Below are 64,714 nucleotides of genomic sequence, written 5' to 3'. Positions count from 1 at the left end.
GCACTATGCGTTTGCTGGGCAAATTTAGAAACATGAACTTCATTAACGTTCCTACAGAGGAAACTGCAGATAAATGTCGGAACATATAGAGGGCCAATATAGACTCGGATCACTACCTCGTTGGCATTGTGCTCCGAGCTCGAATAACAACAACACCCAGAATCCCCTCTGACAATCAGGTGAGAGTTAACACTGAAGCCATCCACAACACAGCCGTCCGCAACACCTATAAGAGAGAAATGTATGCCGCAATAACCGCAGTCAACAGAGATCCTGGAGATGAGGCATCAACAAATGATCTCCACAATCACCTGAAAGACGTTATCATAAATTTAACCACAAACATACTTGGCCACAACTGCAAAAAGAGTCGGAACGGCTGATTTGACGGTGAATGTAAGCTAACAACGGAAAAGAAGAATGCCGCATACCGAGCAATGTTTTTAGTGCCAAAGGACGCGGGCACGCACGGAGACTTATCACGAACTTCGGCGAGCGGAGAAGCGACTTCACAGATGGAAAAAGGAAGCCTGGGAGAACCAACAGGTCTGTGAACTCGAAAAGTACAGAGAGCAGCCACATCGGGCGGGCAAGTTTTACCAACAAGTCAGCAGGATTAAGTTTTACACACCTCGATGCTTATTCGGCCGAGACAAAGAGTGAAGTCTGATGTTCGACAGAATGGACATATTGGAGTGATGGGTTGAATACTTTGATGAATTGCTCAACGACCAGAATATCGATGGGTTGGAGGTCCCGCCATCTGAAGACGACGGACAAATACTGCCACCACCAAGTGTAGAAGAAACAATCTGCACGGATTCATCGGCTTAAAAATCATAAGTTGCCAGGAGCCGATGGAATTACAGCCGAATTGGTTAAACATAGAGGCGATCAATTACACCTATCAATCATCAATTTGTGCTCAAGGTGTAAGACAGCGAATGCCTGACAACTGGCAAAGAGGCATTACTTGTCTCATACATAAAAAGGGAGATATCACATAGTGCAGCAGTTATAGAGGTATCACGTTGCTGAGTATCATCTATAATATATTCTCGCCTATCTTGCTGGTATCCGGCCAGCCTCATAAGCCCAGAACATCATTGGTTCATACCAAAAAGGCTTCACTTCAAGCAAATCAACAACAGATCAGATTTCCTCTCTACGCAAGCGATGGAAAAACTGTTGGAATATGAACACCAAATGCACCATCTCTTCATCGACTTTAAAGCCGCCTATGATAGCATAGCCAGAGTAAAACTGCACACGGTCATGAGAGAATTCGGTATCTCGACGAAATTGATAAGACTGACTAGGCTGACCCTAACCAATATGCGAGGCCAGATAAAAGCAGCAGGATCACTCTCAAGACCATTCGACATCAACAACGGTCTACGACAAGGGGATGTCCTATCATGCGTCCTCTTTAACTTACTCCTCGAGAAAGTGATCCGTGATGCTGAGGTAAATGCAAGAGGAACGATCCTCTTTAAGTACACCCAACTACTGGTCTATGCTGACTATATCCACATCATGGGAAGAACGACCCGAGATGTACAAACTGACTTCATCCAGATCGAGCAGGCGGTAATTGTCGCGAGATCTAGGGCTGCACATCAATGAAGGCAAGACAAAATATATGGTGGCAACATCAGCACCAAAAACCAACCAACCAACAACATCAAACCGCACTGGTCAAACGGAAAGAATAAAGATAGGAGACTACAACTTTGAGACCGTTGAAAATTTCTCGTATCTAGGGTCGAAAATGACAACCGATAACAGCTATAACCATGGAATCCGCGCACAGTTGTTGTCAGCCAACAGAGCCTATTTCAACTTACAAAAAGTGTTCCGCTCCAAACGTTTCACTGTATAAGATAATGATCTTGCCAGTCCTCATGTATTCCTCGGAGACCTGCGTTCTTAGGAAGAAAAATTGCGAACTCTTGGCCGCGTTCGAGCGAAAAATCCTCCGAAGAATTTTTGGCCTCCTACATGAGCATGGACGATTCCGTAGCTTACATAACCACGAAATCTATGAACGATACCATGACCGTCAGGTTGTGGATAAAATCCGACTCAATAGGCTACGATGGGCGGGTCATTTAATCCGTATGGATGAGGATAATACAGCCCAGAAAGTTTATAAGGGCAATATCTATGGTTGAAAAAGAAGAGATGGGTGGCCTGAGATGGAGCGATGGCGTAGGTCAGGACACCAGACAGCTTTTAGGGATATCGAATTGGTGGACCTCGGCGCAAAACCGGGATGTCTGTAGTTCCTTATTAAGGCCGGATACCGGTTGTTGCGCCGTTGATGATGGTGATATTCTACTGGACTGAAATTACGTTCCTCATGGGATCCCATTCTCTGTTTTTCAAGTTCAAAAGAAATAATTTATTGCCTGCCAAGACGGTAACCTGATCTACTTGACTGCAGGACTGTTGCTTACAGAAAAGATCAGAAACAGAATGCTCTTGGCTTTAGTGCATAGTTTTTAAATCAAGCACCATCCTCCCTCTCTGAGGTAGTGATCCTCAGTTTTTCAGCAGCTCTGTCTCTATCTCTATATATGTGTATTAGTTTCTAAGAAAATTTAATTTTCAAATAAATGTAGATAATTAACCTCGATCAATCCATAAAGTTTTGTGTTAAGGATTTTCAAACCGTATCTATCTACTTTTCGTTCGATTTGTGCAAAAAAAAATGTTCCGTGCCTCTCTCTGTCTTCCCATGACGATTTGCATAGGGAAAGTGACCTTCATGCTATGCTTTTCAGCCGGGAGTTTTAGGGCATTTTGTAGTCACATTTTGGCCCACTGCAGATTGTACAAGTCTATACGTAACCAAACGTTATGGTTGTACATAATGGAAAAGATTAGTAAAGAACTATCTTCTGGATAACATTCTTCTTTTAATTTGGTGTAGGAGCAGTGACAGTACGGGGTAAAACCCAGTTAAGACTGTGGGCTACCCGTATATGTATATAAGCTAGAGAAGCTAGCAAAATCATAAATGAACTGCTGCACTTTGGGAAAGATATCCCAGGGTAGCAGCACATTACATTAACACCGTATTAATAGAAAATAACATTAGGCTAGGTAGGGTTGGAGACGTCAAAATGTTAAACGGCCATTTAGACTGCAGTGAATTTCAGATTTCAGATTTATTTATTGAGCAAAGAACAGAAATACGTGTGCGGTACAAAAGGAATAATAACTTAAAAGCTCAAGCGTGACTAATTAAGTATGTAACGCTAACCTACGAAAATATCCGGCCTAGCCTGTTACATGTTATAAAGTGAAAAGGTTTTGCATGTCAGTGCTCATTTGGCATAACATGTGCTTAAATCTAAGAATAATTTACAACTTACAACTAAACAAACATAACACAAAATAGCACTCCGTACTGGAAAACGGGAAAAAGGGGGTTTTTAGGCACCGGTGGACAGGAATGATCAACGGAATTGGAGTAAAGCGCAGCCCTTTCTCAATGGTGTTAGCATTCTGAGAAAGGGCTACCTTTTACTCGATTTGGACCTGTGCGAGGACAGTGATCCAAGGCGGGAGGGATGAAAAGGACTGTGGGATTGCGGGGCATGTATTGTGGGGCTTAATTGGTAGAAGAAGGGACCTCAATTTAGGGAAGAAGTTAATGCTTGGAGGTATTGCATATTGTACAGGCTAACTACTGTCTATTGTCTTAATCTGGACTAAGTAAAGAAAAATAATAAAAGGTGATCTACACCTGCGGGGATTGACTGCCAGAACATTGGACTTACGCTTTTAGCCTCTGTGAAAGTCCTGGGAGGAGCTTTGATAAAAGGAGGGGATGAAGGAAGGAGGAGAGGCGTGATGGTTGAGAGGAAAGTTACTGTCCGAGAAGAGAGCCAGCCCTGACACATAGTACCTCTGCTCACGTAACAGTGCATTGCGTTTAGCGAGATTTTTTATCAGCGGGTTAGGGTGGGACAGCCACTTTTTCTGTCTGACGCGCGACAACTTGATCATGTGCGGAATTATGGGGCAAACCCCGGGAAGATCGTACAGAAGAGAGTTTTGGTGACATTTTAGGTTTGGCCTTCTGTATTTGGCCGTGCATTTCCTGAGTATCGTCCTTTCAAAGCGTTGGAGGACTTCTGCTACTTTCGGTGACATGGTAGCCAATGCTAGGAAACCGTAGGTCAGGATTGGACGGATAAGAGTTTTGTATAAAAGGGTTTTGGTGGCAGTGAACAGGGCCCGGGATGAGAGGAGGTTTTTCAAGGCAGCTGAGGCCTTAGAGGCAGACCGCTGTGAATCTACTCCTTCCATCACAAGCAGACCGTTTAATAATACATTGAAATTTAATTCAAACCCAATAAATCCCTTATTGTGAATACCTAACGTGCAGTTAAGGTTGGTGTAAACGAAAGTATCTAGTCATCTGCCAACATCAGCTGCTTGCAAGTTGACAGCCGTTTGTTTATTGACAAATTGCTAAGAACCAAGACGGGAGGGGTCTGTTCTTAATATTTCGATTCTACGCCTCCTCCAGTCTGTGATTCCAATATCGTGAAACCTCTGTACCAACTCCTTCTCTCTTATCTTCCATTCGCCACATATCACCTGATACTTTGCTCATTTCAAAGAAAACGCAACATGACCTCAAACTTCAAGTACGCTTTGCTTCAGAGCCTAAAGCCCTACACAAAATACATTCCCCAACTCACAAAGCCTGTCCTTCGCGTCCTCATCCAGGTCTCAGTTCACTACATTGAGAGCCGCAAATGCTCGCCGGAGGTCCTCGACTTAGCCCTCACGAAACTCTCGCATTCAGGCTGTGATACGCCGGAGCACTTTTATGAATTGTTCGCTGCCATCCTGCAAATCATGCAAATGTTCCTGCGAACGGCCAAAGGCAGCGTCAAGGATGAGGAGCTGCGCGAATGTCTGAGGGAACTGAAGTGAGTATGCCTTCAACCAACTTCCAAAAACTCCTTTTTAACAATTTGGGTTTCAGGTTCACGGAAGAATGCATTGAGGACATCAGCAAGGTGCTGCACAACCACCGCGACTCGCTGACGAAGAACTTCTATGAAGTCAAGTGTCTGCGGTCGCCACCCCGACGACTTCAGTGGCGCATTAACATTTCCCTGATGGACAGTGGAATCTCGCATTTCTCACAGCCCACGATAATCATCCACTTTCAAACCGTCACGGGCGAATACAAAACATTTGAGTTTCCGATCGCGATGTTCCATCGCCTAAGGTATAACGTTGCGCTGCTTCTCAAGGAAATGCAAACCCTGGAAAATCGATCCGTGATCCGCAAGTTTCCGTAGAGAGGAGTGAACCTGCACGAAACACGCCACGCCACAGAAAGGCCAAGATTATTAGACAGATTCGCTGTTGTGATAGAATTTAAGGAGACGTTTCCAGTTTGCCAAATTCTCAATCGTTTACTGAATCCTGCTACAATATATTTTTAGACGAAGGACCTTCGCCGATCGTTTTTAATGATACCAAACTCAACTTTGCTTGGGGAAATATGAATTCGAGGTTAATGTTTATGAAAATCTGTTTATGTGCCAGTTACTGTTCGCTACTTACAAATAATTGAATATAGTTAGAAACGTAAATGAAACGTTATTTTTAAATGTGCTAATTACATACAATAAATAACTCGAAAGTTGAGGAAGTGTTTGTCTCTATTCCCGTTCGCAAATGAAGGATACACGTCCAACCTTGACGTAGCTGTGCAAGTTGTTGATTGGACCTCGGAACGGTCTGTAAAAATATACTACACGCCCTTGATTTGGTTGACAGTTGACGCCTCAGGTACGGGCTTTCAGTAAATCCAAATAACACTACGATAGTATTATTTACAAAAAGATGAAACTAAGTAGTCTTTGCTTTCTTTTTCTTCAGCCTTTGTCCCGTTCACAAGCGGGGTCGGCTCGTCGTGATCGGCTCCACCATTTGGCTCTATCGAATGCCTGATCTGGGTGCAATCTCGAGGCTTTCAAATCCCCATCTAGCGTATCAAGCCACCGTTGTTTAGGTCTGCCTTTTGGTCGTTTACCATCGACTTCGATGTTCAGACCAATCTTGGCAAGTGAATTCTCATTGGCACGAATTGCGTAACCATACCATCGAAGACGCCTCTCTCGCAACTTTGCCACGATCGGTGCAACCCCATAACGATCCCGGATATCCTCATTTCGGATGTGATCAAAACGTGTGACGCCACTAGTCCAAAGGAACATTTCCTCTCCATTACCGCAAGACGTCGTTCATTATCTTTTATAGTTGGCCAACACTCAGAACCATAGAGAGCGACAGGACGGACGACATTGCGGTAAATTTTAGATTTGAGACGTTCGTTGATACTTCGAACCCAAAGAACTTCTAATATGCTACTAAAATGCGAATTTGCAAGACTTCACACAATCCCCCCGATAGCCGGTAGAAACCGACCTCTAATGAGCCAAGGGTGTGCAGGGCAAGCAGTAAGGACATCCAACTAAAGAGCAAATATTTGCCGGCTGGTCATATTTTAAAGACAAATGGATTTGGTTGTGGATAAACCGAAGCAACAGCCCATGTATAATAGAGCGCCAAGTTAAGACGGAATTGTATACACCGAAGAGCCTCATAACCAAAGTGAAAGTTTGATATCAGTGACCTCATACTGATTACTTTGGGCACCTACAGTTTCAATTACGTCCCTTACCCAGTTAGCCGGGCTTGTAGGAACAAAACATCGAAACGGGCCTCGCTAAATACCAGACAATTGTCGAAGAATACAACAACGAATGTCTGGAAAACTAGAAGAAGACGAAACCTACCGCCTCTCAGGATGAGCTCGAGCAGCACCCGTTTCAGTAGTATGACCCGGAGTCACTTGATGGTGGCACTGGCGAATGATAATTCCGCGAACGGCAAACAACTGTCGAAAATGGTCACCGAGCAGCTTCTAGATAGCAAGGGGGAACAGAGGATATATCCCCTGCTTTGATTCCCCTAAGTGGCCCATGGGCACGATGTAATAGCACACATGGCTCAATTCTCCAATTCTCTTCCGCATGGAAGGGTACTCGCATCCGGTCTCCGAAGAACCGCACGGATAAGGACAAGCTCGTCTAATCCTTCCACCTTTAAAACCCCATGATCCCCACGGACGATCAGGCAGTGATTAAACTCTGTATAAATGAAGAGTGATTGGAGCTACAGGAAAAGGCAAACTAAAACATGCGGTTGGAAATGAGGAACGCAAAGGTTCCGCGTTACTAGATGGCGACTTAGACGATGCCATTAACAATTTCTCACGACTGGTCATCCCCCTACACAAGCAAATCATGCTAAGGGCAACACAGATAAATCTGCAGTATTCAAAGTACGTCTCAGCTAATCAGTCGGTCTACCTTTGAGATAAAGACATTTACATCGCATTAATACAGGAGCCCAAAAGACCCCAGAAACCAAATTTTACAATTTATTCCTTAGCACAACAGACTGATCGAGACAGACTTAGAACATGTATCCTCGCGAGAAAGGGCCAGTATACCTTGTTATGTTCAGACCTAAATTCCAGCGACCTAACCAAACCTAACTTACGACCGATCAGTTCCACCAGAAATACTATAACACCTGATGTCCCATCGCGGCGAGGAAAACCAATCCGTTGATAAGCTACGATGCCAATGCGATGCACCTCGGAAATCAACGAAAGAAGTGAGTCTTTCTTTGACTTTATTGCTAACATGAACCTATCCGTCTCTAACAGGGATAGTGCACGAACATTCCATTTCCTCAGCTCAACCAAAGCTATGACGGTTAGTGGCACTAACCCACAATGGGACTTTTAAAATTTTTTTTGGAGTAGGGTAAGTAAATGTGTTTACTCGTTCGTACAGAGTGTTGGACTCCCTGTCATCAGAGAACTAGCCTGGAACCGTTTGACACATCATTGCGGGCCAGCCCTCCCGCTCTCCCGGCTTTGGGAGCCCTCAAGTCAGGGAATCCTCTTCACCAACGGGAGGGGAGAGAAGGGAAGGAAGGGAGTTGTTAGTCCAGGAAATCCCTTGCCATCCGCCATCAGGATTGGAGGGACGTCTTATGCATATGCTGAGAAGCACCATAATCCAATCTATTCTGGAAGCTAGCCATTTGACTGAAGTTATGAGCAGAAAGATGCTCCAGGGTTCACTATCTCCTCGTTGCTCTAGTTGATAATGATAAATGAAATTCTACGGATATTGGATAGTAGGTTGTCTGGATGTGTGCAGCCACGGTTCCCGCTTCCTCCGCTAGCCGACTATAATAAATATGCCGTAGCGCTAAGTGAGTCTGTATGTTGAACAGCGAAGCGGCCATAGTAGGCGAAGTAGCTCGGAAACTCTGGGTATTCCAAGCGGATTATGTCACACGCAAGACGAGCTTCCAGACAAATTTCGCTGTGGGCTTTCCAGCTAGGACAAAAGTAAATAACCGCCAATATGTTGACTCGTACGGTCTTTCAGAATTCGCCAGTGTATGCCAAACGGGGGCCCGGGGGGTACTGTACCTGTCGAGGGGGGGGGTTATGATTAAAGCTAGTCATTCTGACTAACACCCAGCCGGCAATTTTATATTCAGTGCCATCTTCCAGGCTAGTGGAGCAATGCGGAAACGTGCTTAGCATTCTGACCGGCATGCTGATTTCTGATTTCCCGGTTATAGGAACATAGAGAGGAATGAACAGGCTGGCGGACTGGCCACGCGGGTGTTCGCTTTTGACAGTCCCTCGTTGGGCGCAGTCGGTGTCACTTTTGCGGCTGTCGGTGTCACTGTACAGCGCCTTCTGAACACTATTAGTTGAGAGATCATGTGTTAATCTGGGGGGATGGTCCCGATGGACTTTCTGGAAAGTAAAATTTCTGATGCGCTGTCTGTACAAGGAAAAAAGAATGAATGTACTAGAAAAGGTTGCGGTATAAAAAACAGCCGCGCCCAGGGCAGAGGTCTGCGTCTGATAAGTTGTCTCTGCCCTGTACGAAACCGTCAATCAACTTTTGTGAATAACTTGGTTGTTTAACCCAAAAGAAGAGATGCATGAAACACATGAGAGGAAGTAAGTTGCTTTCCAAGTGGTCCGGTCCATCATTAAGTCGATGCGGACTCAGAACTCCCTAATCTTCAAACAGATCATGTTCTATTCTACTGTCTGCGATTTTACTCAGAGAGGAGGAGCTTGGAACACTCGACGAAAATCAACCTCAGCCCACGGAACATTGTCGGGAAAATGCTGAAATCAGAAAAAACTGATATGAAATTTCCCGACTTGTTTGTTCGTACACGGAGGTGGAAAATTTAAGAACGAGACGTTCGATCGAACTCCACTGTACAAACTTCAGAGCGAGCGCGTGTACACTCACTAAAACCAACCCTCCGTCGCTTCAGTCTCGCGGGATCATCATTTAGGTACTACGTCGCGGTATGGATTACCTTTGGACACTCGTTGCAGATACTGCCTGTAGCAACCACCGGAACTGGATATTATTATAGTTGGTCTCCTCATGTTATCGCCCAAGCCACACCTTAATGTTATGAATGAGTTTGTGCGGCAACCGATCCTACGTAAACTCGTCCCACCAGTGTCACCAGAAATCATTCGACTCTAAGCTGGCCGCATTCCTGCGGCCTCGACGTTCAAAAAGTATATATTATGGGCTTTTTTTATCATCCACTTTCCAGTGGCGCGCATAGTCTTGGAATGGGCAAGGTCGGCTTTATTTTTTTGAAGTTCAAAACCTCTTCCGCAATGCATGTTTCAGGCGGATGTTATTAAGGACCGTCGTGGTGAACCAACTTGGCTAAAAACGAAGACAGGTAGGATAATAAGGGACGTAACAGAAGAGAAGATGGGACAGCATATTACAAAAGATGCCAAAAGCTTGATCACACGTAGAGTTTGATAATTTGTGATCCCAGTTGATTTACGTTAAGGCTGAGTTGAAACCTTCAAAGTTGGCTTTCCAAAAGTTGAACTTAACAGAATAATACCCAGTTTCGGAGCCTGAACAGAGGAAATTCAAGCTGAACTTCAAATTTCGGCTTACGGGGATGGGCGAGGAAATAAAGAGACTTAGCGCCCGGAGAGGTTGGAAGGAAAAAGATCGAGAGTGCGGCCCAAGACGTTTTTGGAGGTGTTGAAAGTGTTCATAAAGGAAGAGAGTAGAAGGCAAGAGCGAAGAGGTTGTTGGAAGGGATAGGAAGACTAATAGAACTAGACAAATTGAGCATGGGTCTGTTAAAATCTCCGCAGAGGAGGAAAGGGAGGGAAGGGAATTTGACAGTAAGGAGCTCCGACAAGCTGTCAAATAATTCTTCGTACAGATGAGAAGGGCGGGCAACACAGTCCTATGGTGACCCAAAGGAGGAACAAACGAGTTCGGCGCGGAATCGATCTTTAACTGAAATTAGGACTCTATTACCAGTGGACTTATACAGACAGTCAATGATCATGGAGCTATCAAGACTGCTAACAAGTCGTGCTGACAATGACAGAACATTGAAGTCAGCTAGACTCCGTAAGATTTTGACCAAGGAACATAGAAGACCCTGATAACGAAGAGATTAGCAACATAAAAATTTATGAGTAGTGGCCAAATGACACTTTTCCTTTATTTTTTTTATTTGAACTAGTGCAAAGACAAATCTAGAAATATACATTTCAGTAAAACCAAAAAGTGAACCCTGTTTTGATACTTAACTATAGATATCATACATTGATAAACGGATACGTAAGTATTAGGCACAAGAAATATATAATCTGATAATCGAGCCTATAAGCAATGTTATGAACCAGAACTTTAAGACTGACTACATATTGCTTGTAGTAATCGGGAGAATATTATCGACAATCATTTCTCAATGGAGATTCTCTAATGATGTAGTGCATCATTCACTGCTCTCTAAAATGTTGGTCCTACTCACTAACTATAATATAAACTCCACTCCCACTTCACATTTCCGAATAATGTTTGGTTCCACTTAGCTCCCTTAAACGTTTCGCTGCCTGTTCGGCAGTCAAATCACGCTGAGTCTGACAGAGCAACTCATATCCAACCATAAACTTCCGCACAGATGCTGATCGAAGCAATGGCGGATAATAGACAGCATGGAAAGTCCAATGTGAATTATTAGCGTCAGTTAAATTCCCTGTTGGGGCGCCATGAAATCCCATCGAATACGGGAACGAGCACTTGAATAGGTTATCATATTTTATCGTCAACTCCTTGATTACGGCAGCCAGACTTGTTTTTTGAGAGTCAGTCAAATCATTGATGCGTTTATTCTGATTTCGAGAAATTAGCATAGTCTCAAAAGGCCAGGATGCCCAATAAGGTACGACCACTAGCCAATCTGGGTTTTCTATTACTATGCGTTCTCTTTGGTGTAGTTCACGTTTAGCATAGTCGTCCAGTAGAGCCGTTCCGTGCTTTTGGTAGTATTCCCGCATATGAGAGTCCTTAACGCGAGGCTCGTTCGGGAAGAAGGAACTGCACCAAATCTGGCAATGAGGATGTGGATTGGAACATCCCATCGATTGGCCTTTGTTCTCGAAGATTTGGACCCATAGATACTTCTTTGAGAGCTCATTGAATTGGTTAACCCATCTGAATTGAAAACATTTGATCAGTAAAATGCTTTGATAAGTTTGTCGGCAAAGTTTACTCATCTACAACGTCACGTATCTCCCTCACACTCATTACGGGCAATGTTTTGTTTGATTTGGGATGAAAGCACATAACTCGGCACGTTCCTTTCGCGGATGCAGTTTGGAATAGGGGATCATTACTTTGCGGTGGTTCTGGAACGTCTTCCAATAGTGCTGGGAAGTCATTCGTGAAGACAAAGGTTGATGTATATTGCGGGTTTTTCTGAAGAACAAAATGCTATTTAGTTGCTACTTTTATTAAAATCAAGTCTTGCGCTCACCTGTCCATTGGGCCTTGTCACTCCCGGGCAAAGTGGATTGGTTGGATCAAACTCTGGCCTATCATTGATTTCCGTAGCCTCCTCTTGACCTGCCCAAGGTCGTAGGAGGCGGTGCGGACTCACCAGTATCCATAGCCCGTTTAATGGGTTGTATCGCAAGTGTTGATGCTCTAGGGCGAGAATAAATAATAAATGAAAAGGCATACGAGGAAAAAAAAGAGCGTTTTACCTGTTGGATTGAAACTCGCCATTGCTTTGTCTATCACGACTCCGTGTGGTCACTTCACTGACGTGCGTCGCGTTATGAATACTGCAATCACCCAGAACCAGCATGAACTAATGAAGAGATAATCAAATCCGATCCTACGGAGTACAAGTACACATTGTTTATTAATCAGTGATTAGAGTCGTTTCACGATTCATCAAGGTGATAAGTACATGCTAACTTTTCAAAGGCCTTATCGGAAAGCGATTTTTGCACTGGTCTCATTTTGCAATGAGCGTCTACTGAGCGCTGCTGAGAATACAATACTATATTTGATGCGCTCGAATATTTCATGTATGCAATCTTATCATTATAGTTTAGGTAATACAGTGAGTACGAATAGAGTAAGTTATGGCATACGGCGGCGTTGTCTTGTGTGCTTTCCGGTTGATTAGATTGCAGAGTTTCGAAACCTGTGAGCAAATGAAGGTCTATATTCTAAGACTCCTAAATTTTTTCGAATCTCCCTAATTGTGGCGTAAGTAATTTGATTTTACTTTTCAAATACGAAAAGAACTTTCAACGTGGAATAAAATGCATAAATTTCAAAGGCTAGCAAGGTTAACTTTGGATAGTGTGCTCTTTGCATGTTAAGCGGGTTTCTGTTGAAGGCACTGTTGCTAGTATTCCGGGTGTACATTTTACGAGAGAAAAAAATTAGTAAGTTCGAAAAAGCAGAGAGGGGACTCTTTTCGGAGCCTGATAAAGAATTGGGCGGCGGTTTTTAGAGGGGGCATCCCCCCCCCCGTTGCCTCTATAAACTTTTCAGCCCCTCCGGGATGGGGCCTTTTCCTTTACCCAAATTTCTTCCAAACATTTTCCATTCCATAACCTCTCTTCATCTTCTTCTGCCTTTGTCCCGTTCAGAAATGGGGTAGGTTCGTCCGGACCGGTTGCGCCAGTTTGCTTGATCGTGGCGCTAATCCAGATGATTAAGAGGCTCTCAAATCATCATCCAACGTTGTTTTTGCCCGCCTTTTTGTGATTTCGGGCGCAATGCTGACCACATTGCCTCCCACAGTGTACTGTGGTGTACCGTTACGGTCTTGAATGAAGTGCTCTAACACACTTCAAGGCCTTGATCCAATATCGATTGTTGTGCCAACGATTATTATTATATTATTATATTATTTTTGTGATTTCCCATCGGCTTCGGTGTTCAGACCAATCTTAGTAAAAGAGTTCTTATTAGTGTGAATTACATGCAAATACCATCAATGACAACTCTCGCGCAATTTTTTCACGATCGGTGCAATCCCATATAGAATTCCACAACATGTTCATTTCGGAGGAAGGCTAGAAAGATGTTTGCCAGTTATCCATCCCCCCTCTCCCACACTTTAGTAAAAATGTTCATATCTTCGTCAAAACCAAAGTATTGCTCAGCGAGTCTGTGACCCATCCCCAAGTGATAACAGGAAGAAGTCAAGTCTGGCTGGGTGCTTCCAACGTACCGCGAATCGGTTTTGCCGTATATGATGGAGCATTTTTACAAAGAAAAATTATCTTACGTTGTCTTTTTTGATATTCGGAACGTTCTTCAAGCAGCAAACGGTTCAAATCAGTCGATTGTTATTGACAGTGGCCAGTATCACCCATCACCGATCCAATCTTGCTATCGATGTGGATGGTGCACCTGAATCTATCCAAGATTCCTTCCACTTGAGATTCTTGAAGGAATCCACTTTTCATCGCGATAAAAAAATACTTTTTTTATATCATCCGAAATGTTTTTGCGCCTCTCCATCTTCCTATGATTCGACTCATGTGATACCTTCCGATCTTAGGCGCTTGGAAACAGCTTGTTGTTATCTTCGCCTAATCATGTCTGGAACTCGCATATTCGTTTCTTTTTAGCGATTTCCCGCATTCCTTGATAAGAACGCAAACCAATGTCATCAGCCTAGTTGAGTTGTTACAGGAAAGACGATTCATTGAGCTCTTGCATGCCCTCCAGTCCAGGAAGCATGAAGATCGTCATCGATAACGAGGACAAAAAAAAAAACGGTGACAAAATGCAACCTTGGCGAACTGCGGAAATACTTCTCCAGTTGTCGCACTCAAGACAGTTGCGCTTTTTCGGAATCTTAACAATCATTCCCCTTTTCCACCCATTGGAGAAGATTTCAAATTCCCAGGATTTATGGATGAGTGGAAATAGTAACTCCGCAGAATGTAAGGGCTGTACAACCATCAAGACGAGCAGCTTTATTCCGTTTGAGTGCATTGATGACAAACATAATTTCGCTTCTGTGTGGAGCAGCAGTCCGTAACCGCATGTTATAGTCGCTTGCCATATCATCAACAAAAGGTAAGCCTTCACCTGAGGTTATACATTCCGGAAACGATATGAAGTACTACTTCCGCCTCTTCAGCCGCTCACCATCGTGGATAATATACCTACTCACAGCACCATCGAATGGCTTACCACCGCTTGCAAGTTTTTTCATGATGCGGTATCCGGTGGCAAAATGGTTGTTATTTGCGGCAGCGGCTGTGTTCATGATCAACACCTCAATGCTCATTATTATATTTTGAGTAGGTTGTTTAGGTGAGTTTACACAGTAAGAAAGTTTTAATACTACCCGATGACAGGTAAATCATGGAGACGACCCTTATTGAATTTGGGTGACTGACGCTCTGTTTCCTTGCCAGGAGACGCAGTTGCAATATACAAATGAAGGAAAAAAACCACCAACCGATGTCAGTACTTCTCTTGCGATAGGGTTAGTCTGATTAGATGTTCGTTGCCGGTCAATTGAAACCCAACTACCTTGTGGCAGGCGCTATACTTCCCCATAACGATTACAGTATCACCTTTAGGATACCTCTCCTCAGCTAAATATAATAGCTGATTGAAAATATCCTTCCCTTTGTATCTAAAATCTCCATTGGTGGGTGGCACTACACCAACTTCGTACCCTTGATTTGGACCGGAATTACGGGGTAAAGTTAGCTTACTTTCCATAGGTCTTCTTTCTTCTATGCATGGCGCTCTCCTTCTCTATTCCGTTTGTCGGTGTTTACGTTTTATAAACCCGATCAGGATGAGGATGGAGATCACGTTGGGGTAGTAAAGAAATCCATCCCAGAGCCAGACTTCTGGAACGCTTCCTACGATAGAATAGTCGCTATTGGTCGGTAATGCGGATGATGTTGCGGTAAGTGGATGAATGTCATCTTGACCAAAAAAAGAATTGCAACTCTTTGCCCCTAATCGATTGGTGAGTTAGAGTTAAAACCAACGGTTAAGTACTTTGGGTTAACGCTCGATCGAAGATGAGCTTTATCGAGCAAATCAAATCAGCAACTGAAGTCTCAGCCTTAAATCGTCTAATGACGGGATCCTACGTCTGACACAGGACGTCTTCTAATGAGTGAAATGCAGTCGTTCCTGCTCTACGGCGCAGAGATATGGCCTGCTACTCTTGCCAAGGTGGTGCGTCGTAAGCGCATTGCCCAAATGCCCAAATGTTCGTTTATCTTGCTTTTGAGTAGGCGCCTGAGAATTCTTGTGACATCCATACGTCCCACATGGCGGCTTCTAATTCGTCGTATAATAGGTAAAACTCATTGTTGTATCTCATTCACTAGATTTATAATTCTCGACATTCGGCCTGATTTCCTTGACAAGGGAGTGTATCGTAAGCGCATTGCCAAGTGGGTGTGTCTATCCTATTGTATTACAACCGGCTACGATGGTATTAAGGGGAACGATCACCACTGCCCTCTTTGGTAACGAAGGAAAGGTCATCTACAAAAGTAGGGGACAAAGTTTAAGGCAGGTGGTTACTCGTGAAGAACGCTATGAGTGGCAAATTACTTGGCAAAATCAGCTAAGAGCCAAGACGACGCCAATCACACCTTTTTAAGGTTTTGTGTAAACACAAAACCTTATTAAAATCGGTTTACCGTCTGTCTGTCTTTTTTTTTTGAGGAGGTCTGGACACACCAGCGTGTGGGATTTTTACACACTAAAACCACCCCCGACTCCCTCCCTGCCCCGCGGAACCACCATAAGGTATTACATCACGGGGCGGAGTCAGCTCACTCTAGCTTAATCCCATTTCTTCTATACGCGGCGCACGTGACCGCGTTTTTCTCCTTTCCTCTACCTTTCGCAATTTATCTTGAATTGATGCGATCATGGAGTTGACCGCGTCCCAATTCTCTTGGTGTGCTAGCATTTTCGGCACCAGATTTTCTGGTACCAACACCTCCCCTAGAGTCTCCTCTAGGTTCCTCCTTCCTTCCACAAATCTCGTGGAAGTGGAAGAATACATGCTCTGGGTCCTCTGGGACTCCATCGCAATTTGGACAGTCGGGTGAGGTCTCCAATTTAAACCTGTGAAGGTATTGGAGATATCCTCCATGTCCCGTGAGAAACTGGGTGAGATTATAATTAATCTCACCGTGTCGTCTCTCCAACCACTCCTTGATGACAGGAATGAGCCTGTGAGTCCACCGACCCTTTCCCGAGCGTTCCCACCGCTCTTGCCATCTATTTATGGATCTCTCCCTCTCAGCCTTCTTCGTCTGCAACAAGGGAGAGATTGGCTTCGCATGGTATATATTCGCCATCTCATCTGCCAAGATGTCAATCGGCATCATTTCAGAGATGACGAATGCTGCATCATCTGAGACAGTCCTGAAGGCAGAGCATACCCTCAGAGCTGTCCTCCTGTAGTCTGCATTCAGTTTGCTAGTGTTAACTGACATCCGCAACGCCTCGCTCCAAACTGGGGTCGCATAGAGCATGACTGAGTTCACCACCCTGGCTGTAAGCAACCTAGAGGTATGCCGTGGCCCTCCCACATTCGGCATCATCCTGGCCAGGGCCATATTAGCTTTGGATGATTTATCACAAACATACTGTACGTGTTGCTTATAGCTGAGCTTCCTGTCTATCACCACCCCCAAGTATTTGATGGCCGGCTTGGAAGTGATGATATGATTCCCGACTCTAACACAGGCGTAATTTCTCTTCCGGCGCTTAGTGATGAGGACCGCTTCCGTTTTTTCCTCCGCAAGCGTCAGACCAAAGCTCTCTAACCAGCATTTGACAGCACTGATTGCTTCGCTTGAGTATAACTCAGCATCTTCGAGATGCTTTGCGACAACAACCAGTGCAATGTCGTCAGCGTAACCCACCACTGTGGTTTCCTCCGGAAGGGGAAGATTAAGTACATCGTTGTACATGATGTTCCACAGTAGTGGGCCCAATACGGAGCCCTGCGGGAAACCCGCGGAAACGACGTACTCCTGCGGTCCGTCATCAGTGTCGTACCAGAGCCTCCTTTCAGTTAAATAACTATCGACAATTGCGGCGAGATAGGCGGGAATACCAACCTTCGCTAGGGATTTCCGGATTAGATTCCAATTGGCCGAATTGAATGCATTTTTCACGACATTTTCTGTCTGTCTGTCCGTCACACCCATTTTTCTCGGAGACGGTTATAGCGATTGACCGCAAATTTGGTAGAAAGGTGGGAACTGTGAACGCTCGCACATACAGTGAGTTACATCCTCTTACGTTCAATTTAAGAGGGGGTCCCCATACATGCAAAAAAGGGGGTGTAAAATTTTTTTTCATCAAATATAGTCATGTGAGGTATCAAATTAAAGGTCTCGATTAGTACTTTTCGAAGCCGGTCTTAGTTTTGACATTTATTGGAAACGTGGGGAGTGCGGGGGGTTGAAAGTGATCATTTCTTTAAGGGGGCCATTCTCAGAAACTACCAAACCGAAAAATCTGAAAAAAATCAGGAGGCTGCCACTATATGGCGCCTTGGCTCCGAAATACCTTTCATACCGATATCTGTTCAAAGAAAGTTAATAATAGTATATTACTATAATTTTTTGTAATTGGCTGGAAACCCCCCTTAAATTCATCCTAGCGGCACGAAATTCTGCAGTGATGTAGGCTATAATGTAGAGCATGATTATACCAAGTTTGATAGAAATCGCACTATTACTAACAAATTTATAATACGTCGAAGTTGTTGCTTCTTTGAAAATTGAAGACTATCAATGTCAATATCATCCGAAAGTGGACATATGCATATATTACGTGCTACGTACTAAGAAATACACAAAACCTTTCGTACCTGAAGCGTCCAGCTTCCGGTTTCCCGACTTGTTTCTTGTAAAATTGTGTTGGGGTTCGCCAGCAGTTCTACGCAGATCCGGGGTGGCTCTCTCCAGGCAACGTTATCAGAGAGATATTGAAAAGCGCTGACAGATGAAGTTGTGTTGCACTTTACGGTCGGGTTCTCCTTGTTGCGAAAAAGAGTGAGCTGGACCGGTGGAAGGGCCGGAGAGCAAGATATTTCTTGAACGAACTCTTCCCCTCCCTCCTCTCGCGTTGGATAGGATGGAAGGAAAGGAATTCCTTGACTTGAAGGCACGTTTAGCCGGGAGAGCGGGAGATCTAGCTCCAAGTAATGTGTTAAATCAAAAGCCTGACGGTTTCGTCCAGGTAGAGGGAAGTCATCAGATGCAGTCTCACTTCTGCCCTGGGAGCAACGTGGCCAAAAGTGGAACACGTTCCTTTATATAATCGCAAAAACACCTCAAGGGTGGGAGCTATATCTAAGCTTAAACCGCCAATAATTTGAGCCTACGGTAAACTAAAGCTAGTTTTTTGTTTGGAATATGAGGGATCCCAAGTCCACATCCACTTGATGTTGGACCGAACCAAATTATCGGTAAAAATTGGTTTACTGATGACGGGGAGGTGTTCGGTTTGTAGTCCAACTGTGTTCCGTTTCAGGATGTCAACACTCCAGTCCAGAAGTACGTATGTATTTTCTCCAAATAGTGCGTTACCTAACTCATAGTAAAAGCTACAGTAATAAACGTGAATAAATTATCAACAGAAACTAGCCGAACAGCTGATGCTGTTGACATTTTCATTTACATACATTCGTTCTTGCTTGCTTGGAAGTTTAGTGGTCACTATCCATTATTTACACACAAATTTTAACTTTTCTGTGAAATGTTCTAAAGTCCTTAGTCTCAGGTTGCAAAACGAAAACATGAACCCTTCGTGTCGTTTTGTGATTCTCAACAAATTCGATAAAATTATTGTTCGTAACCTCACAAAAGTTGCTCCCAAAAAGTAAGTACATTTAATTTGCTCAGATTCAATTAAAACTCACTTGAATTGGTTATTTCAGGTCGAAATGGCAAAGTGTAGTCGGACTGGAAGTCCACGCCCAAATATCAACAAACTCAAAGTTGTTTTCAGGTAGTGGCTGCGCGTTTGGGTCTCCTCTAAACTCCTCGGTCTCGTTGTTTGATGCAGCTATTCCGGGTACTCTGCCGGTGAGGAAGATAACCTATTTCCAAAGAATGATGCTAATAATCAGATAAATCGTTTGCATGAATTACAGGTTTTGAATAAGCATTGCGTCGAACTTGCAGTAAAGACGGCCCTTGCCCTGAATTGCGAGATCAATCCAGTATCCATGTTTGATAGGAAACACTACTTTTATGCAGATTTACCGGTAAAGGATCCTTTATAGTGAATACACTTACTCTTTTTCGGACAACCAAGCTAAACTAGTTTCTTTCTCCTTGTTCGCAGGCCGGCTACCAAATCACCCAACAGCGCGCCCCTCTGGCTAGAAAAGGGCAAATAACGTATCCAGTTTTCACCCCAGGTGTAACAAAGAAACCTTACTACAAAACAGTGCGTCTTCATCAACTTCAATTGGAACAGGATAGCGGCAAGTCTCTGCATGATGATCTAGCCGGCAGGTAAGTGTATTTTTGTTTCTCATCTTAGCTGCTAGTACGTACCGAGTATGAAAATCATTTGCATCCCAGGAGTCTTGTCGATCTTAACCGAGCAGGTGTACCCCTAATGGAACTAGTTTTCGAACCTGACATAGAGGATGCAGAAGAAGCTGCTTCATTAGTTAAGGAACTAGCTCTAATTCTCAAAAGCCTTGAGTGCTGTTCTTGTAAAATGGAAGGTAATGAGGCCCCTGCATAAACTTATATTTCTTTAATGCTAGTATTTGTTCAGAGGGAGCCCTTCGAGTAGACGCGAACGTCTCGTTGCACAAACCAGGCACACCTCTGGGAACTCGTACGGAAATAAAAAATATTGGATCAATTCGAAATGTAGCCCAAGCAGTAAACTATGAAATCGAACGACAACGCGTCCTGCTTGACGCCGGTGAAGAAATTCAAAATGAGACCCGGTCCTGGGATGCTGCTTCCAAACGAACGGTAGCTATGAGAGATAAGGAAGTTCAACAGGACTATCGATTCATGCCAGAGCCAAATCTTCCCCCACTTCACTTGGCGATGGATACAGCGAGTGCTTCAAATGAGGAACTCGTAAACGTACAAGCGATAGTTCATGCGATGCCAATGCTGCCGGAGGATAAAAGGAAAAGACTGGCAGAAATGTACAACCTTCCGCAAGAGACTTTAATTATTCTTGTGGTAATATAACGACTGAAATCCTTGAAAACTCTAACTAAAATTTTCCACTTTCGTACGCAGAATGAGGAAGTACTTTTAGACTATTTCACTCAAATCATGGACAGTAAATTAGAGGTTCCCCCAAAAACCGTGGCCAATTTCCTCATAAATGATTTACTTACTTTCTGCAATCGCGAAAATATCTCAGTAAATGAATGGTAAGTTTAGTCAGCAAATTCCAAATGGGCGCCTGATTAAAATTACGAATTTCAGCAAAATTTCCTCAAACCAATTCATTGATTTATTCAAACTTATGCAAGCGCAGACAATCAATTTGCATTACGCACGTTTGCTACTCAATGAAATGCATTCACATCCGGACAAAGTACCGGCACAGGTAATTTATAGAACTTTTATTCCAGAATTAATCACTTATGAATTTATTGTATCTTCGTTCGTTCGTTTCATTTTAGATAACGAAGGAAAAAAATTGGGAGCAAATAAACGATCCGGAAAAAATTGAGGAGCTCTGCCGGGAATGTGTTAAAAATAACCCAAAAGTGGTTGAACAGTTTAAAAAGGGAAAAGAAAAATTATTGTATGCTCTCGTAGGGGATGTAGCGAAGAAAACGGATCAGCGAGCAAATATGGCGATGGTTGTGGAGAAGCTACAACAAATGTTGAAAAGTTGAATTTCACTGTTGAAGGTTTAGTGTTAGAGAATGTGATATTTGATTACATCTTTGCAATCAATTTTTTTGCCGTTTTTTTTTCACGTCTACGTTGAAAGGATACGATTTAGAATTTCGGCAGTAGAAGTTGTAACAGCTATGATTTGGCGCAGTTTTAGCATTTCTTGTCTCCTCTAATCTTTGTTTTGTTCGGGTTCGCCAGTTCTGCCCGTCAGCACATTGGCCTGAATTGCGCCGAACGGCCCGCAAATCGGCATCGAAAATATCCAAAACATCGCTGTTTCAGACAGTCTTTAGATCGTTTCAAATTGACTTGTTGAAGCCAATCTTAACTAGCGCGGAAATGTGCAGCACTTATAAAGCGCATGCGGTTCCAAACATTCTCCAGAAATTAACATGAACACTAGTTGTGGAGCATAAAAAAAAGGGGGGGAGGCAGAAGGATTAGACCCCTAGCTCTGTTTATGAAGCAGACTAAAAGCGAAATTTTACCGCGGAAGTCATCAGTGAAATCTGTTGTAGACAGCGGAGCAAACTGTCTTTCATTCGGAAAACTAAGGGTGGTTAAGTCCCCGTCGAATTAGATCCGAAGACAACAAACAAAAAAATGTTCTGCAAAGCGGTCAATGGGTTACTGGAAGAGAAGGCTCTGGTTTCTAGCCTAGAACCCACGTCGTCTCTGGAAATCCGAGATTTTGACTGCCTCACAGAAAAAATCGAAGTAGAAGAGGCTAACAAGCGCGAATGTCCGAAGGTAACGAATGCCTGGATTAATATCACCTCTACGAACTCTCTAGGCTAAAGACTCACTTTTACGGAAATTGCCGAGCATTACGCAAGGATATTTCTCAACAGCGGGAAAATCGGGATTGGTTGGAATATTTCTCAACAGCGGGAAAATCGGAATTGGTTGGGTGGTGTGTATGAAGTAAGTTCGGGTCTCTACCAAATGTTACAGGTACTTAGATTATGGATGCACATCTGCAATCACCCAGGGACCTGACAGGAGGGAACATGCAGCAGATGCGACCAGGTAGGCCATAAAGTGAACACTTAAAACGAAAAGGAGCAAGGCAAATCAGTACATGTATTCAGTTCCTTGTGGACAAATATTTTTCGATTATTGCGATGAATAAACGGTTTAGCGGGGAACTGTCTCATGTCTTCCCGAATACGATTGAGGAAAATGCGAGAGTCAGTTACTGAATCGTCGTCCATGAACCATTCTCCAGGAACTCTCAGAGTGGTTCCGAAAACTAATTCTGCTGGTGAACTACCGATGTCCATTTTGATGCAGTTTCGCTATCCAAGCAAAACAGTGGGAAGGATGTCCACCCAATGGTCGCTGTCTTGATGGCACATGATGACAGCTTTTAATGATTAATGCCATTGATGAAACCGTGTCGTTCTAATACGCTTGCAATCAAGGAGTTTGATGAGTGGAGTGAATAACGCTGATTCAAATTGAGTTCCATGATCGGTTGTAATCACGCTAAGAGCTCCAAAACGGAAAATCCAAGTAGCGTAGAATGCCTCTGCAACGCTTTCCGCAGACTGGTCCACCATAGGAATGGCTTCGGGTCACCATGACTGGCAACGGAAAACTCTTGAAGATCGTTCTTAGTATGTCAAACGACTTTGGAACGTTGACAACGTTCACAAGTGCGAGCCCACTGTTGAATGTCTTTTCGCATGCTAGGCCAGACATATTTCTTGCTAGTCGCTTTATGTGTGGCGCAACTGCTAGGCTGTGAACCTCTGTGGAAAATGTTGAACACTGGCCTGCGCAATGTTGCGGAAACGAAAGGGCGCACGGTAGATGACGATGTATCGTATACGAGCGAGGTTGGGTTGTGCGGGATTAATGACTGCAGTTCTTTGTCCTGTTCTTGCGCTGCGATGAGTTAAAGTAAGTAGGGAACGAGATGACGTCAATTCGTGATAACGAATCCGCGACAATGTTCGTCCGCCCAGTTATGTGAACAATGTCGGTTGAGAACTGTGACACGAAAGATTGGTGTCTAGCTTGCCGTGCCCTTGATTTCTCTGATGTTTGTTGGAAAGCGCGGATCAAAGGTTTATGATCAGTTTTAATGTGGAAATTTGTACCTTCCAATACATACCGAAAATGGCGAACACTCTGGTACCCAGCTAACAACTCCCGATCATAAACGCTGGACTTCCGTTCGACGGATGCTAATTTATTTTGAAAATAGCGAGTGGTAACCACTTATTGTGTTGATATTGCTCCAAAACCGCGCCGACGCCTACATCCGATGCATCAGTGATCAAGGCAAGCGGTCGGTCTGGCTGATAATGCACCAGTAGAGTACACTGAGCGAAACTATCCCTGCAGTCCTCGAAGGCCTTACTAGCGACGGGAGTCCAGTTGATTGGGGTCTTATCTCCTCTTTTTGCGTTTACTAAGATGTCATTGAGTAGCACCTGCAATTCCGCCGCATCCGGGATGAAACTCCGATAGTAGTTGATCGTCCCGAGAAAACAACGAAATTCCTTAAAAGTTGAATACGCGAGAATTCGGCGGAGAGGCATAGGGTACCTATCCGGCTTGGTTGGGGCGTTGAGTCGACGGTAGTCACCGCGAGGACGAAATGTGCCATCTTTCTTGGGCATTCGATGCAACGGTAATGCCCACGGACTGCTCGACTGCCGACAGTAATCCATCTTAAGCATGTATGCAAACTCCTCTTTGGCTAATTTAAGTCTCCCTGGTTTGAGTCTACGAGGTTTCTTCGCTACGCCGTTCGTAATAATATGATACCGTACTCCGTGTTGACATGAACCGATGGATTTGTTATATTTGGAAACTGCTTAAGCAACCTATGATACTCTGAGTTCTCTGACACAGTATATACCGAATAGTATTCGATGCAGTTCAAATATCCCCGGGAAGACAATTTTGTTTGAGGATCGATAATACGCTGCCCCTTGATGTCGATGATTAAACCGAAATGCTTAATGAAGGATCGGACGGGAAACGTCGGCAAAGAAAAAATTCCATCTAAATTCTCGGCGAAAACTAAGACAGACGGTTAGCGTTTGCTAACCATAAGTGTCGATGATGTAACTATTGGCAGCAAATTGTTTAGCTACAGCAGGTTGAGGTTCCTTCGTGCGGCGAGGATGCGGAATAACAGAAACATCTGCACCCGTGTCGACTAAAAACTTAAGACCAGAAAGATCATCGGGAATTATTGACGCCACCGTTTGCCGAATTCGATAGCGTCTGCACTCCGATGTTTTGGCGACGGACGCCCACGAACGCGGCTTCTGACACTTGCGTGCCTTTTCGCGGAACTTCCGATGGAAGTAGCCCAAAACTCCTGTCTGCGTCATGATGCTTTCGTGATGATGAGCGTCGGCTGCGGCTGCTACTGCAACGATCATATGATCTATGTGCAGTGAACTGATCGAAACGACCTCGAATTTCGGCCATTTCATTAGATAACTGCTCCGGCAGACTGTGTAGACATTAATGGTTCGTCGTTTGATGGTCAGATATTTGTCGGATTCCGGTGGTGATTCGATGATATCCGCGACCTGACGCAGGATATCCAGATCGATTTCACCAATCACTTTGTCGAACATAATGTCGTCTTTGACGACGTGGTTCGAACGAAATTGCGCTTCGACGCGTGCAAACCACAAAGCGGGGCGCACTTTTCAAAAAGATGGTAACCGGAATGCAGAAAGGCTGCTAACTTCATTGAATTGTGAGTTGGCAGGCGAACTCTGTGCATTGGAAAACTTGTCACCTTCCGCCATGATCATTAGGATTTGCAAAATACGCAGTTGCGAAATCGCGGGACACAAAACAATATGGTGCGCCCTCCCCGATAAATGGACTTTTAATGGGACCCACGTTCGCCACGTTTGCCAATCTGTAGCGACTTGAGCAATGATGTTTGTATATTACTGCTACGTTACTTTGCTGGAGGAATCCTGCTGCGAAATATGGTCAAAGAGAAATACAAAGTAATGCCTCAATAACTGTGTATTTATTATATTTGGGAGAGTTGCTCCGAATATTACGTGTTACACTGGAATCATTTACATTTCATCATAATAGAGAGAATGTGTTTACACGCTTGCCACATGCTGATGGCAACGCTCATGGCGATCAATCACTGAAGGTCGGATCGTTACACCCCGTTTCCTCCTAACGCCCTTTAGATCTCATACAACTTCAGTTACATTGACAGGATTATGCTCCCTATACTTCCGAGTTCATAATTAGTATCTCGGATTACGAATGTACAACTAGGCAACTGTCGAGATTCAAATATTGGGCCAGTTTCTGTACTGGATGGGGATGATTACTACTTTGAATGATTTCTCTTCAGCAGACACAACTACAGGTTCCAATAATGGCGCTTACCTTCACGACTAACCTACAAGAAACTCCTTACCACTTTTAGAAACGTAGCTCCTCTGAAGAATTTCTACTCTGCGTTCCATTGTTTGATATCAAACTCCGAAAAGTAGAAGCTGCAAAGAAAATTAGACGCGTGTTTCCAAGTTTGGATAAGTGAATCTGATGCTCCCAGTATTCCTTTCAAAATAAAATGCATTCATGGCCGAAATTCCCTTGAAAGCTAGAAAAAGCACTCCGTACACTCAATGCAAAATGTTCTGCCTCAAAACTTATTAGTTGGCGTATTTGTAAGATAAAAACATCATCATCAACGGCGCAACAACCGATATTCGACCTAAGCCTTAATAAGGAATTCCAGACATCCCGGTTTTGCGCCGAGGTCCACCAATTCGATATCCCTAAAGGCTGTCTGGCGTCCTGACCTACGCCATGGCTCCACCTCAGGCAGGGTCTGCCTCGTCCTCTTTTTTTCTACCATAGACATTGCCCTTATAGAGTGTGCGATAAAATATATAAATTTATTCTTCCAAATATTGCGTAATACACATACACACGTACATATTCCTATAGTTATGAACAAAACGAACACTATGACTACGATTTACTGTGCCAGCCAACGGTCTTACTCTGGAAAAATTCACCATCGCCTCGGGTCGCTGTTCGATTGATTTCCTGATGCCGTTCTCTGCTGACAATTTCTTCTAGAATTTCCCCATCACCACGTATTAGCCTAGTGCGTCCCGTCTCGGGGTCGGTGACGCGACGAACTTGCTTTTGTCGAGCTTCATATTCCTCCGGCCTTTCCGGAGCACGAGCCTTGTTGTACATTAGTTCTATATAAAACTCGATGTAAGTCCCATGAGTATGAATTAAGTGTTTTGTTGGGTTATTTTGTTCGGTACAGTAAAATTGGGATTATATGTTTATATGAGGTAGTTAGTAGGGGTTAATTACCAATTGGAACGGAGAAGTCACAACCATCGCCGCTTGCAAGCTCGCCACCGCATTCCTTCAGCTTCTTGTGCATTTTCTTCAGGCGTTTCTCCTCCTTGCGCTTTTCCTTCTTGGCTTTCTTTAGCTCCTTCTTTTTCTCCTTTTCCTCCTTCTTTTCGGCGCGACGCTGCTCCTTTTTCAGTCTTTTCTCTTCTTTGCTTTTCTCGCGCTTCTCACGTCGCTCGCATTTTTTCTTCTTCCTTTCGGAGGACGAGGCTGAGTCGCTGGAACTGCTGCGACTTGAGTGTGAAGATGATGACGACGACGAACTCTCTGACTCCAGGCGATGGTACTTCTTCTTCTTACGTCCTCGATCTCCACTACGACTTTGATCGTGATTGTCGTGGCTTTGGCTTTCGTCCTTGTCACCTTCCAGCAATTCCTTTTTCCATCCTATCTCGATTTTCTGCGAACAACTTGCCATGACAGATGCAGGGACGTTGTTATGAGATTACAGAGCTGTCATTCATTTGGTGTTCCAGTTGTTCCAAATGCATATATGGAATGGAATGGGAGAATGGAATACGCAATGGTCCATACATGTGGAGCGGAACAAGGGAATAAACCATTGTCTAGAACGAAGACGTTACTAAAATAATGAATAAGCCAAAAATATGCAAAAAAAAGGAAATATTATCCTTAAAATTTAACAGTAGAAAGTGTGAAAGTGATACAACAGAGCGTACGAACAAATAAAGATAGACGCTAATGATAAGGTGTCACTGTATTGAATGCAGATAAGACGTTATCGATAACGAATATGATGAAACTCCAATGACTAGGTACAAATTACTGGGGGTGAATATTAAAGATAGTAGCTAAATCTGCTATTACCATCATCATCATCATCATTATCAACGGCGCAACAACCGGTAACCGGTCTAGGCCTGCCTTAATAAGCAACTCCAGACGCTCCGGTTTTGCGCCGGGGTCTACAAATTCGAACTCCCTAAAAGCTGTCTGGCGTCCTGACCTACGCCATTGCTCCATCTCAGGCAGGATCTGCTTCGTCTTCTTTTTCTATCATAGATATTGCCCTTATAGACTTTCCGGGTGGGATCATCCTCATCCATACGGATTAAGTGACCCGCCCACCGAAATCTGTTGAGTCGGATTTTATTCACAACCAGACGGTCATGGTATCGCTCATAGACTTCCTCGTTGTGTATACTACGGAATCGTCCATCATCATGTAAGGGGTCAAAAATTCTTCGGAGGGCTCTTCTCTCGAACGCGGCCAAGAGTTCGCAGTTTTTTTTGCTAAGAACTCAAGTCTCCGAGGAATACATAAGGACTGGCAAAATCATCTTTTACAGTAAGAGCTTTGACCCTATGGTAAGACGTTTCGAGAGAAACAGTTTTTGTAAGCTGAAATAGGCTTTGTTAACAGCCAACAACCATGTGCGGATTTCATCGTCATAGCTGTTATCGGTTGTGATTTTCGACCCTAGATAGGAGAAATTTTCAACGGTTTCAAAGTTGTAGTCTCCTATCTTTATTGTTTTCGTTTGACCAGTGCGATTCTATGTTTTTCGTTCTTTTGGTTTTGTTTTTGGCGCTGACGGGACTTGAAGAGGATAGCGCCTCTCGCATTTACATCGGCATCGCGGATCATTTTCTCGAAGGCCAGGTTAAAGAGGACGCATGATAGGCCATCCCCTTGTCTTAGACCGTTGTTGATGTTGAATGGTCTCGAGAGTGATCCTGCTGCTTTTATCTGGCTTCGTGCAATGGTGAGGGTCAGCCTAGTCAGTCTTATCAATTTCGTTGAGATACCAAATTCTCTCATGGCCGTGTACAATTTTACCCTGGCTATGCTATCTTAGGCGGCTTTAAAGTCGGGGAAAGATGGTGCAATTGATGTCCATATTCCTACAGTTTTTCTATCGCTTACCACAGAGAGAAAATGTGATTTGTTGCTGATTTGCCTGGAGTGAATGATGTTCTGAGCGTGTGGGGCTATCCGATCTAGCAAGATAGAGGAGAATATCTTATAGCTGGTACTGAGCAGCGTGATATCTCTATAGTTGCTGCACTGTGTGATGTCTTCCTTTTTATATATGAGGCAGATAATGCCTTGTTGCCAGTCGTCAGGCATTGATTCGCTATCTCATACTTTAAGCATAAGTTGATGAACCGCTTGGTGTAATTGGTCGACTCCATACTTAACCAATTCAGCTGTAATTCCATCGGCTCCTGGCGACTTATCGTTTTTAAGCCGATGAATTGCACGGTCTGTTTCTTCTATGTTTGATGGTGACAGCATTTGTCCGTCGTCTTCAGTTGGCGGGACCTCCAACTCGCCGATATTTGGGTTTTTGAGCAGTTCATCAAAATGCTCAACCCATCCCTTCAATATGCCCATTCTGTCGGCAGGATGAAAAAGGAGGTATATAAGGCTTCATCCTGCTAATTTGTTGGCGGTTGCTCCCTGTACTTTTCTAGTTCACAGAGTTTTTGGTTCTCCAGGCTTCCTTTTCCCTGTGTGAAGTCGCTTCTCCGCTCGACGGAGTTCGTGATAAGTCTCTGCGTGTGCCCGCGTTCTTTGAGAATGCAACATTACTCGGTATGCAGCATTCTTCCGTTCCGTAGCTAGCTTAGATTCATCTTCAAACCAGATTTTGATATCATACTTGGATATTCTATCGGACGAAATTATTCACGGAACCTTAACAGCACAAAAAGCGAAGATCGGATGGATTATCTCTGGTCCGATAACAGCTCCACCAGAAGCTCAAGATTCGAAGTGCAGCTCCCATTCAAGGCTGACCCGAGGACAAAGCACCATCGAGCAAGTCTGAAATTCTGAAATACATAGAGCACGCGAAGATGTTGCGAAGCAATCCACAACTGCTTCGAGAATACAAAGAATGCCTGCAAGATTATCTGGGCTGTGGATGCGTGGAGGAAATGCCAAAGGATGAAGTTGGTTTACTGACATATTATCTACCACATCATGCAATCATCGAGGAATCCAGCACAACGACTAAGGTGCGAGTGTTCTCCAATGCATCAGCAAAAACTGCTTCTGGGAAATCCTTGAATGACTTGCTGATGATAGGAACAACCATAGAAGATTCGATCATCACACTTCTTTCGCAATGGTGTATATATCCCGTCGTGCTAACAGCAGATGTAGCAAAAATGTACCGACAAATACGAGTCCGAAGCAAGGATGCAGATCTCCAAGGGATCGTGTGTCGACCAAGCGAAGCAGATGTATTTCGTCATTACCGGTTGAAGACATTTACATTCGGAACCGCAAGCGCCCTGTTCTAAGCCACCAGAATACTGCCACACTTGGCCATGAACGAGCAAAATCGATTTCCGAATGCAGCAACATACCTACAACGGGATTTTTATGTGGACGACCTAATGACCCGAACAGACACTGTCGAAGAAACGAAGAGCCTCTACCCGGAACTTACCCATCTGCTTAGAATGGGTGGGTTTGATCTGCGCAAATGGAATTTGAACCTGGACGAAGTATTGGAAGCCATACCAGAGTTACTCCGGGAATCAGCGCACCCACTTAGTTTCAACACGGATCACCGGGTAAAGGCACTCCGATTACAATGGCATCCTCAACGAGACATGTTTATGTTCAACATTGATGCAAAGACTGTATCCACAGGCAGACTAACTAAAAGGACAGTGGCATCAACGATTGCATCTCTATTTGATCCAGTCGGATGGTTGCAGCCCATTATGATTAATGGAAAGGTCTTTATGCAAAAATTATGCCTTCAGAAACTGGAATGGAATGACGACCTACCGCCATAATTAGCACAAGAATGGCAGACATATCTAGCGAAAATTACCAATCTCCGAGTTATTGAGGTATCAAGATGGATTGGTCCGAATCGAATTACATGGATTTTGTGATGCATCAAGAGCAGCTATCGCTGCCGTAATCTACATTCGAATCCTTACACACTTGGAGGAGCCCAAGGCGAGATTACTGACGGCTAAGATGAAGGTAACACCGCTTGTTATACAAACCATATCACGACTCGAGCTGCGCCGTATTGCTGGTCAAACTGATAAATCAAGTTAAGACCTCAGTTGCCAGTTGGATTGATGCTGCCACTTACTATTGGACAGATTCAACGATTGTACTCTTTTGGTTGGCAGACCATCCAGCTTGATGGAAGACTTATGTCGCGAATCGAGTAAGAGAAATTCATGCAAGCAGCACACCGGAACAATGGCATCCTGTGGGATCTTACAAGAATCCTGCTGACTGCGCCAAACGAGGATTATCACCAGCACTGCTCAGCACATTTGAGTTATGGTGGGATGTCCCAAAGATTTTCATATCTGATACTGTCAACTTCCCAAAAGTGAGTTGCGCCGAACCCACGGAACTGGAAAATAGAACCACCTTGCACACTTCAAATGAGCAAGAACTACTGATCGACAAATTCTCCAACTATACTAGGCTGATAAGGGTAATTGCAGATGACTGCCTCCTAGGAACAAAGGTTATCGATCATATGAATATCTAACTGCGAAAGAATGCAGGCGGCCAGAAGTACGTGCGTTAGAATAGCGCAAAACCGATCGTTCTCGCCCGAGGTTTACAGATTGAAGAAAGGGCAGGCGGTGGATAGTAAATCGCGCATCATCCAATTACGTCCATTTTTTGGCTCCCACAGTATTCTCAGACAACCATTTTAGGAAACCGAGTTGGATTATGTGGTGCCATTAAGGATTAAGTTGTCAAACGATCGGAGAGCAAAGACTGTCAAGTCGTATTCATCTGCCTTGCAACGAAAACTATGCACCTGGAGTTAGTCAACGATCTCACGTCAACAGCATGCATAGCAGCGGTAAAACGATTCGTATCCAGACGACGAAAATGTAAAGCCATCTACAGCGATTGTGGAACAAACTTAATAGCAGCTGGAAAGAAAATACAAACAATATTTCAAACTATGACGCACGAAACGCAAGAATGGATGGCCAATTATCACATCGAGTGGCATCATATTCCACCAGGTGTATTCAGCGTCGTCCGGCTCTCCATTGCAGAACACACAATCAGGAGATCGCGCCTTCCCAATCCTATACAGGTAAGACTGAAAATCTCCATGCCCGTTTAGAAGTTAGGTAAGGAATTAATCAATCTCACCCTGTATTCGGTTCCGCTACAAATCTAAATTGTCAATGAGCCACGCAGTGCATCTGCCTCTTAGCCTTGCCAAAATACACCTCCTTGTGAAGGGCATCAGCCCATACCTCCGCGCCATAGACTAAAACTGACTGCGTTGTTCCTATAAGAAGACGTCTCCTAATAGATATAGGGCCCCCAACATTCGCCATTAGCCGACCCAAGGCCGAGACTCCAGCTGCAGCCCTTTCCACTGCTGCTTTGATTTCCTCCAAGAAGCTTATCTTCCAGTCGAGCATTAAACCAAGGTATTTAACCGCTGCTTTTGACTCTATAGTCAACTTGCCGATCGATATGGGAAGCATGGTCGGGATTTTCTTTCTGGTCAAGATGATTACTTCTTTTTTTTCCAGCGCAAGGCTAAAACCATGAACAGTCGTCCATCTGCTTACCCGTCGCATCAATATGCCAAATTTGCTTTGTGCCTGTACAACAGCGAGACCGGCAAAAAGGGCCGCAACGTCATCTGCATAACCGACCAGATGTGAGTCTTCGGGCATATCGAGTCTCAGCAGACTGTCGTAAGAAGCGTTCCCCGATGTGATTTCCATCCTTCTCTGGCCCTCTAGCTTCTCATAGAGAAGAGAGCGGTCTTTCAGATAATCTCTCAATATCGCAAAAGATAGCTTGGCACTTGGAATGAGTTTTCTAATGTGCCTAGCATATCTATCCATCTTATGGAATTGAAAACATTTCTGACATCCAGCGTTATGAGGAGCACTATCAGTCGAGATCGGTGACCTCTATAACAGCATCCACTGTGGATCTCCTTGTTCTGAACCCGAACTGCCTTGGGGATAAGTCCCTGGCAGTGCGGATCGCTTCAGCGAGTCTACTCCTGACGAGCTTTTCGAGCATTGACAGTGTCAATCATACACAGCGGTCGGTATGCAGGCGCCAGCTCCCGGTCTCCATTTCCCTTGCTGATCAGCGCGATTGAAAGGGATTCCATCTAGAGAGACCCACGTTTATTTGTGGATTTCTTTCCGTACAAACTAAGTACTTTCAATGACTATTTCATGCAACGCTTCTATTTGGATGATCTGAAATCCGTTGTCATTGGTACACATATACAAACTATGGATCCCGAAGTAACGCCTGAAAATATGTCCGTTACTCCTAATTGGCTTTCGAAAACTCCAAGTACATATGACTTTGTGGGCATACCTGGGGCACGCTTCAAGAATTCGTTTAACTGCTTCGTAGAAGGTGTCCTTCTTTGATTTTGCAATCTCTCCTGTAGGAGACTGGGCGCCTCGGAGGTCGATTTTTCAAAATTTGCCTCGTAAGCCCAAAGTACACAGCCTTTGTTTTGAAAATTATCGTTCAGAAAACACTTTCATTTTCTCAGTGCGATAAATCGGGAAAAAAGAACACGCTTAAAATGCACCCGACCCTAAGATTAAACCTCGCAATAATATGGAAGGATGTGAAACTGCAGCCATAAAACGGTTGACAAAAGTGAAAAGCCTTCTGCACACTCGCGTCAACAAAATCTATCGGAGATATGGGGACTATCATCATCCCATATTGGTTGAGTTCAAATCACTTCTAAAGATCGCGCGGGATCTTATCCGTCAACATTAGGTAAATGAAGTGAACTTCCAATGGCGGGAGAAGTTAAAGGGTATTTCACCAACCGATCCAGATTCCATGTTTACTAAGATAAATACGTTATTCCGGAAGAAGTCACGAATAACTGTACCGAGAATTAAAGTCGGTGGCAGCGAGATACAACACCTTATTGACTCAGGTATAGACTCGAATAGTGTAACTGCTGATGCGCAAGGAAATTACATCGCGATGGATGATGCTCTGAAACTCGAACTCATAGGGGAGCACTTTGAATCAGTGCATCGGCCCAGAACGGACTTAGAGCCAACGCGACCTTCGGAAATTGTAGAACGAGATGTCCACAATTTCAAATATAGCCTGAACGGCACCACAGTTCTCCAATTTAGCTCTGCGTTGTAGGCTGATCTCATACCGAGTGATATCTGCTTGATTACTTTGTCTCATGTGTAGAGTTAACTTCCATATTCAGAAGAGTAAACAATAAGAGATCATCCGGTATCGATGGCATTCTCAACGTGGTCCTCAGGCATTTACCAGACATTGCCATTCGTAATTATTGCATTTTGTTCAATAATTTATTGAACAATTCCTTCTTTCCAGGACAATGGAAGAAAGCCCGAATATTCCCGATTTCAAAGAGAGGGAAGGATTCATCCAGCCCTCAAAGCTACCGCCCAATCAGTTTGCTGCCTAACATCAGCAAGGTGTTTGAGGTTTTGGTATTGAAAGCCTTGAACGGGCATATCAAGAAGAAGGAATTATTGCCGAACGCGCAATTCGGATTTCGATCTGCACATTCGACAATACATGCAATAACGAAGGTAACGTCTGATATTTGCTGGCGGATTAACAATGGTGAGTGCGTAGGCGCTTGCCTTATAGACATGGAGAAAGCCTTTGATACCGTCTGGTTGGATGGACTGATTTTCAGGCTCCTGAAGAATGAGTTTCCCAGCCACCTCGTAGCGATGATGTGTAGTATGCTGTATGGCAAGTGCAAGCAGAGAATTTCATGTTCTGAATGGATTACAGCAAGGGACAGTGACTGCGCCTACACTTTTTGCGGTATTTGCCGGCGAATTACTCAATTCTTTCGATTTTAATAAATCTCCTAAAAGGTCGTTGATTGCCTTTGCTGACGATATGATAGCCTACACGGCGCACAAGAAGGTAACTGAGGTGCAAGTTGAACTTCAGAAGATGTTCAATGATATAAGGTTCTTCACGAACAGTTGGCGGATGAAAATCAATGCGCAAAAGGGTGAAACGATTCTGTTTCGAAATTCCTTGGCGTATGCCAGTAGGAACTTGAATAGGAATTGGAGAGATTTCCACATTGTCGCGAACGAGGATAGTTCTGAGCGCATTCTTCATAAGAAGTGCGTTAGATACCTGGGTGTGCGTCTTGACGAGCGTCTCCAATTTAACGAGCACGTTAAAGTCGCGCTAGAAACCGCTCGCAAGGCATTCATGTCTCTTCGAAGACTCTTTTATGCTCCACATCTTAGCCGGAAGGTTAAGATTATTTGTTATCTCACTTTGGTTAGACCGGTGCTCACCTACGGGTGTACTATCTGGTTTAATTTGAGTTCTAGCCAAATGAAGAAAATAAGGATCTTTGAAAGGAAATGTCTGCGTGCTTGCACGGGGCTTCATAGGACTGCTTCGTCAAACTATGAGCACTATGTAACTAATGAAGTGATGTATGGAGCTGCTGCTGTGCCAAGAATCGACACAGTTATCGTCAGATTGATTCGGAATCATATAGTGCGATCTGCTTCGCATGGTGAGAACCCTTGGGTTTCGCAGCCGTTCTACCCAAATGATGGGTATTTCGAGAAAACTCTCACGACAGGCTTCATTCCTTCCGAAGCGTTCGTGTATCTTGACAGGAATGGTCTAATTCTTGATTCTGCCGGTGATCCGGTTATTTTTCATATACATAGACGGGCCACGGACAAAAGGATAGAATACCCTCCGAATTTGACAGTGGGGGCTTCGGGATTCGACTGGAGATACTCCAGAGCGAGAGCAATTGATATTAAGCGGGATGAAAAAGAGAAATCCTGGTACTGGTGGCTGCGGGATGCCGGTTAGCGGTGGCCGTGCTCAGTTCTGCCATTTGTTTCTTGGTGGGGCTTTGTAAATATGTATATATTGAACGGGTGCTGATTTTGCCTCCAGTTGTATAATAACTTATACATACATACGTTATTATTCTTTGTTTCTTTGTAAATATTACAACTGTTATTATTACCTTTTCTATTGTATTGTTATTGTAAAAAAATAAAAAAAAAAAAATATAATATAAAATATATAATTATGATAGTTTTAAGCACAATAATTTAAGTTAAAAGTATCTTTTGAAGCGATAAAACATTTATTATTATTATTACTTTTATATTTCTTTATTTGCCACTAAGGCCAAGTGAATTCTGTCGGGTTTTTGACCATTTCCCGACAACTTATTGTAAAATTAGATTTTTATTTCTTACTGTTTCTCTTCTCTGCCTGTAAATTGTTATTCGAAAACTTTGAGAGCCCACAGTGGCCATTAGATTTAAGTTATTTTTGTTATTTTAAAAGATTGTTTTTTATTGTTCATTTTTCCAATCTATATACAGGGTGCGGCAGCATAGCTTCCTTTTTTAAAATGCGCGCTACTCAGTTAGTTGATGTCATAGCGGAGCGCTTGTGGTCTCGTTCAAGAGGGAATACTGTAAAGTTTTGTCCCGACACGGTTCAATCGCCATCATGCGTTGGAATAGTGAGGAGCGTGCCTTTGCCGTTGAGGTTTACTTTTTAAGCAGATGTTAGATTATTGCAACACAGCGTGCATTTCGGAATCGCTTTAATTTAGCCCCGTTGGCTCCCGTCCCAGACTGCAAATCAATTGTTACATGGGTCACTACATTCAGACAAACTGCAAGTGCGACAAAAGGAAGAACTGGAGTCCCTCGGCCCGTTAGATCACCTGAGAACATTGAAGCAGTGAGAGCGTCAATGTTGCGATCGCCACGGCGTTCTGCGCGCAAACACGCATCTGCCCTTGGACTATCCGATCGTTCTGTGAGAAGAATTCTTCGTGATGATCTTCATTTTCATCCCTATAAGATGGCGATAGTGCAGGAACTTTCAGAATATGACTTCAATTCTCGGATGAACGCGTGTGAGCTTCTTCTTGATGTTGTTCCCGAGGGTGCTATTGTTTTTTTAGCGATGAAGCCCATTTTCATTTGTGTGGTTCGGTTAACAAACAAAACATGCGCTACTGGGCTGAGACCAACCCTCGAGAATTGCATCAAAAGCCTTTGCATTCACCCAAAGTCACAGTGTGGTGTGCAATTTCCTCAGCTGGAATTATTGGTCCCTGGTTTTTTGAGGAAAATGAGGTTACAGTGACAGTGAATTCGGACCGGTATGTAAACATGCTACAGAATTTTTTTTCCCACGGCTAGAAAATTTGGATTTGGGGGACACTTGGTTCCAACAAGACGGTGCAACAGCAAACACTTCGAGAGCATCGATGGCTGTTTTGAGGGAACACTTTCCAGAGCGCCTTATCTCAATTAGAGGCGATTTGGAATGGCCGGCACGCTCTCCCGATCTGTCCCCTTGTGATTTTTTTCTATGGGGTTTTTTGAAATCCCGTGTTTATGTGAACCGTCCAAGAACCCTACAAGATTTGAAGACCAACATCCAAGAAGAAATTGCCAACATAACACCTGCTATGCTAACAACAGTCATGACAAACGCCAGAAATCGGTTTACGCAATGTATGGAGAATGGGGGACGTCACCTAACAGATTTGATCTTCAAAACAATGTAAATAAAAACTTTAGACATGTACCTACATTATAAAAAATAAATAAATATTTTTCGATGCATACAATAGTTTTTATTGAGTTTTGAAAAAAGGAAGTTATGCTGCCGCACCCTGTACTATTGTTACCTATTTCTTAAAAATAAAAATGATTTTAAAAACAAAACAAAATGCACCCGACCTGGCTTTCGTTTTTACAATGATTTATCTTTCAAACAATAAACATATTTGCCTGAGTTATTTTCAAGCGTCTTGTGTTTACGGAAATAAATGAGTGCAATTACGCCGGGCGGCTGTGAGGCAAACAAAGCGCATAATAGGAGATCAAAGCTGTTTGTGAATTACTCTCTTCCAAAAAAACCAACTGGTCCGGAATCGCTATACAATTCACTTGACTGTGTGAGCAGTTTAATTGGTTTTTCTCTTCGAAAAGATAAATGAAGAACAAAGGTCGATCAATTAAGAAAAATTGGGGGTTCCACTTATGTAAGCTAAAAATAGACTTCTGCGGGCAAACATGCAAATTTCTCACCATGTTTACTATTGAAGCTAACCAGATGCTGTGAATTGTAGCAGATACGGTAATATATGTCGCTGTTCGACTTCAAGAGAAAAGTATTGGATAAATTAGATATATTTATATTATAAGCAACGAAAAAAGACCTTTATCTCATTATGTGTATCTTCTCGGGAAAACCCCACAATACTTCCCACATAGCATACATATCTTTGACCTTGATAGCGATTTATCAATAGAAGTAAGTCAACTGATTGTTGTGTCTACACGAATAGTTTAGAATTTTTCTTAGCTACCGAAAATTTAAAATTATTTCACATTTTCTTTGTATAACCGTCAAAAGTCCCAGTTGGAAGGCCTTTTGTTGGAAAGATCTCCTAAGTTCCTTGGGAAGCTGCATACTCATAACCGTACAAAGTTTCTATTAAACAACTAAGTATCTATTTGAAAGCTGCTCTACTAACCAGATACATCTGACATAGATATCTACACAATAAAAAAATACGGAAGGGAATCTTTAAATTCGCCAGGCACCTGTTTATAAAAAAATTCACGCATTTTTCTTGAATATTTTTAGAAATATCCACGTTGCGGATTAGGTACCGCGCCCAACCATTAATCATTCTTAAGCCCAAGATGTGCGCGTGTGAAACTTGGCATGGTTTTGTGGGAAAAGATCTGTATGAAGTGTAGTTGCGTGCGTTGTTTTGGAATTGCTCGCAAAAAACTAGTAGTAGAGGCGTCCAGTAATTCGGACCCAAGAGCAATTAATGATGTAATGCATTTTTTTGTTCAATTGAAGATTTATATTTGCCAAATGAGTACAAAAGATGACATTGGAACTGGCTTAAAAGATACGAAGATGCTGCGATGAATAGTATTGCTAATAAGGAAGATCTTGATGAGGAACTTTAATAACTTCAACCACTTAAAATAAATCTCTGAATATTGCAAGGTGAAATGCTATTCTGTTCCCTAACGTTTGAAGGATTCATCTAAGTCACTATAGTCATCACTAGGAGGGCGAACTTCAGTGAAATTATCATCTCGGTGATGTCTCCCGTGACGTCGAGGTCCTTTTTTCGCGTGTCGCTTCTTTCTTCTTCCTGACGAGGAACTGCTTCCACTGCTACTGTCGCTTCCACTACTATTGCCGCTACCACTGCCACTGCCGCTACCACTGCCACTGCCGCTACCACTGCCACTATCGCTGCCACTACCACTTCCGCCACTATCATCGGAATGCGAACCAGATCGAAATCCAGATCCACCTGATTTTGAACGATGACGATTCTTTTTATTTCTACGTTTCCGGCTACGACTGCGATACTCTTGTTCCTTGCTTGAATCCTGCGCTGAATCCTGATCATCCCTAAAGACAATGTCACCTGCGTAACCAGCCATAGTGATGAAGATGGAAACTAACCCAACCGATACCAGACAATAATTGATTTAAGAGCATTGATCGTGTCAAACATAGACCCATTGTTTGTTTGGAACAGTTCGGAATGCGTGGAACATATTATATAACACGGAATGAAATGGTAGCTGGAACAATGTTTATGGGGGATGCCCCGTTCCATGTTCAATTCATATGTGGTCTTCCGCGTACAAGAAGTGTCAAAAAAAAGTCGCCGGTCGTTGCTATAGCGATGATTGTTTGGGTCGTTGATGATGCCTGGCTCTAAACAATTGTGGTATAAACAAATGGAGAGGTTTGTGGGTGGTGCTCTTAGAATTTCAGTTCTTTTAATTGTGATTCAGTGATTTGTGGCCGATAGAGAATTCATTCAGAAGGAAACATGCTCATCTGAAATCTAAGGGTGAGTCTTCAAAACGATAATTATCTTAACATGAGTGTTTCCTTGAAAAATGACAATTTATTATAAGTAAATTCTGTGAGTATCAAAATAAAGTAAACACCATACTTTAAACACTTGCTTGCTTTATTTCAACGCGTTCGGGAAATGTTTCAGTTCTTTATAAAACGATATTGACCCTTTTAATAAGTAAGTAAGCAACAAAGTTTTTAATTTATTTCTCTACAAAAAAGACAAAATATTCCTTATATTCATAGCGTCAAAATAAAGTGTATAGTTACTACAGCAACATTTATATACTTCATACAAGAATCGTGGGTTGTTGGTGGGGCAGTCGGGGGCCTAAACTTCCAACATGCTGACCTATTGTATGCCAATGGAAGCGATCGACCCCGCACCTGCATGGTAGTCTACAAAGACTTCCAGGCTAAGCTAACCATAAAAAGTCAACAGGGAGATAAAGAGATTCTATGGTGCTCTGCATATTTCCCCTACGACGCAGAAGACGTTTCCAGTGGAACATTCATCAGAGCTATCCAATATGCCAAAAGTAGAAGCATGGGGGTAATAGCAGGATGTGATGTCAACGCTCACCACATATGCTGGGGAAGTTCGAACATCAATGCAAGAGGATCGAGACTACTGGAGTATCTAGTAGGAACCGATTTGCCGATCTTAAATGTGGATAATGAACCCACTTCCTTCAACGTGGTCAGGCGAGAGGTCATCGACATCACGGTGGCATCTCCTGACATCGCGGCTCTGATCGGAGAGTGGAGAGTATCAAACGATATCACACTCTCGGATCACAGACGCATTGATTTCGTTATGGGCATGGATCTACCTCCACCCATTCCATTTCGGAATCCGAGGAAGACAGATTGGGTAATGTATCAAACAGAACTGAGCGTCCGAGTCACGATCCCTGGGAAGCGCATCAAATCCATTGCTGGAATTGAGAAGACAACCCAGATGATCACAACTAACATGAGAGAAGCTTTCGAAGAAAGCTGTCCACTCAAGATGCCAAAGAAGGGTAAAACACCATGGTGGAACTCGGATTTGGCAAAACAGAGGAGAACGACAAGGATGCTCCTTAATCGTGCTCTGAAGGGTGAATCAAGCACTAGCTGGAATTGCTATAAAGAGGCACAGAAGGCTCTAAAGAAGAGCATAAGATCGGTTAAACGATCATCTTGGAGACGCTTTTGCGAAGAGACTAACTCTCTTGAGGCAACCTCAAAGCTGAAGCGGATTCTGGTCAAACAACGTAGCCAGAAACTGGGTTATTTACGTTTACAGAATGGGAAGTACACAGAAAGCGATGAAGAAACGGCAAATCATTTGCTTGAAGTACACTTCCCAGCAGCATCCAAAATCTAATCTGGGGGCCAACAGGTGCATACAGCCCTCAACCGAGAGACTGGAATCTGGCATGCAAAGTAGTATCACTGGAGCGAGTGAAATGGGCATTTAACTCGTTCCATAGATACAAGTCTGCAGGTCTGGATGGCATCATCCCTGCGCTAGTAATAGAAGGAGTGGATGCCCTGGGTCTACACATTCGGAATATATATCGTGCATGCCTAGCACACGCTTATATTCCGATTAACTGGCGTGATGTGAAGGTGTTATTCATTCCCAAATCAGGGAAACTCACCTATACATACGCAAAAAGCTTTCGACCGATCAGCCTAACGTCCTTTCTGCTAAAAGGACTAGAAAGATTAGTAGATCGGTTCATAAGGGATACACACATTCCTAAATGGCCACTTCACCATAGGCAACACGCCTACCAGAAAGGCAAATCCACGGAGACAGCACTCCATGACCTTAGGGCAAAAATTGAAAAGGCGATGTCCGATAAAGAATATGCCTTAGGCGCATTCATGGACATCGAAGGTGCCTTCAATTATGCTTCATTTGCGGCAATTTGTGATGCGGCAAGACAGCATGGAATCGAACCGCTGCTAATCAGTTGGATCCTTCACATGCTAGAGTGGAGAAAAATCCACATATCGGTCGGCCAGAAGTCTATTGAAGCAGGATGTCTCAGGGGCTGCCCACAGGGAGGGGTTCTCTCTCCACTGTTATGACTCTTGGTGACGGATACCCTGCTGTGGCTCCTGGAGGACAAAAAAGTCTTCGCGCAAGCATTTGCGGACGACCTAGCCGTAATAATTACCGGCAAGTTTGCGGATACAGTATGTGACCGCTTGAATGCAACTCTGCATGTAATCCACAGCTGGTGCCTCCGCAATGGACTCACGGTGAACGCTAGGAAGACTGGACTAGTTATGTTTACTAGGAACGTCAGGTGGGGCAGCTATACGCTACCCACCTTAGCAGGGGCGGAAATCCAGCTGGCACAAACAGTCAAGTACTTAGGAGTACATTTCGACTCCAAGGTAACGTGGAAGCATATCCAGGAACAATACCAGAAATCCTGCAGATTGCTCTGGTGCTGTAGAAATGCGATAGGTAAGACCTGGGGACTTTCACCTAAACGGATATATTGGATGTATACATCCATAATAAAACCCATTTTGATGTATGCATGCATCGTCTGGTGGCCAAGACTGAACTTTGCTAACAGCAGGAAGCTACTAACGCAGATTCAGAGACTTGGTTGCCTAAGTATTACTGGAGCAATGAGTACTACGCCGACTGCGGCACTTGAAGCTATCCTAAATTTACCCCCCATTCACTTGGAGGTGAAACGGAAAGCGGCCAATGACGCATATAGGCTCGATACCATTGGGGCGTGGAAAGGCGGCCAATCCAACGGGCATGCGTCTAGCTGGAAATTCCTTGGAAAACAACATATGGTTTCCAGATTTGTCTTTGAAAAGACATACACTGTCGTAATCACCGAAAGAGAAGAATGGTTGACAAGTGGCCATGAGTCTTTTCAGATTACAGATCTAATAATCTTCACCGACGGGTCAGTCACGGAGGATGGATCGGGTGCAGGTGTGTTCTCGGAGAATCCGATTATAGAACTGGCCCGACCCCTCGGAAAAATGACGACCATATTCCAGGCGGAGATATATGCCATTTCATTCGCAGCAGAAGAATGTTTGCGACAAAAATGGAGGGGTTGCACCATTCGAATCTGTTCCGACAGTCGAGCAGCATTATTAGCACTAAATGGTAACAACATATCAAGCCAGTTGGTGTGGAGTTGCCATCAGGTGCTGCTGAAACTTGGCCGACTGAACGAAACATTCCTGATGTGGGTACCGGGGCACTCTAACATCGCCGGTAATAAGGGGGCTGATAGACTGGCTCGCCGAGGGTCTGGATCCACAATGGTTAGGCCAGAACCAGCTCTTGGAATCCGACCATCTACTGTCAAGTCTACTCTGAAGGGTGAAATTGCAAGGATTCATGCAACCGAGTGGAGAAATTTGGACTCTTGCCGGCAAGCGAAAATCCTTGTGAAGGAGCCTAGGGCCACTAGAGCGGCATTTTTGTTGTCCCTTAAGAAGTGGGACATGAAAACCCTAGTAGGGCTTTTGACGGGACACTGCCCCTTAAACTACCATATGGAAAAGATTGGGGTAGTGGTTTCGGCTGTGTGCAGCCAATGTGAGGAGGAGGAGGAGACGGCCCTGCACTTTTTATGCAGCTGCCCGGCATCCTCAGATCTCAGACGAAGACACCTTGGCAAAGTTTTCATCAATGAAGAATCTGCACACTCTCTGCCTCTTGAGAATGTTCTCAGATTCGCTAAAGCCTGCGGACACCGTAGGCGGGAAGCCATTGAATAGGTAACTTACGGGGATAGTATAATGGGCCTAATAATGGCCTGAGTGCTCGGAGCTGCGGCTCCCCCCATTTAACTAAACTAACTAAACTACTACAGCAACAGAGAGATGGTCGTTTAGAAAAGAAATATTCGGAGGAGCAAAAAGAACTGCTTCAAACGACCATGCCGACATAAACCCTTGCGGCGAGGCTTACAGAGTGGTGATGAAAAGGCTGCGGAAATCACCTCAGATGACCTGTCCGCGCCTCCTGAAACAGATTGTTACCGCTCTGTTCCCTCACCACGAAAATAGGGGAAGACAAATTTTTGTCCAGCTAAATGACGGCATAATACCGCCTGTAACTGTGGAGGAGCTGCGGGAAATATGTGGTAGGTTCGGTGACAACAAGGCCACAGGTTTGGATGGCCAGCGTCGTATCGTCCTATCTGCCTGTTGGATACAATGGGGAAGATGATGGAGAGTGTCATCTACAACAGACTCCTGCCCATCGTCGAAGTCAGCAATGGTTTGTCGGAACGCCAGTTTGGTTTCCGACTCGCCCGCTCTACGGTGGACGCAATTGGCATGGTGGTAAACCTGGCAAAAGGTGCACTGATTTCTGGCGGCTGCTGTGCCGTGGTGGCGTTGGATGTGAAAAACGCATTCAACTCGGCCAACTGGAATAGAATTAAAGGGGCGTTGGCTGACATAGGTGTCCCCGGATACTTAGCGAATTTGGTGGAAAACTACGTCTCAGAGAGGACTCTCTGATACGGGACGGATGAGGACCCCAAAGAGTACATTGTCACAGCCGGGGTACCACAGGGATCGGTACTTGGTCCCCTGTTGTGGAATATCATGTATAATGGGGTGCGATTGTCGGCTTTGCTGATGACCTAGCTGTGGTTGTTGCAGCAAAACACCCAGAAGATGTGGAGGTTTACGCAACAGAAACAGTGAGAGCGGTAAAGTCCTGGCTAGAAAAGGCCGGGCTGACCTTGGCGGACGCGAAAACGGAAGCGGTCTTAATAACGAACCGCAGAAAAAATAACACTGTGAAGGTGGACATACGGTCGTATCAAAGCCGGCTATTAAATACCTGGGGGTAATAATTGACACCAAATTGAGTTTTAGGGAACACCTAGAGTATGCATGCCAAAACGCAGCCAGTCCCACCGCGGCACTTGCATAAATGTTGCCAAATATTGGTGGACCGAAACATTGCCGGAGGATGGTGCTAGCCGGAGTGGTGCGCTTCATCCTGCTCTACTCGTCGCCTGTGTGGGCAGAGGCGCTTGCAAACTCTCAGAGACGGAAGCAGGTGAACTCGGTTTACCGGCGGATGGCTTTGAGGGTTTGTAGTGCTTTTAGAACCACATCAGATGAGGCAGTATTGGTGGTGGCAGGCATGATCCCGGTTGACATTCTGGCCAAAGAAATGAGTGTCCTGTACAATGCAAGACGTATGGAGGGGCATGCACAGCGTAGAAATGCGGCAAGGTCAGAGTCGCTTGATCTCTGGCAATGCAGATGGGACGAGTCTACGAAAGGTCGGTGGACGCACAGGCTCATTCCCAACATTAAGGTGTGGCTTCAGCGAAAACATGGGGAGACTAACTACCATATTACCCAGTTCCTCACGGGACCATGGTGGTTGCTACAGGCAGTATCTGCACCGCTTTGAGTTGGATGATCCTCCGAACTGTCCCAGATGCGATGGGATACTGGAGGATCCAGAGCATGTGATGTTTCACTGCCCACGATTTGCGATGGAGAGAAGGAGCTTAAACCAGGTGCTGGGCAGCAGCGGGACCTCGGAGAGCTTGGCTACTGATATGCTGGAGTCCGAGGAGAAGTGGCTTGCGGTTGGCTCCTCAATCATCCAAATGCAGGAGGAGTTGCTGAAGGAACAAAGAAGGAGGAAAGCTGCAAATAGGAGAAGGACGAGTGCCTAAGAGCAAACCTACCCCGAAAAGTAATACCTTAATGGTGGTCCCGCGGGACTGGGGCTGGAGAGACCGGGGGTGGTTTTTAGAGGGTGTGAATCCCACACACGCCCGCAGTAGTTCCGGCGTTCGGGCGGTGGAGCTGCGGCGAACGTGTCTTTCTAAGATTTTCCACCTCCGTGGGCGGATGCACTTCGTGTTTGTATCGACAGTGCTGTTTAGTTTGAAGTTAAATCTCCTTTTGCCTGTCCGGTGTAATAAACCGTGTTTCTTTTTTTGTTCTTGTTTGGCTGCGAATCTGCTCCTGCTAACAGAAGGTGAATGCTTAAGTTTTATTTCTGCTCTTACATCCAATCAAACCTTGAAGTAGAAACCTGTTTCTGTATTTTTTGGTGTGTGTTTCCCCTGCAAACAGGCATTTCTGCCTAAGTTAAGATAGGTTATGGAGGTTAGGCAATGTGAACCCTCGGACAAGTGGATAATAAACTTAGACCGGTCCGTCTCCCAAATTTCAACATCTGCTCAGGCACCTGTAGGGCCACAGTTCAAAAGCCCAACAGAAATCGGTGACTATGTCCTAACCAGGAAGGAGAGAAGGGTATCGAGGAGCCTGTCAAGATCCCCAATTCAATCTCCCACATTCAAACAGCCAAAGGTTTCTGGAATTCTACCAATCACGGCTCAACTGAAAAGTTCCCCTGAGGTTGCCCAGTCTCAGGACCTAAGTAAAACTTTTTCTCTCATGGAGAAGCAAAATATAGTTCCTATGGAGCAAACAACCCCAGTGTACAAATTCAATGAGAACACTCATTGTAAAGCGTACACAGTATGTGTGGAGAGAAGCAATCCCACGAAATAAGTAGACAAAATTAATGGTCAGGAAAGAATTGAGGTTTTCAAACCCCTCAATTTCCATAAACTTACGAAGCGTTTTAATCTCCAGGTAATTATGGTCAAGGAAGATGGGCCTACAAGGATAAAAGTTTATTTTAAGTCAGCGTCCTATAGAAACAATCAGGCATCCTACAATCGCTTAAGTACATTAGGGCCAAAAGCATATATATCCTTGAGAGATACTCACACACTTGGTATTATTAAAGGTAAGGATTTCTCAGAAGAAGAAATACTACATATAAACTCTTCGAACAGTCAAACTAACCTTCGTAGGGTCTGAGATCCCCAAACATATCTCAATTGGTAGCGTGAGGGTAGAGGTTGACCATTACTTGAACAGACCACGACCATGTTTCGCTTGTGGTAGATTGGGCCACTTTGCCACGAACTATAAAGCGAAATCGAGTAGGTGCTCAAAATGCAGTGGATCTAAAGATCAGTGTGATTGGAACTCTTTCAAAAAAAAAATGTGTTCTATGCGGCAAGACAGATCATGACGCCAGGAACAGAAATTGCACCATCTGGGTTGAATAAGCAATAAAAAATTTCTCCATGAGAGAAGTTACCAAAGAAGTAAAAAATTATCATGATTCATTGGACTGTGATGTTAACTGTGACGTTGCCTTTCCTCCGTTGGAGAAAAAAGCAAGTGCGAACAACTGGATGAGGAATCCTCAAGATGAGTTCAACAGAACCATCAGAAGAAGTAAAAAAATTGGTATCTGGTGTCATACATCGTTAGCCTGCCGGGACAACGTGGGACAAAAAAAAAAACACAGACACACACACAAGTGCCAAGCACTTAGGCTCGGACGATACTATCTACTTAAAAGAGATAGGGGCGTTGGTGGTGGTGGCCGGTGGTAGGTTAATGGGAGATTCCATAGAGAACTCCCCGCAACATCGAACACGTGCGCTGAATGGTATATTTCAGCATGTTTTGAACCAGGGAAGCCGTGAGAGATTTAGGTACAATACCTGTAGCTGACAATTTTATGGGAACTACAACCACTTTCTCGCGATGCCAAATTTCTTTGATTTCCCGAGCCAGTAGCTCATAGTTCACATTCTTCTCCCCGTATTTCCCCCAGTGCCATTACAGTGCAGTCAGAAATGAGATGGTCCAAAGTCTCTAACGCTAAACCACACATTTTGCACTGGTCGTTTTTCACCCTCCCCATTATGATTTTTTTATAAGCTCGGGTGGCGACCACACCATCCTGAATCCACATAAATCCCTCGGTCTCAGCATAGAGCTCCCCAGCATGCAACCATCTGTTCGACAAATGGCTGCCAAAAACAATTCACGCGTTTACCGTGCATTGCCTAACACTTCCATTCATCGATCCGTTCTTGATCTGACTTCACCCCACTCAGAGGATTGAAAGATCGATCTTTTAAGTTGAGTGGAGTCAGCCCACAGCCGCATGCAAGGACTCGCCTGCTCTTTGTTGTAAAAATAAACACGCAGCGAGTCGACCTGGCTGGATGTCACGAGGTAGGCTCATCCGCTCCACGGCAAAGTTTGGATGACGACGTTTTCCAGATCGGTCTTCGGCCACGACAATATTCCGAATGCATACGCCAGTGAAGGGATAGCGATTACATTCAAAGCGATTATTTTCTTCTTCCCCGAGAGATGCGATTTCATCACCAGCTTTACATGTCGTAGACATTCGGATAGCAGAGCATCCTTCAGATCATCAACTCGAGCATGGGTTCCTTGCAGAATTCCTAGGTACTTGTAGAAATCTGTTTCGGTCATAGCTTCGATATGGAGATCACCAATACTATGTCCGGCATGTGGTTCGTGATGACCTTTGCGAATGGCTTGGATTCGACACTTGTCTAATCCAAATTCCATCCGAATATCACGGTTGTACATGTCTACTATTCGCAACAGACTTCTAAGGGGGTCGTTAGTACCAGCATACAACTTGATGTTATCTAAGGACATCAAGTGTCAGTTCGAACTTAGCACGTAGGCTATACTTTATTGCAAAACCGGCATCATTCAGTAGCCATGAAAGTGTCATGCAAAACCAAAAGGAACTCAACGAATCCTCCTGGAAGATGCCTGTCCATATGTATAACCTCCGAGGTAAATTTTTTTTTTTTTTTTGTTTTTATGGATGGAGGTGGAAATCTTAGAAAGACGCTGCGCCAGGTTGCAGCAGTGTGTGGGATTCACACCCACTAAAACCACCCCCACTCTTCCGCCCCTCCCCGCGGGACCACCGTGAAGTATTACTTCGCGGGGGAGGCTCTGGTTCGCTATACCAGCTCGCCCATGTCACGTCTCTGTCGCGCCGCCTTCCGAGCTCGATCTAACTCCAGGAGTTTTGTCTGCACCACGGCTACTGCCTCATTTACCGCCATCCAGTTTTCCTCCGACTTCAACATCTCTTCCACCAGGTTGGAGGGCTCGATGTCCGCCCCTAAGATGCTGTTCAACCTCCTTTTCTGCTGCAGAAATCTGGGACAATGGAACATAACGTGCTCCGGGTCCTCGAGTGTAGCACCGCATTCAGGACAGTTGGGAGACTCGTCCAACTCGAAGCGATGCAAGTACTTCCTATAGCCACCGTGTCCCGTAAGGAACTGTGTCAGGTGGTAATTCAATTCTCCGTGCTTTCGGTTGACGCATTTCTCGATGCACGGGATCAATGTATGGGTCCACCTGCCCTTGCCGGAGTTATCCCATCGTTGTTGCCACTTGCCACACAACTCTCTCCTGATGGCTTTTCGGAAATCCGCATTCACCTCGGCTGGATTTGCCTTCCGCTTTTCGTAGAGCCAGTGTGCCTCGCTCGCTAGAAGATCTATACGGATCATTCCTGCGATTCGTGCTTTCGGTTGACGCATTTCTCGATGCACGGGATCAATGTATGGGTCCACCTGCCCTTGCCGGAGTTATCCCATCGTTGTTGCCACTTGCCACACAACTCTCTCCTGATGGCTTTTCGGAAATCCGCATTCACCTCGGCTGGATTTGCCTTCCGCTTTTCGTAGAGCCAGTGTGCCTCGCTCGCTAGAAGATCTATACTGATCATTCCTGCGATAACACACACTTCCTCCGTCGACGCCGTCCTAAATGCGCTGCACACCCTTAGCGCAATTGGCCGGTATGCCGAACATATCTTCCTCCGGTTGACAGCGTGGTTCAACGCTCCCGCCCAGACAGGGGCCGCGTATAGCAGGATCGACCTCACCACTCCCGCGATGAGTAGCCTGCGACTATACTTCGGCCCTCCCACGTTAGGCATCATCCTTGCAAGGGATGAGCTGGCATTTGTTGCCTTCTCTCGCGCATAATCCAAGTGTCCCTTGAAACTCAGCTTGGCATCGATCATCATCCCCAGGTATTTGACAACCGATTTTGAGACGACCTCACGATTACCAACCTGGATGATAACCGTGTTGTTCTTCCTACGGTTGATAATGAGGACCGCCTCCGTTTTTTCGCCCGCCAGGTCCAGCTTGGCCATTCGTAACCATAACTTGATGGTATGAATGGCTTCATTTGCATAAAACTCCAAGCCCGCAAAACCAATCAGCGTTGTCTCCTCCGGCACGCGAAGGCCAAGCACTCCGTCGTACATTATGTTCCACAGCAGCGGTCCCAATACAGAACCTTGAGGCACACCTGCTGTCACAATATACTCCTTCCGCCCGTCGTCCGTCTCGTACCAGAGAAGTCTGTCCGAAAAGTAACTCTCGATGAGCCGAGCCAAGTAGCTAGGAACACCCAGTTCGGCCAAAGCGCCCTTAATCCATCCCCAGTTGGCTGAGTTAAAAGCATTTTTGACGTCCAGCGTCACCAGAGCACAACATTTGCCCATGGCCATTGCATTTCGAGCCAATTCCACGACCTTTGCTACTGCATCGACCGTAGAACGGGCTCGCCGAAACCCATATTGCCGCTTTGAAAGACCACCCGCAAGCTCGACGAACGGGAGCAGCCTCTTGTATATCACCCTCTCCAACATCTTCCCCATGGTGTCTAAGAGACAAATAGGGCGATATGAAGAGGGCACGCCGGGTGGTTTTCGGGGCTTCGGTAGCAAGACCAGCTTCTGCCTCTTCCACTGGGCGGGAAACACTCCTTCCGCCATGCACGATTCGAAAGTGCTTGCGAACCACCTTGGTCTGGCCTTGACCGCCACCTTTAGAGCCCTGTTCGGAATTCCAAGTCCAATCCCGGAGCCTTGCTGTTCCCAATACGTCTGCAGATTTCCCAAAGTTCCTCCTTCCTCTTCCTCCGAGGTATTAGCACCCTTAGATGAAGGCACTGATAAGGTGGGATGCCACCCTTCCATGACTGTGGGTCAAGAACTTTATTAGTTTAGGATCAATGCGATGCAGGACATCGATTAGCCAGCTATGCGGGACGCTGTTAAAAGCCTTGGGATAATCGATATAGCAACAAAAGAAGTTTCTTTGGCTTCTACTTGCTCGTCTTATAACTACCGAGTTGATAACGAGTTGCTCTTGCAACCCCTTGATCCAACTCGGCAGCCCTTTTGCTCCTCGGACAAAATGTTGTTGGCCTCGGGGGCGCATTAACCCTTCTATTAATAATGGACGTTATGAATTTGTAGATAAGGTTGGTAAGCAAGTAATCGGTCTTGTGTCTGCGGGGTCCTGCAGTGTGTCCTTTTTAGGGATAAGGTAGATAATTCCCGCAGTGTGGAAGGGTAGAAATTCCTCCGGCTGACTAACGATCTGATTTATGCTATGTGCCAACCGACTGTGTACGCTGGTAATTTTTTTATACCAGAAATTCTGCACCCGATCCAGACAAGGGCCTTTCCAGTTCTTCGAGCTGTTTACAGCTCTTCGAACTTCCTCTTCGGTAACATTCGCAAAATGCCAGGCGTATTGGTATGGCGGGTACCTTTGACGGTGATCCACTCAGGGTGCTCAATATGGTGGGTGGGGTAACCCCCAAAGCCCACCCCAATATCCTCTTGCTTCCATCACCGAAAAGTGTACCGTTGGGATTCGTTAACTGATCTGAAAAAATTCCACTTTTTGGAAACAAAAAGTGAAACAAATGCTTGATTATCTGAAAAATTGGTCACAGCAGAGTTACTCCGTTGCTACATTCATCCGTTCCAATGGTAATCCTCAGACTATTGCCTGGTAGATTATGGATAGAACTAAGGCCGTAGAGAGAAAATTCGAGCCCGGGCTAAAGGCGCTCCCCCTTATTTTACTGAAAAAATTATTTTTTTCAAAGTCTGTATTTCGGGCCCGCGATAAACCTCTAGGCCTGGACGAAATCACCTCTTTTCTCCTTCTCTTTGCTTGCCTTCTCTGGAGTTTGGTACATAGGTAAAACATACCAAGTAAATAATTTTGGTACACTGGCCAATAAAAAGATTGATGGGAATGCTAGAGGAGTAGGGATTAGGTCATCTACTTATGAAGATTGAGAGTCGCTTCTATTGATTTTCACTGCACCCAATAGACACTTAGTATTAACTTTGTCAAAAGTAATTAAAATTCCCAAAACATCGTAAAACTTCGCGGAGATATATAGGTATGCCGCCAAAATCTGTGAAATAACTTTTAGGCGTGGTTTGCGGGTTAGGCTCCACCTCCAAGTTTCTGATGAGCATAACTTTAGGGGTGATAGTGGCGGGGATTCCCCTTCTCGAACCAAGGAAAACTGGAAGACTAAATTGTATTATTTGATAGCATCTGTCCTTCGGGGAACTTAGGTAAAATTCTGATTTCTGACTGCTCAGAGTATTACAAGAGAGAATTGGAGGAGCTATAGGAGACATGTTGGGACCCTTCGCTAATGGGTGGAGATATTACTATATTTGATACAGATGATTCAACTAGAGAAGAAATGCAAGAAGCTGAATATGAAAACTAGTTGGTTTTGCATTTTTGTGGTATGCTGTTCTGTAGAGTAATAATCTTGTCTTTCTATTTTAGAGACTACAGTTCCAGCCCCCCCCCCCCCCCCCTTTTTTCCAAATTTTACGCCTATGCAGTTAAGTTGCTGGGCTCTTCCGAGATTAAGTAATGCAAGATAGTACTGAATAAATGGATCGATTTGGAGCCACAACCCACTCTGTGATTCTCTTAGCTCATCTCCGCCTAATCTTTTTCCAATGCCTTGAATTATAAGTTGTGAATTGCAGTCTCTTTTGAAGGTACTTCAGTAAGCGTTCGACCGAGGCACTAGCATTTTTTCATGCCAGCTTAAAAGAACGTAGTTTAATGCGTTTTCTCCAATAAATTGAAACAAAAGATTCTATAAAAATAGGTTTATTTTTTTCATTGTTCCAATAACAAGAATAATAAAACAAATCTAAAACTTCTCATTCAATTCCGTCCCACTCATCAACGTTACAATAATATATTGAAAAAATTCCTTTCAGCGCAATGGGTATGACTATGCATTATATTATCATATATATATATTTACATAAAAAATGAAAGCTTATCACAAAAGTCTGAACTCTCTCTCCGTAGAATATTCGAAAAACAACAAGACGCCAACAGCTTTGCCGATGAAAAGATGCTGCCGTTGTCTGCACATTTTCAATGAACTGGGGCTGTCATTGTTGAAGCCATACTTTTCGATCGTCGCCGTTTCTGCAAGAAGGTCTTAACGGATTCGAGTGGTAGTTGAAAGTGATAGTATGCACAGTAGGGTAATGGGTCCCAGAAGGCAAAGAGAGCCTCTCGCTTATCCAGAACCGTCCCAATCAGCTTCCCCACTGTGTCCATCGAGGGGTGCCGAAGGGTGTTGAGAACTGCATCATGTATCCAATATCTGCCACCTTCTTGCACTAAAGGGCCTGAATTTTGACGGGAGAAGTGTGGACATGGTTTGCACAGTACTCGAGAATGATTGCCAGTGTGACATATGTATGGCAAAGATACTCCAACGCGTGATCCCAACGGCAAAAGGTGACCTGTCTGTTTACACTTAACGAATCGAAAGCTGATATGGCCGTTGATGGGTCGTTGCAATCGGACTTTGGTGAAGAATTCATTGAGCCAGCTTTCTATTTCCTTATTATTCTCTGGTACCAGACTTTTTGTGTCCTGATTAATGAGGCATGTTACGTTGGTGATAACACGCGACTCCTTTACTGTTGTGCATGTTACATAATGATCTCCGGGGACATCTCGTACAACAATCCACTCTTTCTCGTCACTAATTTCATGGGTCAGCTTCAAATCCCTTCGGCTCTGTGGAAGAATATATTTGTGCCGTTCGAGAATTCCATGTGGACCAACAGCCAAGATAATATTCCTATATCCTGTGAGCCACCCACTGTCATAAAGACAAGATAGTTCCTCCTTCGACGAGACTACACGATACGGTGGTAATGAGATTCCATTGATTCGACACTTTTTCATCATTTCCAGAGTATCGTCTAAGACGAGAGTCTCCTGTACCCCAGGAGTGAAAGAAGCACATCCCAATAGCTCCAAATGGGGCTTGGCTAAGGCGTCATAGTATGCTGGGCTTGTGGCGCACACCGGTATATAGTAGGAAGCTTTTTCCTTCTCTATGATATCGCAAAGAGCTGCAATGTATTCCTGAGGTGATTCAGGAGTCGGACGAGGTACTGTATAGAATTTATGAACAGCCGTTGAAAATCGAGCAAGCCCAAAAAGTCCTTCGAATTCGATCACTATAACACGTGCTCCTGACGAGTAGAAATTTCTGGCTAGATGCAATGTTTGAATTGTACTTCCACAACTTATTAGAATGGTGCGACGTTTTCCGTTATCCTCCTCCCCATACGAATTGGTGATTGGATTGAAAACCCATTTGAAGAGCGATATAGGGAATGCTATCATTTTCCAGAAGAGCCAGAGTAGCGCTGAAAGCCAGAATGTTGGAGTAGCAAACGAGAACGGTATAAAGAGGAATCGCAGTACCATCATTACAACTCCGCCGATAAGCTTCCATATTACGAGGGGCCACCAAAGGATCAATCTGATGACAACCACATTTAATGGTGGATCTTCAGATGTGGCTGTCACTGGTGATGGTGGTCGCTGGATGATATCTATTTCCCTGTCCTCCGGTATCAGCATAAATGTGCTGGAATAATTTCTGCGCAGTGTCGACAATGGAGATGTCGAAGTTGGCGAAGTACTAATCGGTGACGAAGGGTACGACATTGGTGATCCATGTTTTGAGTGGAAAGGTGTACTCTGCGGTGTTGATGGAGACGTTCGTGAAATTGAAAAATTTAGTTCACCACTTCCGTTCGCGCGGGGCCATGCACCGAAGAAGTTACTATCGCGACTATTCGAAGGCATTTTTAAAACCCTTAAGGCCCTTTCTTAGACCGGATAAGAGACGTTAACTCCTTGCTACCGAATACGGTACCCTGTTCGTAACTTTTTGAGTCCGGACGAAATTTCACGGGTCCTTGATACACTCAGCGGAACTTACACTATCGCGTTTAGTTCTGGGCGCATCCGATGCAAGATATTTATTCCTTTTACCGAGACGCCCTATGCGCTCTACCAACGTCCGAGCTCGCCTACACCGAGAGTATTCAATAAACGTTTCAAGTCCAATCGCTTGGAAACGACTAAAGCATTTTTGAAATAAACAATGTCTTTTAAGTTCAAGTAGCTGAAATGCCACCGAGTTATCATGTACTTTGACCGGCTTTGCACTGGAAATATCTGAGATGTGTATTATATTGGTACATTTAATCTTCTCTCTCCTCAGATTTTTATTTTGTATATTATATGGAAAATGTTCTCGCCAATTTTGTTTTGTTCTCAGCAAACTGATAAACCTATGATTGTCGACCAGCAAAATTTAATTATCACCAATAATATTATTGTTCTGAGTGTTACCAGTTGAGGTATGGGGTTGGTAATGCGATATTTATCAGCAGCGTCCTTTAGGCTACCTGCGTGCACCCCATCTGAAAATGATGATTTCGACGAATGACTGCTTTCTGAGAAAAACGATGACATGATAACGAGGTTTAAGCATGTAAACCTTTTTGAAGTACTTGTTTGTTTCTAAAAGTAATCGAAAACGAATTCTCAATAACTGTTCAATCTCGAAGCCTAGGTACTTTCCTCCTATCATTTAGTTCAGGATAAGTGTGCCCAAATAGATATTCTGGTCTTGAAAGAGCCTCAAAAACGAGAATGCCTACTGCTATCCACTATGCTAACAAAAAGTCTTAAATTTACATAGAAACGGCAACTTTGACCTATTATACCTTTGTTAGTGATAGTGTGATCTCCACCAAACTTGGCAGGATCATGCTCTATACTGCATCCTATATTGCTGCTATTCGTAATCCTAGGATGAACTTAAAGGTCGTTCTGCAGCCAATTACTAGCAATTATAGTAATATACTATTATTAATTTTATTTGAACAGATACCGTTATAGATGGTATTTCGGAGCCGAAGCACCATATAGTGAAAGGCATCCTTACTTTTTTCAGATTTTTCGATGGGTAGTTCCTGAGTGATGGGTAGTTCCTGAGCGCAATGCTGACCACATTGCCTCCTAGTGTACCGTTGCGGTCTTCAATGAAGTGCTCTAACACACTTCAAGGCCATGATCCAATATGGATCAGGAAGTACTAATCCAGACCTTTCGTTTGATACCCCACATGACTATATTTGGTGAAAAAAAAATTAGCTTCGCGATTGCGTCCAGATCAGGCCATTGACAGAGCGAAATGGCGTAACCGATCAAGACGAACCGACCGAGAACTAAAGAAGAAGAAGAAGATTATCGTTCTGATCAATGGAGAAAAGATCAGATTGTCAGGGGGCATTGCATGGACCCCAGGCTTGTTGACGAGAGTGTCACTCTTCTCTGCCCTGAATTTAAAAAGTTCCTAACTGCATTGAGGAGATGAGGTTGATTCAAATCAACTTTAATCACTGTAGGATCGGCCAGATTTTACTCTGCAGGTAACAATCATGGGCGTAACTAATAATCATATGCGAATTGCTGTAACACCTCCAAGAAACTTTAGTAATTCTACATGAATCTGCAGGTCGAGCGTCGGTCCATACAAGAATGTATGAGGCAGCCTGCATTTGGCTTTGTGTAGGCGGCATATAAGTTAATAGTTGCTACTGTCCTTCAAACCGCACATTGGCGAAGATATGATAGGTTCCAAATATAAAATGTCAGAAGCCAAAAGTCGTTGCCGCAGACTTCAATACCCGAACCTCACTGACGTTTGTGCAGCTGAATATCACATTGGTTAATGAGAATGAAGTGAATAGCTACCTGAAAAGGAGGGACATAATGGTTTACAGTTCTGGTTATCATTGGTCTTCTACAAACTCGATATAAATAACAAGCCAAGGTAAAGCTAGTCTATAAAAACAGTAAATGAGCGAACTTTTATGAAGATTTGGCTGGACCAGAACAGGCACATCCTCAGAAATGTGGTTCGTATGATGCAGCGCATTCCGATAGCGCGTCACTCATTAATACCCAACCTGTCTACACTGTCCAATAAAAGCTTTAACTGCTGGTGGAATAGTGATTTGTCTGACATTCGGTCAGTGTTTTATTACAGTGAGCGGATGAAACTGACCAGGAGGTGAAGCAGAGTTTCTACAAGGAATTTCTCAGAAACCGCAAGCTGGCCATACAGTGAAGCAAAAGGAGTAGTTTCAGGCTACTCTATGCGGAGGATGAAATAAACCCGTGAGAAAGTACCTACAGAGTTGAAATAATAAAAACTTGTTGTTTCTTATTCGTTGGTGTGGCTAATTTATTCTTGCAAATACCGATATTTCGGGAACCACTTGTTCCCTTCATCAGTGCAAATATGATAAGTTTGACAACAAAACTTGTTTGCACTGATGAAGGGAACAAGTGGTTCCCGAAATATCGGTATTTGCAAGAATAAATTACCCACACCAACGAATAAGAAACAACAAGTTTTTATTATTTCAATTGATTAATCGTTGGAAACACCGCATAATTTCACTCTGACCTACAGAGTTGTAATGCCGAAATTCAAAGGCCGTTCATCTTTGCGAATCCAACACCCCCATCGACCCGGCGAAGCTTGTTTAGGGATTATCCCCTCAAGAGGCTAGTAATGCGTGTAGCTTTCCTCTGTAAGTCTTGGAGATCTTCTCTGTAGTCAGGGCGATCACTTCCGTTTTCTCCAGAGATTAGGAAAATCCGTGCTCAGTCATTGATCTACTAAGTATGCAGTGACTAGTGCTGCAAAGTCCTCTATGCATCCGGCCAAATCCGACGTGAGACATTCCAAAAATTCAAGTTGAGAATAGATCTCTGAGCCAAACTACCTGTGGCCACTATTCTCCGTTGCCCTTCCGGGGTCTCCCAAAGTAGGGCGAGGTCCTTTAGGTAGTCTCTCAATATTCGCAGGAGATAGTCTGGAACATGACAATGATTTTTCAACGCCTCGAACATATCGTTCCAGTTTGCAGGATTGAAGGTTCATTCATCCAATGTCACAAGGAGCACCAGTGGTCCACTGTGACGGCTGCGTGCCCCAGTTCGTCTGACCACTTCTTCAATTGGAACCAATTGTGGATCGTGCTGCTCTAAAATTGTATTGCTCTGGCGACAGGTCTCTTGCATCATCCATCTGATGGGATACGAGTCAGTGTTAATGCTCGATAAGCTTTTCGAGCAGTTTTCTCAATTTTCTAATATATTTAAAGGACGATACATTGACAGAAACTCAGAATCCCCTTGCAAGTCTTGCAATCTTCTAGGAAGAAGCCAGAATAACCAATGCCAAATATGCGTTCAATACGCGTTTTTTATGTCTTCCATGGACCTTCGCTTCCTGACGTTCTTTTACAGCGAAAAGTGGTTGAGTTTTTGCGGTGACCAGCAAGACATCCAAGATTTGTCCCAGTTAATGTCACCGATTAGCTCCTGTCAACAATGTGCTCTTTAACAATCGATTACATGATGAAATTCCTTCTTCGAGGTTTTGTATTTTCTAGATCTAAGGGTTAGCTTGGATGCACTGTTCGCGCGCTATAGTTCTCACCGAACCCTAAGCAGGAAGTTTCAATTGTACACCAGTAACGTGTAACTTTCCGTGATAGGGTCTTCTCTTGGGCTTTGACGTATCGCAAGCTGCTGGGATGAGGCTCGTTAAGTCCACTAGTAATTCAGTGATGGCCTCTCTATTCGTATCCGGGTCTTATGTCTCATTTAATGCTTTTTAAAATAGTTTCAGAGAATTTACCCATGCCAATCTTCCTGCTGAATGTTCGACGGACCATTAATGTATACTTACGCACCATTGAAAATATGAGTGATATCGACGGGAAATATCCTTGACAACAAAACGAACACGTTGTAGGCATAGGCTACCTCCTTCATTCCATCCTTTTTGAGTTTACATAGGATTTTATTCAGTCTGCTCACAGTCCTGGTTAAGTGGCAGCCTCCCAGATCGAATTGGCTTATCCGGGTTCTTAGTATAGATACTATCCTTGGCGAAAGATTCCTCTTTAGTCTTATTCTGTATAGATATGATCTTTCCAAAATCGTTCTTAAATATAACGTGTTGCAGACATCTATTTAAGATGCATATATAGGAGGTAAGGCTGAATGGCCTAAATTCGCACCAGAAGATTCCATTCAGGAACAATCCGATTTTTTAGGAAAGGATTTGTTTCTCTGCCATTCTGCTAGAACCTTACAGAATTCTTGATAATTTCATTCTTACATAACATTGCCTTTTCTAAAGTGTGCCTTAACCAAACTTCCTCCAGTTAGTCCTAGTGTCTCGAAATGGTTTGGTGACCTCTATCACAAGGTTTAAATTAGGGAGTATTCAACTGTGATCCGAGAAAGATCTCTAATTGGCCACTCTCAAGTTTTGTACCTTAACAGTCGATAAGGGTATGTGAAGGACCTTTTAGGCCTCACATTTTTTTGAACTTAGGAAATAGAACGTTGACTTACTACTATTACCCACCAAAGGTTATTGCTAATAATAAAATCAAAAAGAAACACACCTTGTTCATTGTTTTAGAAACTCTCCCACAGTCTGTGCCTTGCGTTGGCATCGTAGCTTATTAGTAGGCTTACTTCCTTCTTTCATTTTTATGTTGCGTCGTTTTCCTTAGAGTCGTTTTATTGTCATATCTCCTCCAATTCAGGACCAAAACTAGTAGGTGATGAAAATAAAAGAAGTTCTTCCTTTTATGACTACAAAGTGAGCTATTCAATAAATACCATATTCTTCGGTGGGAAGCTCACTTTGAATCCATAAAAGGAAGAACCGTCGCGAATTTGATCGCTTGAAATATTGGGCACCAAACTGCTTTCAAATAGTAAATATAAAAAAACTAATAGATTAGCCGAGGCGTACTTCAAGTGCATTGGTATACCCTCTGGAATACCAATTTTCATCTCCTCTAATATCTCGTTATCGGTGTCGATTGGAGCAAGGTCGTCGTCCTGCGAGAATCTAAACATTTTGACATTCACACTAATCCCCGCATGTTACGACCTAGTATTCACGGACCAACTTAGAGGAAGCAGAATATGGGGTAGGTCTTCCTTTGTCCGACGCACTGTCAAAGCCATACCTACTCTCTTTAACCATCTCTGACAGCTTGGTCTTCACAATCTTCCACGCCTCCGGCGATAGTTTGTCACTATTGGAACTACCACCCAGCGGTACCTGCAGATGCTGCCTGGCCACTTCGTTGAAGGGTCCTGATGAGTGGGCGCTGCGTTTGTTGTCTTGGTTTTGATAAACTTGCTCGAATTCCGTAGCCTCGTAAACCTTACTGCTTCTGCTAGTCTAATCAATCCCCTTCTGAAATCAGTGATATTGTATTTAGCTGCAGCGGACTGTGTCTTCTATTGGCTGTCCGCACACTTGTTGTGTTCACTAGCAATCGCCTGATACTTGACCGTCCTGAATATCCTGTTTATCAATTGTTCTGACCTCTATATTCTTGGCAACCTTACTCAGAATATAGATGGCCTTCTAGTTCTCGTTTTTGAGAAGGTTTCCGACGAGCTTGTGCTTTTTTCGAGATTTCCGTCGTCGATTTTCGGTGTCCTTGCCTGAGTTAGTTTGAGGAGGGGCTCCAATATCGACGTTGTTTGATACCTTGAGATTTCTCGATTACGACAAAGAGAAATGGCGAGCCCGATTCTAATGAGCCCTAACTCTACCAACGGGTCAAAAGCTAAAGAAGTAGAAGATGCTTTACGAGGACCAACTTTTAAAGTAATCTGAGTTGGCAACACAGCATCTCCACTAATAGATTTAAGATCATTTTTTCACTTCAGTTCAAATTGTATCAATAAAATGCAGATTTCAAGCTTCATTTAGAATCTCATACTTCAGAATGTTGTCCAGGATCTGACAAATTAAAAATTTCTCGGAATTAAAAATACCAAAAAATAGTTAAATAAGAAAACGGTCATGCGTTAACAGAGAAGAAGACGTTACAATTTTAGTCTCCCATATGAGTGCGTACTTATAAAATAATTGTAATGTGAGTAGCAGCAATTAATTCGATCATGATCCGTCGATAATAGAATGATTTACGCAAAACGGCGATTGTTTTCCTGATATGCTCTCGAAATTGGTGCTTCGGAACACAAAAGGTCGGAACTTTTGACAATAAGCACGAGATAAGCATAATTAATGGAACCGAAAGAAGAAGATAACAAAAAACCCAAGAAAAAACTTATTTTCCAAGATGTCTTTCGGAGTTTGCAGGAGATGCTTTTATTGTCATATGTGTGTTAAGATGCGTGTATTTGGGGCTGTATGCACGCATGATGTGTGTCGCGTGTGTAGCAAGCAGGGCGAACATGCTTACAGATTTATCAACCTAAAAAAATATGTTCTCATGGGAAATATGATTTTGTGGGTGCTCTACTTGCAATAGTTTCCAGAAGAGCCTACGATGGAAAGGGGCCGACGTACTTCACCCTCACCCACGACTGAATGGCGATAAAAATCCCACAACAACCGATCGAGGCAAAGAGTTGAGTCTGGTCATTTCCTCCTGCACTTTGTACCAGTTAGTCAAGTATGCGAACGAGGTCAATAATTTCCATGAAAATGCTACACTTGCTGCAGATCACGTCTCACTGGGAAATCGTCGGTCAAAATACATATTATCAGTTGGCTGCATTCTTGTTAATTAAGTGTTTCTAATGTTCTTATTTGGAAATTTGGCTGATTCTACCCCAAAATTTCCGAAATTTTGTTATTAAGTGGTGACTTCGAGATAAGTGCGAGAGTGCATGGTCCCAGTTCAATGGCTTTGTCGACAAGTTGCTTATAATCAACGTAAGAAGAGCACATTCGGACCCTTTTGGTCCAGTTCGAATATCAAGTTGAAACCCTCCACGTTTGTAGATTTGTCCTTTATTATTATTCTGTTAAGGGAAAGTCGCACCGCGTCCTTGAAAAACTTTTGTGCCCCTTTTACTGGTTATAGTGTACCTGTTGATCATAGTATCTCAAGCAGGCCTATAACCGTTAGGAACTTTAGTATGTTCCCCACTTCCAGAAGTTTCAGCTTTGCATCTGGTATTAAGTGTTCTCCCAGATGTATCGACCTACTTTGCACAAGTGCCGGACACTGTCCCAGGATGTGCATAGAGGTTTCGTCCTCCTCCTCACAGAACCTGCAGGCAGTGTCCGTAGATATCCCTAGCTTCCCTAGGTGATAGTTCAGCCGACAATGACCAGTGAGAATTCCCACTATGATTCGGAGGTTCTTTTTGGTGAGGTTTAAGCAATCCTTTGTACGCATGGGTTCGTATCCCCCAATAAGCACCCTGGACTGCTCCATCCCTGGTAGGCCCGCCCAATGTAGTTCCCTCAACCGTTTCTCTTCGTTCCTTAGATTCATAGCCATGAAACCGTTTCCGATTCCACAAAAGGGTTCTGGGCCATGTAAAGGCATCCCTGCTCCCTTCTTGGCTAGTTAATCCGCTGCCTCATTGCCTTCCAACCCAGCATGGCCTGGAACCCAAAGTATCCAGACCTTGTTGGACGAGCCGAGTGTATTCAGTTTCTCAAGGCATTCCCATACCAGTTTAGAGTTCACCTGGTTGGACCTAAGTGCCTTGATTGCTGCTTGGCTATCGGTGAGAATAGCTATGTTCTGTCCCCTGTAGTTCCTTTGCAGATTAAAGGAGGCACATTTGTCTATGGCGTAAATTTCCGCCTGGAATATGCATTGGCTCAAAGTACATTTTCCTTGGACCAATGACACCGGCACCCGCTCCCTCTGCTGTGAAGGATCCGTCAGTGTACCAAGTAATCAGTTGCTGGTTTAAGCCGTATGTCGCAGCCACGCTCTCCCAGTTTGCCTTGTTACTCCAACGTGTTTCAAACTTCTTATCGAAGTGAAACCTCGTTGTCATGTTGTCCCTCGGTATCAGTAATTCGGGATACCGCCTAGACAGGATATCCAATCTTCCTTCGATTTAGGCAGCTCCCCGCCTCACTCATACTACCGGCCATCCTGAATATTGATCTCCTTGCCTGCATCTGTATGTGCAGATGGAGAGGGGTTAATCCCAGAAGGACCTCCAGGGATGCCGTTGGGCATGTCCTCATTGCCCCACTGATACACACGCAAGCCTGCCTTTGGAGCTTATGTAATTCCCTGGCTTGTGTGCTGAGTTCGGTTCTTTCTGTCCAGATTACCGCTCCATAGGTAATCATTGGCCTTACTATTGCAGTATATATCCAAAGTAGTATCTTCGGGCTGCAACCCCATTTTTTTTCTGCTATGGATCTGCAAGTCATCAGAGTCCCGTGGCTTTCCGACAAGTGTTTCCGACATGTGTCTTCCAGAGTAATTTTTGGTCTAGCGTGATTCCCAAATATTTGACTTCTGTTTCTCGTTTCACCTCCATATCATGTAATGTTATGGCTTTCAGGTGATCCAGCTTACGCCTCCTAGTAAATGGTACTATGGTGGTTTTGGTTGGGTTGATCCGCAGTCCCACCTTCCTGCACCAGGCACCAGTAACTCTTAATCCCGTTTGGATTCTATCACATAGGGTATCTTCATATTTGCCCCTACAGATTAGAACAATGTCGTCCGCGTAGCCCTGGACTTGTATTCCAGTATTAGTTAACACGTCCAGGAGTTCATCCACTACCATACTCGACATCAGCGGCGATAGTACTCCACCCTCTGGACAGCCTTGAGTGGTGTTCATGATAATAGAATTTGTACCTGTTTGTACCTCTATTTGTCTGCTTTCTAGCATTTTGCCCATCCAGAGTGCCACGGTGTTTCCCACTCCTTTGCGGCTCAGGGCATCCTGTATCTCTGTGAGCGATGTGTTGTCGAATGCTCCTTCGATATCCAACGCGCACAGTGCAATTTCTTTTGTTTCTATGGCATCCCGTAGTACCTGTGTCAGCTGATACAGAGCAGTTTCAGTTGACTGTCCTGCCCGGTAAGCGTGTTGACAGTGATGTAGGGGATTACACTTTAGAACGTTAGTTCTAATATAGTTGTCTATGACCTTCTCCACCGTTTTGAGTACGAACGATGTTAGGCAGATTGGTCTGAAAAATTTAGGGTGAAAAGGATCCTTTTTACCCGCTTTCGGAATAAAGACCACTTTTGCCCTTCTCCATGCCCTTGGTATGTAGCCCAGTGCTATGCTCCCCCTTACCACCCTCAGAAGAGACTCTAAGATAATTCCTAGGCCTCTCTGGATAAGTGCTGGGAAAATGTCATCTACTCCGGGAGATTTCATGGGTTTAAAAATTCCCACTGCCCATCTTAGCCTAGCTTCTGAGCATACCTCTTTTTCTAGTTTCCAGCTCTCTTCCCCTTTTATTCGTTGTTGGGGTGCCAGGCAGATTGTTGTTGCCTGCCGTCGAGGGGTAGGACCCCGGGAATCTGAGAAGCAGGTGTACCCTGTCCTCCTCATTCTCGGTGAATGTCCCATCTTCCTTTTTCAAGCAGACAGAGGATATTCCCCCGTCTTCAGCTACAGCCTTGTACAGCCTGGTTCCTTCTGTGATTTGTTCAATCCCTTCACTGAATTCCCTAAAGCTGTTCCGTTTCGCTTCCCTGATCGCGTTGCTATACGCAGTCAGTGCATTTTTATACCTCCGCCAGTCCCCGGTTTGTTTTGCCCGGTTAAAGAGTTTTCGTACTTCTGTTCTCATTCTGGCTAGGTTAGATTTGTCCTTGCTGGCATTCATGAACTTTACCCTCCAGTGTCCAAAGTCCATGTCCGAGTTCTGTTCACCCAGCATGCGGATGATGTCCTCTGCCTTCCTTCGAGGGCCCGGTAACCAACATCCGATATGTTCTGCTGGAACTCAAATTTGGGATTACCTGCTGGAGCCACTTTAAGGCAGCCTCGTCAGTGCACTCCAAGTGGAGAAGTCCATCACGAAAACCTTGATTGTTAAATCGTGGCTTCGTTCCAGGCTCCAGCATTTTTTTCCACAGGCAT

The 64,714-nt window shown here is 44.1% G+C and overlaps 7 protein-coding genes across 8 annotated transcripts; 3 read left to right on the top strand and 4 right to left on the bottom strand.

Annotated features, from left to right (window-relative positions):
- Positions 1-4,443: 4,443 nt before the first annotated feature.
- LOC119651187 (COMM domain-containing protein 5) lies at positions 4,444-5,680 on the top strand. The gene is made up of 2 exons (XM_038054624.1): positions 4,444-4,952; positions 5,009-5,680. The coding sequence occupies exons 1-2, from the start codon at positions 4,648-4,650 to the stop codon at positions 5,328-5,330; spliced, it is 627 nt and encodes a 208-aa protein (XP_037910552.1). The 5' UTR covers positions 4,444-4,647; the 3' UTR covers positions 5,331-5,680.
- Positions 5,681-10,628: 4,948 nt separating this feature from the next.
- LOC119651430 (probable galactose-1-phosphate uridylyltransferase) lies at positions 10,629-12,558 on the bottom strand. Of its 2 annotated transcripts, none has more exons than XM_038055027.1 (5): positions 12,409-12,558; positions 12,200-12,333; positions 11,971-12,140; positions 11,707-11,912; positions 10,629-11,648 (listed from the first exon to the last, which is right to left on the bottom strand). In XM_038055027.1, the coding sequence occupies exons 2-5, from the start codon at positions 12,219-12,221 to the stop codon at positions 10,994-10,996; spliced, it is 1,053 nt and encodes a 350-aa protein (XP_037910955.1). In that variant the 5' UTR covers positions 12,222-12,333; positions 12,409-12,558; the 3' UTR covers positions 10,629-10,993. The 2 variants fall into 2 exon arrangements, with proteins under 2 accessions (XP_037910955.1, XP_037910956.1); XM_038055028.1 differs by having other exon boundaries at positions 12,417-12,533.
- Positions 12,559-19,047: 6,489 nt separating this feature from the next.
- On the top strand, positions 19,048-21,424 carry LOC119651429 (glutamyl-tRNA(Gln) amidotransferase subunit B, mitochondrial). The gene is made up of 9 exons (XM_038055026.1): positions 19,048-19,355; positions 19,414-19,561; positions 19,630-19,743; positions 19,824-19,996; positions 20,066-20,214; positions 20,268-20,692; positions 20,753-20,889; positions 20,945-21,068; positions 21,145-21,424. The coding sequence occupies exons 1-9, from the start codon at positions 19,132-19,134 to the stop codon at positions 21,361-21,363; spliced, it is 1,713 nt and encodes a 570-aa protein (XP_037910954.1). The 5' UTR covers positions 19,048-19,131; the 3' UTR covers positions 21,364-21,424.
- A 4,838-nt stretch (positions 21,425-26,262) lies between these two features.
- LOC119652722 (ADP-ribosylation factor-like protein 6-interacting protein 4) lies at positions 26,263-27,235 on the bottom strand. The gene is made up of 2 exons (XM_038057015.1): positions 26,714-27,235; positions 26,263-26,592 (listed from the first exon to the last, which is right to left on the bottom strand). Exons 1-2 carry the CDS (start codon positions 27,174-27,176, stop codon positions 26,354-26,356), a joined length of 702 nt encoding a protein of 233 aa, XP_037912943.1. The 5' UTR covers positions 27,177-27,235; the 3' UTR covers positions 26,263-26,353.
- A 2,346-nt stretch (positions 27,236-29,581) lies between these two features.
- On the top strand, positions 29,582-30,031 carry LOC119650899. Its single transcript, XM_038054079.1, has one exon. It carries the CDS (start codon positions 29,582-29,584, stop codon positions 30,029-30,031), a length of 450 nt encoding a protein of 149 aa, XP_037910007.1.
- Positions 30,032-38,815: 8,784 nt separating this feature from the next.
- LOC119650898 (uncharacterized protein DDB_G0282077-like) lies at positions 38,816-39,244 on the bottom strand. Its single transcript, XM_038054078.1, has one exon. The coding sequence runs from the start codon at positions 39,242-39,244 to the stop codon at positions 38,816-38,818; it is 429 nt and encodes a 142-aa protein (XP_037910006.1).
- Positions 39,245-52,521: 13,277 nt separating this feature from the next.
- On the bottom strand, positions 52,522-54,854 carry LOC119650981. Its single transcript, XM_038054243.1, has one exon. The coding sequence runs from the start codon at positions 54,554-54,556 to the stop codon at positions 52,814-52,816; it is 1,743 nt and encodes a 580-aa protein (XP_037910171.1). The 5' UTR covers positions 54,557-54,854; the 3' UTR covers positions 52,522-52,813.
- Between the last annotated feature and the right edge of the window lie 9,860 nt (positions 54,855-64,714).

Source organism: Hermetia illucens, chromosome 3, assembly GCF_905115235.1.
Source record: "Hermetia illucens chromosome 3, iHerIll2.2.curated.20191125, whole genome shotgun sequence".
Lineage (NCBI taxonomy): Eukaryota > Metazoa > Arthropoda > Insecta > Diptera > Stratiomyidae > Hermetia > Hermetia illucens.
Note: the sequence above shows the minus strand (reverse complement) of the source record. Positions and strands in the feature narration are given on the sequence as shown.

What these genes read in the sequence shown, in the direction of transcription:
- LOC119651187 (XM_038054624.1), top strand. Translation starts at nt 4,648, where the DNA reads ATGACCTCAAACTTCAAGTACGCTTTGCTTCAGAGCCTAAAGCCCTAC. An exon ending in GAATGTCTGAGGGAACTGAA is followed by an intron (nt 4,953 to 5,008) that starts GTGAGTATGCCT and finishes TTTGGGTTTCAG; the next exon opens with GTTCACGGAAGAATGCATTG.
- LOC119651430 (XM_038055027.1), bottom strand. Translation starts at nt 12,221, where the DNA reads ATGGCGAGTTTCAATCCAACAG. An exon ending in TGACAAGGCCCAATGGACAG is followed by an intron (nt 11,913 to 11,970) that starts GTGAGCGCAAGA and finishes TTTGTTCTTCAG; the next exon opens with AAAAACCCGCAATATACATC. An exon ending in ATACGTGACGTTGTAGATGA is followed by an intron (nt 11,649 to 11,706) that starts GTAAACTTTGCC and finishes TTTTCAATTCAG; the next exon opens with ATGGGTTAACCAATTCAATG.
- LOC119651429 (XM_038055026.1), top strand. Translation starts at nt 19,132, where the DNA reads ATGCTGTTGACATTTTCATTTACATACATTCGTTCTTGCTTGCTTGGA. An exon ending in CTGTTCTTGTAAAATGGAAG is followed by an intron (nt 20,215 to 20,267) that starts GTAATGAGGCCC and finishes GTATTTGTTCAG; the next exon opens with AGGGAGCCCTTCGAGTAGAC. An exon ending in CGGACAAAGTACCGGCACAG is followed by an intron (nt 21,069 to 21,144) that starts GTAATTTATAGA and finishes GTTTCATTTTAG; the next exon opens with ATAACGAAGGAAAAAAATTG.
- LOC119652722 (XM_038057015.1), bottom strand. Translation starts at nt 27,176, where the DNA reads ATGGCAAGTTGTTCGCAGAAAATCGAGATAGGATGGAAAAAGGAATTG. An exon ending in TGACTTCTCCGTTCCAATTG is followed by an intron (nt 26,593 to 26,713) that starts GTAATTAACCCC and finishes AGTTTTATATAG; the next exon opens with AACTAATGTACAACAAGGCT.
- LOC119650899 (XM_038054079.1), top strand. Translation starts at nt 29,582, where the DNA reads ATGTTGCGAAGCAATCCACAACTGCTTCGAGAATACAAAGAATGCCTG.
- LOC119650898 (XM_038054078.1), bottom strand. Translation starts at nt 39,244, where the DNA reads ATGGCTGGTTACGCAGGTGACATTGTCTTTAGGGATGATCAGGATTCA.
- LOC119650981 (XM_038054243.1), bottom strand. Translation starts at nt 54,556, where the DNA reads ATGCCTTCGAATAGTCGCGATAGTAACTTCTTCGGTGCATGGCCCCGC.